Below are 54,856 nucleotides of genomic sequence, written 5' to 3'. Positions count from 1 at the left end.
CAGGTTGCGAAAAAGAATGTTTCAAGGCTATTGTGGAAAACAGTCAAGGTGGGCGGATTCCGCCCCGGCCCCTTTTGGGTTAACGAAGGCGATCAACGATTACATGTACCGGCGTTACTGTTTTTACGGTTTTATTTCAGGTCCGGCTATCGGTGACTTTTTTTGGATTTAATGAATAAACGTGAAAAAGAAAGTGGAGTTGAATTTCAGAGCCCATTCGCTTATATTCTGGCATCAGGTCTACCTGCAATTTGCTTGAGCTGCGACGGAGGTAGCTTTAGTCAATCCATTAATGGATAGTATCCGTGCATGATTGTATCTGGTCATTAACCAAACATAAACACTAGCTGCTGCACTATGCACTAGTACGAAGTACGAACAGCGACCTCACGCGGCTACAATAGGTAAGTCAGTTGGCAAAAACGGACTTTCGTTCTTGAGCTGTGCGTAGGGGGCGGCAGTTGTTTGCTTCAGCAGTCAGAGACCATCACACACACGCAAAATACACCTTACTAATCTGAAAGAGGGAGTGGAGTTGAATCCACTCGTCACACCCGATCGGTATGTATGCTACAGCCGACAGTTCTGAAAGCAAGCCGGAGATGAATGGATGGAAGCGTTTAGCAACGTGTTGATAACCAGGCTTATTGTAAGGGGAGAGCCGGTTTTTTCCGAAATATTTTAACATTGTTGCTGAGACCATACTAGGGCACAAGGAGTCAGAACTCTTTGGCGATTTACAATCCCTCGGTATTGTCCACAGCTACAGCACTGTGACCGCAAGCCTCGACCATTCATTGCGTGACTGCAAGCAGCCGTTGAACACGATTATCGTCGCCGCCTTTTTAGTTGGTAACCAACAACCTCCCTCTATGCTGCATAATACGTCATGTCACGTCGTTGCTCATTTTTAAAAAATAAAGTTTACCACAAGATAGGTTGTTAACAACTGTGCAGTTGTTAGATGTGAGTTATGAATTCAAGTTATCGATGTGCAGTTGTTGGTCCTTGAGAGCGCTACCTGTTCCTGTAATTTGAAGATAAATTATTTTTTTTCCCGATAAGTTATCATGTCTTTTTCGAAATTTTAATTGGCAATACGTCATGTGTGAAATGTGATATTTTGACGTTCAACAATGGCAAACCTTTATTCCAACGCATGCCAGAGACAATGTACATGCAAGACGCCACCATACGTCATTGAGACCGGGCACAAGGTACACATGTAACACTCGTTTGCCTGCAGCTTCCGAGATCATCTCGAGCTTGTTCGTTTAACACTTTTAGACTAAGGACAGAATGGTAATCGTGATCCCGATATTCTGTTGTAGGCAAAGTCGTGAGAGTCGGGCCTGCTGGCAAGTCCTACTAATCTTGAAGCTTTGCATGGTGAGATAAGGTAGACAAATTGCCGGAAACACCATGTGGAAAGCATTTTTTCTCAGAAGAAGTGTGGTTCTGAAAAAAAAAACCACATACTCACCCTCCCGAGGACGGACATAGCACACTGTCCGAAACGTCGAGTTCTACACTCAATCCAACCGGTGTTTTTCTGAACCACACTTCTTCCAAGAACATATTTCTTTCCACATGGTGTTACCAGCACTTTTCTATCATACTGAGGTGTCTAGACCGTAGCAATTGATTTCTTGTGACCTTAGAATAAAATATTCCCCCCCCCCCCCGTAATCAAAGTATGTAATGACAACCAGCGGTGTGTCAAAGGGGAGGGGGCACACGTCCCTTAACAAATCCTCGCTCTTCCCTCGCTCTCCTCGTTTTCAAGAGCGGCCAATTTCTTTAACGAGTACCCCTCATAAAAATCACGCGAACGTCATTCATTGGTGCCGCCCGCCATAAAGAGCGTGGTATATTGTCTGATAGTGCGTTGCATTTGAATGAAGCCCCCATAATTATATAACTGATTTCCAGGCCCCCTCCCCCACACTTTTTGACGTTGCAGAGGCCGGGTATTTAGCCAGTAAAAAAGTGCCTACTTTTCAACACAGATAAACTGGGCGCCACCCCACTTTAAAATTCAGCCCCCCCCCTCTGCCCCACCCCCTCCCACCACCATAATGAGATTACCGGCTACGCCGCTGATGACTACGACAGTTTAAATTTGAATTTTGAGCCAATTTTGAGCAAATCATCCAACAAACTTCAAACTTTACAAACTTCAAGCACTGTTGTGTGTGTATCGACACCATGGGTGACAACCGATTTTGCCGAAACTGGCATATGACGTCATGGTTTTTGAAGAGGTACGTACTAGAAAAAATGGGAATATTGCAATACTTGGTAGTCTTTCTAAATGCATGAACAGTATATGAATGTCTGCAGCCGATTGTTCAGGCAGACAAGAAATTCCAATGTAGTTAATACTGAATCGGTGGGCATTCATTAACCTAACTCTTTGCGCATGCCCACTCTGATTTCAGGTGACTAATTTAACCCACAAATATATTCGTCAACGCTTATCATCGTTTCTGTTTACACCAACGAATTATTGTCAACTGCTGCCTCCATTAATGGCTGTCATCGAAAAAATGGTGGTTGTTTTGGCTATATTATGTTTCGAGTAGCCTACGTTAATCGGTTTCGAGTCCAAATTCCAGATGATTGTGAGTACGCCTCAATTTTTCATGGCTGCCAAAATGGAGTTCGTAAAGTACGCAGTAATACTGCTGGGATTATTGGCTCGGATCTGCAGCTGTACACAGTTAGGTGCGCAAAGTAAGTCAAAGACGTATGGCTTATTACTGGAGCACTATCCCATAATTAAGATAACGAATTTTATCTGAAACGGGATCCAAAAACTTTGTTAAATTTATCAACTTGAACACCGTCCTTGGTGTTGTATATCTCGTGACTGAACCCCTGCAGTCATTTACGACGGTAGGGATACCATTGATTTCAAAACAGTTTCGGCTAAGTCGGGTCGATTATTAGCATTGAGACGAGACGAGTAGTTCCGAAGACCGAAAACACCTGAAATATCAAATAATTTTACACTCTAAAGGTCCCGTCAAATCCTTCTCGGCGCTTTCAGACTGTATTTAATCAAATGTCCAATAACAAGTGATCAATATAAATCCGTGTTCGATGTACAAATGCATGTTCATGAACATCGAACATGAGCCCCAACAATATCGAACTAGCGACAGCCATATTGGCTTCACGGACATAAATACCAAGTATCTTTTTATTCCCGCGTAGATTGGACACTTACCGTGACCAGGTCGTCATGGGGTACCGTCTTTGAGGGCAGCAACGTCACGTTCACCTGCACCATCGGCAGCGACAACCCAAACCTCTCTGTATGGATAGAGTGGCGGCACACCCTTTTTGGGGACGAAATCATCACTCTCAGCGAGCCTACATACGTAACAGGCAGCCACACTTTGACACTTACGGGGGTGTCTGGGAACCAGGCCGGCTACTATCGATGTGTTGGGAGCACCTCCTGGTCACCAGCCTATTGGAATCCCACTACAATGTCTGGTTGGAGTTCCTTACCGCTCCGCTGTGAGTACACCCAAAACACATACTTGCCAATCCGCGAACATGATCTATGATGAAATAAAAAAAAAAACACTACTGGTTTATCTGAACGGTATTTCGTTGTATCGTAGTCGGGTATTCACGTGTTGTTCTAGAGTCCATTTCCCCTGTTGTGCCAGGTGTCCTAAAAATATTCTAAGGGACTTTAACTTTTGGTACTACAGTTCAATCCTTGTGATTTAATGTTAACAAAAGCTACTCTTTTAAGGCCAAAAAAAAATATTCGGTCTCTGGTCTCTTTTTACCTTTTTTTCCTTCAAGCTTGGTTTGTACAGTCAAGGTGGGGTACTATTTTGCTATTGGTGTCCTCGTGTACATTGGTGTTCTCCATAATTTGCCTTGGTGCTCTCGATCATTTGCCTTGGTGCAATTTCCCATTCCTTGGTGCTCTTTGGTAAAAAAAAATTGAGGAGGTGCGGCAATAGAGGGCGCTGTTGGAGCTACCGCGGAACATTTTGGAAAAAAAAAGATTGACGCGCATGATTAAAATCGACGCGCGCGCTGACCAGAGACCGACTTATTATTTTTTTTGGCCTAACATTTTTTTTTTCAGATATGATACTTCCCAGCAAAACCTTTAATTAAATTGACTGAGATAACTTTAATATATTTGCTAAATAAAACGACGTTTTAAGGTAAATCTTCCTGTGAAGTTGGTGCGTCCTCGAAAACCAGGCATGATTTATATTTTATCTGGAATTTCTTCACCATTTCCTTCACAGATCGCCCCGTATATATGAACAAGGACAGGACGTGGATTGGTGCGAACGACAACTACAAGGCAACTTTAGAATGCTTCGTTCGAAGCGATCCCCAGGCTACAGTCACTTGGTACGGTCCAAACGGTGCAAATATAACCGAAGACACGGATCCCGACCGAGTCTCAATTGAAGAAGATTCTTATCAGAATCCGTATGCTGGATATATAGTCGATAGTCTCTTGATCATCGATCCAGTGAATTCCAGCACCGATTATGGGATGTACAGGTGTAGGGCTGCCAACGCCATCGGTACATTTGTCGACCATGACATCGAATTGAAAGAAACAGGTAATGACGTTATCATTTGCCCTTGGTTTCAACGAAGTATTGAGTTTTGAAGATAGATGATTAAGATACCGGCAAAGGACATTAGTGTAAAAAATACACACAATCCGATCAGCAAAAAAACCCAAAACATCAAGTGAAAACTAAACGTTTCCTTAACAAAATATTTTCCTGCTTTAAAAAGTATTAGATTCAAATATTGCGAATGACTGTGTTTTATATTCTTCAAGGATGTTGCTTTTCGTTGTTGAGCGGACAGTTTTTTAAAGGAGGCACAATGTTAACGTTGATTTTGCTTAGTGTATTGGATCAAAAGACAAATGTCCTGAGGCCAGGCAAAGCTGGCTGGCTTTTTCAGATTTTAAAAGCCGGAGAAAGATGGTACAGGGTGCTTCCGCTTGTCTTAACTTTCAACTGTTCTTCACGACTCATAATGAGGATGAGAATCAGTGATTTAAAACTATCGTCATCACTTCTCTTCTAATTTAGGCCCTAATTATTAAGAATTAAAACTAGAGGTTCGCGTTTGGTGTTACAAACGCAGAGTGGTCGAGCAGGCAATTTGTTCATTAAACACTGCCGAGTTGAGTTATGAATATGGTATTTGTAAGAAGAAAGGATCACACAATTAAATCTTTTCCAGTACAATCAATTATTTTGTTAAAAAATGGATCTTCAACGGTGTGATAAACTTTAGTTAACATTCTATGCACACATACAAGTTATTTCTTGCTTGATTACGTCATTAATCTAAAAATACTGATTAAGTTCGGAGTAGATAAATGTTCATTGTGAAATTAAGCAACGTATGGAAATATGGTAATATAACTATGTATTCCTAACTCCTAATGTTCGGTTTAATGACGTCACAGTATTTGGAGGCAAATGGTAAACATTGTAATGGTATCGTTATTTGGGCTATGAATATATATGACATGGATCAAATGATACAATTAAATTTAAAATATTGTCGTGTCAAATTCTCAAAGAAGTAACCTCCGGTCTTATGACGTCATGAATTTGAAACCTTGCCAACTTATTTGTGGTTTATCAAAGAATATCAAGGTGCAATTTGGTGAAATTTTTAAGGATGATTTTCAAGTTAAAGGAAGCAAACGCTATTTAATATGCCGCTACGGAGCGCCCTTTCGAAAGATGACGTCATCACACTGTTTTGTGTCTGGCATTCCTCACTTTCATAATTTATTTTTGTGTAGTAAAATGCTTCTGCTTTTGAGTTAAACTCGGTTTTTATTGCACTTCCGGTAAAACAGGAAGTGAAGGTCAAGCAGCTTTGTGTCCAGGGCCAAGAAAATGTTTCTCACAGCATAGTCTACAATCTCACGAAAAAAAACCGAACGCAATACTATATTTAGTTCAAAAGATATAGCACAAATTATTTCGTCAAAATTTGACATTAAATCACATGTAATTTGATACATGATGACGTCATGATGACGCAACAAAATATAAAGCATCTTCGTAACATGTTACAAGTTCGCACTAGGTTTTTTAATCATACCTTAAACTGTATGGAAGAAATTTTGCTTGTTTTGATTTTAGGCTAAAGTCTTCATTTTGAATTCACCTAACTTTAACCTTCCGGTTGACCCGGAAGAAAGGGTCAAGTGAACGTACACGAAAAGAAATGTTTATCAATTCATTAAAATATAAACATCACTGAATATGTTGTTCAAGAGTGATGGGTAGAAGTAATTGGTCATTTTTTTTCAGCAGAAATCGCTTGTAATTTGACATCCGGTGACGTCATTATGACGTCAAAGTTCCTATAATGAACCGTTTAGGAGAAAACCCGCGGAAACGTGCCGTACCGGAAAAAAGGAAAGATAATTATATGAGAACAATTCCAGACAGTGTTCGGGTTGTGCCCGACCACTCAAAAATGCGTATCCGTTATACCACCTCCACCTGGATATATCTACCGGTAATTGAGGGAGGGGGAGGTTGAAGAGTCCAATGCGTTTGGTTTAGGAACCCCTTTTTTTATAAATTAATGAGTATTTTGTTTTACAGGACCACCTGAGGCGCCAAAGAACCTCGCAATATCTAACAACTACGTAACTAAGGATACCATCGGGTTCAACTGGGAACCAGGCTATGACGGGGGCGAGAAATTGGAGTCCTATTACATGAACATTCGCGAGATTCCGGGAGATTTCAATGCGTCGAACTGGATCCAACGTAGCCTGCAGGAGCGGTATTGGGCGTATACTGACCTCCAGCCGGACACACTTTACCAAATAGCAGTGTATGCGAGGAATAAACTCGGGACGAGTCCATACTCGACTCTAGATGTGCGCACTGCGCGTGAGTATCCTTCCAATGTTGCTTTTATGCCTTCGCCCTTTATGCTTTTGCATCACATGTATATGTTTGATGCATCGACCTAATTAATTCATTGGTGTATCCTTGGGGTAATGTGGTACGATTGTTTTCTCGCGAGTGGTCTTATTTTCACGATTGCCTTTTTTTTAATGTCCAGCGTTGGATGGCCATAAAGAGCAACGCCTATTATCCGAAAGTATAAAACTGTCATCAAAATGATGTGTTCATCCAGATTCCTGTTCAAAAAATATATATATAGGCGTATAAAGATAAATAAGATATTTGCACAATACATGTATACCTAAAAATAATTGTTAAAAATATACAAATAACGAGATCTTTAAAAATCGTGCACTTTGAACAGCGCCCCATATGAAAAATACTGAACATATCGAAACGATTTTTAGCACATAGTTGGATCATTGTCAGGGAAACAAACTCCAAAAGTGGCAGGAAGATACTGTCTTCAAATGGGAGAAATTAATGTTGAAAACGTTTGTCTGCGAACTTCAAAAGGTCTGTGTAACGGTAATGTGAGCTTGTTTTTTTTTTCAAAATAAAGTATTACGTGAGTAGCAAAATATTCCCTATATAGCAACAGGAAGACGGTACCTGGTTTAGACTAGGATAATATACAAATACCTGGTTATATTATTTTTATTTGGATTACTGTGGAAGCGTTAACGACGTCTTTATAGTAATTTTAGTTTGTGGCTTCTTTTCAATTTAATGATTTTCTGTCTAACATTGTCCTCGTTTTCCTGTAATGTTATGTTACAGCTTTGGAACCGGGTCAGTTGGGTAAGTGCACCTTTTCTTTTCGTTTTGTGCTGACGTATTTGGAATATATATCGTCACCGACACCACCAACTTTCACCCTCTGCATCACATGTGTACACATTTTTTTTTAAGTTAATTTTCTTTTTTGCAAAGTTACAATTGCTGAAATCATCTAAAATAAGCAAATTTTACTAATGAATTCTCAAGAAATCGGTCAATTCTGGTATTTTTTGTTACCACGAAGTGACCATGCACAGGGTGTCAGTTCGTGAAAACAAAAATTTGCGTGTTTTCGGAGAGTGTGCGCATGCATTAGCGTTAGGGAGTGTCAATTTGTGAAAACGAAAATTGACGTGTTTTTGGAGAGTGCGCGCACGCATGCGCAGTGTGTGCGCGCACTCGCCCAAAACGCGTCAATTTTGGTTTTCACGAACTGACACTCACTAAGCTATTGCATGCGTGCACTCTCCAAAAACACATACATTTTCGTTTTCACGAACTGACACCCATCTTAATCATTTAATTGCTAATTAACTAAGCAGATTTTTACAATATAACGTTCATAATTGAGTAGTTTAAGCATTTTCACGCTAAGTGATACTAAAACCTCTAAGATAGATGGAATATTTTACTGAGTAAACTCGTGTCAAACCTTTAAATGCGTTTTTCTCCGATTTGTATTTCTGCAACGCGCTCATATAACAGTTTGGAATTGGTAACTCGTCTGGATTATTGGAGCTCATGATAAAAAAAAAACTTTAGCTAATTTAAAGCCCTCGTGTGATAAATAACGTCGTGTTTGTTTCCTTTTAAAGGTAAAATATCAACCGGAACATGTTACCATTACACGTCAAGTGCTTGATTCTGACCTGGCTTATTGGTCGTTTTATTAATTAAGAATCTAAACCTTGACATTTGTCTTGTCTCTGTTACATCGTTACTCTGAAATTTTGCCATTCAAGTGTCAATAAGATTGACTTCAATTTGTATTTTGGTAGATAGTTAGCAAATCATTTTCGCTATTGGCGACGAATGTACTTATGGTCATAAAATCATGGGTGTCAGTTGTAACAGGGACACGTAAAAAGTTGATCCCAATATTTCGGCTCTTAACGGCAATTTTTAAAACAGTTGCACCATTTTACCATGAAGTATCACAAACAAAATATAAAGGTTTATTTTCGGATAAAGATGAAGTTTAGATAACCTAAACTAAATGCACAATTATTAACGCACTTTGACGATGAGTGTAACGTTCTACGTAATAAGGCAAAAATGCGTATGTTGCATAGTTATGCCATTTTGCCTCGTTACAATCAGGTTGCATCGAGCACAAAGAGGATGCATCTCAATATACGCCCTTTTGTCGAATAAATTAAAACACACAGGCCTAATTTTGCACAAGATACGCCCTGTATGCTATATTTAAAATGGAAGGCCATAAGAAACCCCTAAGTAACTTTATCTAACAAAAAGAAGAAGAAGACATATAATTCCAGTTAGGCCTCCACCCTTTCACCGTGAGAGGACCGATTTAGAAAATGACCCATACAGGTGAGCAGTACCACAAATGACATCGTCTAACTTTGATCGCCCTCAGGTATATCAGTATCATACATCAAGTCAAATGGGAGAATTGTCGTCACTGGCATGCCGACAGACGACGACAAAGGAACCTGCCTACGACTAGCGGGGCGGGCGACGGGAAGCGTGGATGATGTGAGTCTGAGGCCAGACCTGGACAACATTCAGCATGACGGCGAGTTCAAATACTTCGGCCCGTATTCCGACAATATAGTATCGTACTACTGCCGGGATGGACGGTGCGGTAGGAATTCTTACGTTTTCAAAGGTAAGTATACCTTCACATTAAAAACAAACGTTCGGCAAAGGGTTGGAATGTACCATCTGACTTCAGCCTCTGGCAAATTCTCCCAAATTTACCCACAAAAGGATGAATTTACACCAAAGTTTGGCAATTAGCATTGCTTACAGGGGGGACCGCCCCCCCCCCCCATAAAACCTTGTCGCCCCCCCCCCAGTCCCCCCCCCCCCAACTGAGATTTTGAGTTTCTAAAAAAATGATCATTGACTAAATCTAAATAGTCGCGAATGATCCACATGGTGACCACTGAGAAACGACCCTTCGACCGGCGACCGCGGACCAGTAAGCTGGCAACCGGCGTGACATAGCGCATAATGGTAATCTAAAATGCGTATTAACACCCACTGCACTGCTCGCTCACACCACGGAACACGTATTATAGACAGGTGGTCCGTGGGTCACACAGTTTCAGTCAGCGATCATGATAACACGCGAATTGGCCACACACAAACTTTTTCCTCCATTCAGATAAGCTAAATAATAATAATAGACCAATTAAAATTCCTTGAAATCAGTGGCGTAGCCGAGGGGGGGGGGGCGTGGGGGCGACAGCCCCCCCCCATGAAACCTTATCGCCCCCACCCCCCCAGACGCCCCCCCCCCTCCCCCCACTGAGATTTTCTAAAAAAATTATATTTGATCTACATGACGCCATGGGCGTCAATCCTGGGGGGGGGGGGGGGGGGGGGACAGGGGACTGGTCCCCCCCCCCCACTTTTTGAAGGGTGGGGGACACAATATCAAATGCCCCCCCCCCCCGATTTTTGAACTCGTGTCTCATTTACAGGGCCCTATTATGTACTACAATGTATCTTTTGCTTAGAAAATATTGGTTAAAGTGGTCAGAAATTGCCTCAGATAGCACAACAGAGCATTTAGAATCCAAATATTTTCGGGGCCCTTAATCGGTCCCCGAACCCCACGCCTATAGCTCAGAATTCTGGTAGCTGATTCAATGACTTCAACCTCGCAAACAATGTTCAAAAAAAATTTCTGATGCCTTTAGCTGAGAAAACCTCGAAAATTATGTTTAAATTGTTATCTTTTGTGCTAAGATAATTATTGGTTAAAGTGGTAAGAAATTGCCTCAGATCACACCAAAGAGCATCAAGAATCCAATTTTTTCGGGGCCCTTAAGCGGGCCCTGAACCCCCGCCTATAGCTCAGAATACTGATAGCTGATTCAGTGATTCCAACCTCGAAAACGATGTTCAAATAATTATCTTTTGCTAAGAAAATATTAGTTAAAGCATGGAGGAAAGTGGTATGAAAGTGCTTCAGATCACACCACAGAACATCTAGAGTCCATTTTTTTCGGGGCCCTTAAGCGGGCCCCGAACCCCCACGCCGTAAGGGCTTCGCGCTTCGCGCTCGCATCAATTCTGATCAAGGTATGTACCCCCCCCACACACTTTTGAGAAGCGATTGACGCCCCTACATGACGCCCCCCCCCCCATGAAATGTTCCAGCCCCCCAGCGCCCCCCCCCCCCCACACACACACTTAAATATTCCTGGCTACGCCACTGCTTACAGTGTTTTGCCAAACAATATCATTTTACAGGGTACAAACACATGTAATCGTGTAAAACTAGACCTTTTCCAAAATGAAATTCCATAAAACTCTCTGGTATTTTGTCTTTGTTTACGTAACTTGTGCAGTGTGGCTTTCCGTGACCAAGAACCCATCGGCACCTGTTTCAGAGAGAGGTGACGTCACGCTGACCTGTTTCCTCAACACCTACAACTCGGGATGGATCGAGTGGCAGTACACTCTCAATCAGGAGACCTCGACCAATCTCACCGAGCCGACGTTTACTGAGAGCAGCAACAGCTTGACCCTTGAGGGGTTGCTCAGGGACCAGGCTGGCTGGTACCGATGTGCTGGGAGGGCGTACTGGTCATCGGGCGATTGGAACCCGGATTCATTTTCATTCTGGACTGCCGTTATTGTCTACTGTGAGTATATACGACCCCTCCCAACGATCTCCACACCAGTCGCTATTGTAGACCTAAGCCCTTTACCTATTGTAGACCTAGGCCCTATACCTATCTATTTTTGTGTTCTTGTTAAATAAAATTGCAAACTCAAAACCGACTAAGACCGACTTGCAGGGTCTCATTGCCCCGGAATGGTGTTAACACCCTCAGTGTTTGAGCCACCTTGCGTGTACAACCTTACCACTGCCGTATGGGGTACCGAAACAATGGGACGTACCCCACAAGGAATGCCCCCTGACTTACTGGGTACAGTTTTAGCAACCCTCAATTTTTTACGAAATAGATATATGAATTTTACTCAAAAACTAGTAATTTTCAAGGAGGGTTGTTGTGTCGTAAATTGAAGAGTTTTGGAAAAGGGATATTAAGTCCGAATTTCAGCCCGGGAAATTTATTCTGGTTAGAATAAGAGCATTTTGAAATTAGTGCGCGACTTTGCAAAATTTTAGTACACGAGAACTAAGGAAGTACCCCACTTCTATGCCTGCGTGTGTGGGTGTGCGTGAATTTGTTTTACATTCACTATGTGGACTTGTGAACAAAAGATGTCCACATAATGCCGGTTGTATTGACGTTATGTTGACTAAGCCGTGCCCACATAACGTTTCGCCTTCTCTGGAAAACAGGTTTAGAGGAATTTTGGGGTTAAGTTTATCCATGGCAGAATGAAGAGAAACACTATAGGGAATTAAAAAAAAAATGGGTTGAAAGAGTTTTCACAGTTCAAGTAAAGTTATTTTTGTACCTAGTTTTCTTAACTACACGAAAACAAAGGAATATCCACATACATAGAGTATGTAAAACAAATTTTGTGAGTGTGTTTTTTTTTTTAAGATCACCTGTTGGGACTGTATACACATACCAGAGTGGTACGTCCTTCGTCGTTGGTTGTAAAAAAATAATTTTGATTGCTTGCAGTTACTCTTGAGTGGGGGAGTGTGTGGACTAGTGGTTAGGGTTCGTGACTCATGATCAGAGGGTCAGGGGTTCAAATCCAGCTGCTTGTCATATATTGTGTCCTTGGGCAAGCCACTTCACCCCCGCTTGCCCCTCTCCACCCTGGAGTATAAATGGGTACCGCCATTAGCTGGGGAGTAACCTGCGATGGACTAGCATCCCATCCACGGGGAATAGAAATGTTCTCAGTCGTTTCATGCTACTGAAACTGGATATAAACGCCGGCCTGATGAGCTACATTGGCTCGTGACAGACTTTACTTTACTTTACTTTACTTACTACTCTTGAAGCCCCTATATCCTGGATATGTTTGCGAGAGTCGCCATTGGTTTTGTACACGATTCCCAACGGATGACTTTTACCTAATCGCGGACCTTATTTGTCATATTTTTCTACCTCTTATTTTGTCAAAGATGGGCCTGAAATCATTGACAAGGAAAGAAGCTGGATTGGTGCGAACGACAACTACACAGCAACCTTAGAGTGCATCATCCAAGGCAATCCCCTCCCCAATGTCACTTGGTACAGTCCAAACGACACCATCATAACCAACAACACAATACCTGACCGGATTTCACTGGAAGATAACATTACAGGAGATGGGTTTTTTGAATATCATGTCATCAGTCACCTGATCATTTCTCCAGTGGAGAACATCACCGATTATGGGATGTACAGGTGTAGAGCTACCAGTAACACCGGTACATTTGACGAGCACGAAATACTTTTGAAAGAAACAGGTAAATTTAATTTGTTCTCATCATTGACTCGAATTAGGCAGTGTAGGCCTATGCTTGTTTCCCGAGAGCCTCTGCTGCGCGCATTTCAGCATCTGACACTTTTATAATCATTATACCTTCCACATTTTCAGAACTTCTTTTCACCTCATGATGAACATGTATCCTCTCATAAATAAATCAGTATTCATGTGCACATTTTAACTGGTGACGTCATCAAACTGTTAATAACGTGTTCGTGTACAAAAGATGATTTTTTTTATCAAGTAAAACGAATGATTAAACTCGATAGACCAAATTTATGTTATAACATAAAAAAAAAAATATGCACAACATATGCAATGTCCTATGAAATAATTTTCTGCCCGGTCACCCAAAGTTTGAAACTCAATAAATGCGAAGCTCTAAATGTTATGGTTTCTTCTTCTTCTTTTTTTCATGAATTTAGGAAAGCCTGAGCGGCCAAATGGACTTCGGCTGGATTACTTATCAACAGATTCAATCGTGTTCCAATGGGAGTCGGGATATGACGGAGGCGAGAAGTTAGAGCGTTATTATGTCAACAAACGCGAGATTCCTGAGGAATTCGATCCACACGCTTGGAGACCGAGCATGATTCCTGATATGTCGGATTATTTCCCTAACCTCAAGGCGGACACACTCTACCAAATAGCAGTGTATGCAACAAACAAACATGGCTCCGGTCCTTATGCGACTCTGACCGTGCGCACTAAACGTGAGTAGCAATAATAGTCACAATGGAAGCTGCATGTAGTTTTTTTATGTTAACCTGGACAACCGCTCGGATGTGGTATTACATCACATGTTGACACTGCTTATCAGAATTTGTGACTGGGTCTTCATATCCCGTTTTTGTATTAGTGATACATCCGTGGACACTCAAATAAATACAAACAGACAAACGAAACAAACAAACAAACACCCCAACAACCCACCCAGCAAACTACAAATCAACAAACAAGCACACACTTCTCATTAAATCTGCGTATGTGTACGTGTTCTACATATAACCCGAGGCCCGACACACAAAGAGAGAACTGTAGTGTAAAAAGTGTTTTTACTAAAGGTCTTAACTTTGGAAATCGGGATCAACGCACAAGATAAATGTTCACGATGGGAGCAGTGGTAACCAAACCTGCATTATGTAAATCCATGCAATCGGAAACATCGAAGACGGAAATGTAATTCGCACGTAAATTGCAACAGATGAAGGTTATCTTACTTGTGCACATTCTTCCAAACTAGAATTCTTGGTATCCTCTATAAATTTGCACGCGCACAGCGAATCGTGTATTGGGAAGTAAAATTAGTGTTTGATACATGATGTGCACACATACATGTTTGAACAGTGCATCCTAAGGGCAGATTGTTCAAGCCCCTCCCCCTCCCAACAACCACCCTGTCGCTTTTTGACTTTCCCAAGGTGCTAGTTGGCAGCTATAACCGAGTTATTTTTTGTCGATCAACTTTGGGCTTAATTACAATTCCTTTCTAACAGTTTTTCACTTCTGTTTTCCTTCCATTTTTGTTACTTTGCAGCTACATCCCCATATTATATGGGTAAGTGTACTGATTACGATGCTTTGCCTGTTTGGATGTTAAGTATGTAGGCTTATATTACAATTGGAGGTGGAATGCTTTTAAAACCACAAAGTTGAAAGGTTTCTAAAGGTTTTCCCGCTCAAATTAGCTAGAAATTCATTCACGTTTGTTTTAGAACAAAATATGAAAGCGATTTTTATCAAACTTCTTGTTCGGTTCTTATTCATGTTCATTACGTTCAATTTCGTCTATAGACATTCAAATTTGTTTCCAAATCAAAAATTGCTTCATTCAATATAAGATAACAATTAGCCGTCATTCAATTTGGCACACCTTAATTGAATGAGGTCTGTGCATTCGATTCTTATCTATTTAACATCCGTTAATGTGCAATCACTGAATTATATCACTCAAAATGAATACTTGCACATCAATAGGACGACAAAAGACTTGAAACGTTACGATGAAAGCATTTTTGAATTACCTTCTAAGTAAGATGTATTTTTACAAACAGCTGTTAATTTGCACAGAGCAAGGCATAAGTTATTGGACAATGCAGAATTGTCCGACTCTGTAACTGCAAACTGGTTGATAATGTATTTAAAAGAAAAAGAGTAGCTTCAAAAACGATTATCTCGTGATTCCCCTTTTTTTGCCAGATATGTATGATTTTGCCACTTCATGAGAACATCCGAGAAATGATCAATTTAATTTAAGAAATGTTTAAGGTTGACCCACCCAAAAAGCACGGGACTCTCGTTTTAAAGATGAAATTGCAGAGGTCAGTTAAATATTCCACATAGGAACTTGATTAACAATATTTGCTAACTTTCCCAGGTATAGAGGTGATATACATCCAGCCACAAGGCAAGTTTGTCATCACCGGTATACCGGAAGACGACGACGCCGGAACCTGCCTACGACTTGAGGTATATGACGAAGCTCAAGGGGAATGGGTGAGTCTGAGGCCAGACCTGGACTGCATTCAGCATGACGTGGACTTCCTGTACTCCGACCCGTTTCCCACAGTCCACTTCCACTGTCTATACTGTCGGGACGAGGTGTGCGGTTACTCGTCTCATGTTACGATTGGTAAGTTATGATGTGCGTCTGTGTACACATGTCTATTGGGAACACCATAAAACTTCTTTTCTAATTTCGGACATATGCCTAGTGCAGTATCCCGTCTGAAGTATCGATTCGTAAGTTAGGTCGCGTGTTATGTTCGGGTGCACATGTTTTATTTACTGTGTAAATCGAAGACACACTCGAGGTCGGCCTACTTCTTTTCTGATTGGGGACACATACCCAAGTGAGGCCTTGGACAATCCTTAAGTGGCAACATGTGCAAAACCAATGCTGTCAAAAAAGTAGAAACAAAAGAAACAGCGCGATGTCTTCGATTTACACCATAGACAAACATTTGTATTGGCGATCAAGAAATCCGTACATCTGCTTTCTTTTCAATTCGAAACTGGGAAAGGAATAAGTTGGATGTGGCATTAACACCGGTATCTCAAAAATCATTAATTTTCCATTCAAAATCCCTTAATTTTATAATAACGCTTGGCCAAAAGCAGGTTCACTATAGTCAGATTTATGAAGCTCATCGTCTCCACCTCGATTACCAAATATCTCTGTACAGTTACTATTACGACTCCTCGGCCTACCATACCAATTGCAACAGGCGATGCGAAGAATGATAATGTAGTGATCGTAGCTGTGGGCGTGTCTGTTGGCTTCATTCTCCTGATAATTGCGATCTTTGCAATGTGCTACTGCAAGTGCTTCAACTGTGCCAAGACCAGCCATCATGGTAAGCAAAATTAAAGCGAACAAATCCACTTGGTATTCTTGAAATATTGAACTCGGAATATATTGCAGTATATTCCGAGTTCAATATTTCAACAGTGGTCAATATATTGACCAGCGTTGAACATCGAGCACACGGCAGAAAAGGAAAAATCGACGAGTCAGCCATCATCAAACACTCACACGTACATTATCATCGCATCCACTGGGACCAAGCCCACACCATCGCCCTGGTCACCCACTGGCACCAAAGACGCATCAGAGAAGCCATCGAGATCCACTGCAACAACACAGTCACTCGAAACATCGGATTCTACATCAACGACATCTGGGCGCAGCATCCTGCATCCAACACACCCCAGCGCACAAACATCCAGCAGTCACACCCCACTGAACACACCTAGCCCTAAATCTCCAGCATCATCCACAGCCCATCACTCACCCTCCAGAGGACGGGCAGAGCACACTGTCCGAAACGTCGAGTTCTACACTCAACCAATCGTTTTTTTATAGATATTGCTTTCCACATGCTTTTTCCCGCAATCCATCTGCTTTATTTCATGCTGGTGATTATATATTCCGTTAAATCAGTATGCAGGAAAATGTGACTTGCAAGTAAATATCGCTTTTTTATTCAAAACATGAATAAACATTCAAGGCTGTAAATGTCATGTTATTCAGCATTTTGCTGCAACATGATTTTGATGAAATAAACCAATAAATATTGGATATCGCAAGTTTTCAATGAATTTCTCAAATGTAAATGGTGCAGAAAAACAACCGGAACACAACTTCCAAAAGCAAATAAAATATAAAAGGAATTTTTTTTTTCTCGATAACCCAAGGTAATCAAATTTATTTTAAATCACACATAAAAAATATCTCAATATGTAATGTACATCATCCCGACGCGTCCATCTTTTGAAAGTTTGGTGGCGGTACCCGCTGCTATATCAGATTCATACCAGCTAGCCGACCCCAGCAAGCTGGGTGGTCGAGTGGTCAGACGTCTGCCTTTAGTTAGCAGGAGCTCATGGGTTGCATCCCAACCCGAGTAAGATGTGGTTTTTTTTCACAACTTCTCCAGACAACACTGAGTATACACTGTTTGTAAACACACGTCGGTGAGTGGTAAAACTCAAAAAAGTATTTGTTTTCACCCAAACGCATATTCCATCTTTTGGACATATCTCTCTCTGATGTAAATTGTACTTTTATCATGTATTTATCACAGATGAGTTCATGAGAAATGGACCGCAAACAAATCCGTAAGTAATGACATGCTGTTTTTTTTTCACAAAAACGCAATGGCAAGAGTCTTAATACAGAAACACTGTCCATCATGCGAATTGATATAAACTTGACGTGCAAATACTGTGTGGCTAGGAAAATGTGACCTAGCGAACTATGCAGGCTTTTACCAGACGTAAAAAATTAAGATGTTGCTTGTGACATAAATTGCTGACTGGTCCAATGAGTTTTAGCCTTGTCAATGAAGTGCACGCTTGCTAACTTTCCCCTGATATATTATTCAGTTTTTGCTGGTTTGCTTTTTTGAAATTTTAAGAAAAGAATGTCCTCAAATGTATCTGTCATTTCGCCTCCATATCAGAAGGTATTATGTCTGGTCATCATTCATACCCCCCCCCCCCTATAGATAGCAAACTTGTGGTGTAGATGGTTAAAGGGTAATCTGTGCTATTGACTCAGTACACCGACTTGGACTTGAGTCCGACTTGATGGACATTTGTATTTCTCTCCTTTTTTCGAGTTGAATATTGGAAATAAAATACACGATTATAATTGCATACTGCATGGCAGACTCGTGGATATCACGCTTGCTATGTATGCTGAGCGCTAGCTGGTCTATAGGGCGGTTCCTCTATTACACCTGTTTCCAACACTAACTGGGTGGCGGTTGACAGCAAAACAGGTACAGCTCCTAAATATTTATATTTTCTGCTATAACTCTGAGCTGACAGGTTGCCTTTGCAGGAAATTTCACACTGGTAGATAGGCTATCATCTTCGGACCAAAATTTGGGCCACTGGTATTAAATGACCTAAAAGAGAAATGTTCATAGCGATCTTTGTTTCAAAGATAATATGGACGGTCAATTGAATAGTCTGCATTAATTGAGTTCAACTGGTTTCAACCGCAACTGGTACCATTTGACCTGGACATTTATGACTGGCTATGAACTTGCTTGCTTGTTTTGAACCAGTTAAACCAATTAACCAGCTCAAAATGAGTCACCAGTTTCCAGTAGAACTGGATTAAACTGTAGTTGTTTTTCCTGGAAGCCCCTTACTCCTAGCCAAGTGAAAGACTGACCTTCTCATTCAGCTACAATTTGATTGCTTTAGGCGGGTCAGACATATCGTTCATGCTAGATGGACGGTTGACTTGATGAATGCATGGAATAGGCTATTTGCTAGGCTTGGCGTTATTTAGAAAACTGATCGTAGGGTCAAGATATCAAAGCGTTTTGTCGTGCTTTTCTCTTAACTATTCAGGACAGTTGAGGTTTACACCCCTTCGTACGATGCACCTCCAAGCTACGTGCAAGCAGTTGGTAAGAACGCCCTGTTGGCCAACAAAGCCGACACACTATCCTTGAAATATTCAATCGGTGATTCCAGTTTAGTAACCCAGTGTCCCCGTGAATTGGCAGTGACATCAACTTAAGTAAGATTTGAAATTTTGCGTGGTGGCGGCGTGATCTGATGTACAAGCATTACATTCACCATGTATTATCTGTGGCAAAATGAAGAGAAACACTTTAGGAAATCATAGAAAAAAATGGGTTGAAAGAGTTTTCACCGTTTGATTAGCTGGATGAGTTTATTCACTGATATGTCTTAATAACTACAACATGAAAACACAATAACTACAACATGAAAACAAAGGAATGTCCACACCTGGTATGTACAACAAACATACATGAAGGTTTCGCGGTAAAACCCAGGAACCTCTTTTGAGAAGATGTATCGTTCTGAAAAAAAACCCACTGGTTCTTTTCAGAACGACACATCTTCTCAAAAGAGATTCTTCCACTAGTGTTATACCACAAACCCTCACTAGACATAAACTTTGCTTAGCATTACCAATGATTTTCAGATCAATTTCCTTAGGATCAGCTGGGTGCATGCAGCTGATAATCAGAAATTGAGTGATCTTGACTAAATGTCGGCTCAGAATTGGTTCAAGAACTCAGTGTCCTCAGAAAATTTTCATGGAAAAGATTATCAAAAGCAGTTATCCAGTGGCGATTTGCTTTCCTCTGTAAAATTGGGCTCAAAATCTTTGCCCGAATACTGTGTTAATGATATATTGATCAACAATATAAAACATGAACAAAACTCAGCGATGCCTAAATGTAAACATTCCCTACCAGTTAAGCTATTATGATGGCGCCAAAATATTGATATAAACCACGCAATCAAATTGGATTCAGCCAAACAACATTAGACATGATTGTGCACAGCCATGCATAAAACTGATCTAGATCACCTACATATTTGTTTTAATGTAGAAATGGATGTCAATGCTGGCAAAAATGACGATGAACCCCCACCGGCGTACGATTGTGTGTCATCTCACACATCCCAGCAGGCTATCAATGAAAACGAAGAACAAGTCTAGATGCCTATTGGACCGTGCATGCATCCACCAAGGCAGGCACATGATGACGTAATGCAGGCATGAGTCTCACTATCATCAGAACTATAAATGTCGTTGTAATTGTGTCCTTTATTTCCACTAGAATTATATTTCTCCGGGATATTTTAAAAATAATGTTCAATAATTATAATTCCTGAGTGCATAACTATCTCAAAACATTACTATAGGAAACTTTTTTTCAAACCATTGTATTTGTTCAAAAAATTTCAAAAAATCCAAGGTTTCTTAAAACCGCGTTCTGTGGCTCCAGTGTCATTTCTGCAAAACGAAAACTATCTCTGAAATTAATTTAATTTTAAATATAATTTGATTCAATTTATCTGTAGATTAAGGAAAGAATTTGGGTGACTTTTTTATTTATATTTGATTTTCAGAAGCTTGACGTTAACAAATTTGTGTCGTGGTTCTCTTCACAAAGCGTTGCATGAAGTGCATTGAAAACTATAAATCGGTGTCAAAAAGCTAGGTAGTTATGCATTGTATAAAAATACATGTTTAATTATTGTTCATCTCATTAATTTTGTATCAAATAACTTACCTGAGTTACATGTAAATCGCGTGTTGACAACAAACAAAATGTATTTTTCGAGCAGCTGAACAAGAATATGAGGACGCCCTTACAGAAATGTCTCTTTTATGAATTGAGGAATATATCGGATCGTTTTTAAATGTCATTAATGTCAGTATCTTTGTTTCCAACTGGGTAATTGTACAGATCTAGACTTTTCTAATTGTTTCTTAATGTTATGTGTGTATAAATAGTTGTTCTAAGTTACAAGATTTTACTTAAAGTCATTTGATTAAGAAAATGCTTAAGAGAGCAGGTTTAAATGCGAAGTGCATGTATATAGATATTTGTTTTCCATTACGCAAGCATATTTTTGGCAACATCTTTAAAAGTAATCAATTATTTATCAAAAGAGATCAAGGGTTATAATCGCATGTTGGCTACAAAGAATTGTATTCGGGCAACTGAACAGTTTTACGAAAACGTCTTGATAGACATTTCCTTTGGGGAACTCGCGTTAATGTAACGGACATTGTTTGGTATTGGAAGATCTGTTGCGATCCGCGAACTGTGTGTGAACCTGCCACTTAGTCAGTGTAATTGGCAATTATCGTGGCCGTTATCGATCGATTGAAAGTTTATTATTTAGCTTGACAAAAGGCAAGAGATGACTTTCTGTGGAGAGGACAGGATCCGACAAGGCTTTGTTTGTTGAAGACTGAGCATGTTAATGGTGTTTTTTGTGATGTACATTATGTATTTGAAAGCGCAATTTTAGGGGTTGTCAGTTTCACGGAGTTAGATCACTTGTTTATCGTGTTGTTTTGTTTGGCTTTTTGGCACCGGCCTATCGGTACAGTCAGACGGGTTTTTTTTAATTCATGAATTCCTTTGATTGTATTTTCACAAAGTGTGTGTTGCATTTCATTAGTTTTTGTTTTGTTAAGTTTCACATATGGTCACCTAGGGGCAAACTTTGAGTAAAGCGACCATAAGTGTTAAGGCGATAATTCGTTTTATTATAATTCAATGTTTCAATTTCATCATTCTTTTGCTTTATACAGTGCCTGATGAAGAACGGCTATGTCCATTTGAAACGTTATATTAAACCTCCTCAGAACAGCAATGACTTTGTTGGGTGTCCTTATCTTATTCAATGTATATATAGATCTACATAATAATTATAACTTTATTAAATGATGGTAGCTATCACCTTGAAAATAATTTTCAATTGGCCATCGAAACAGTATATTATACAAGAAAGAACATGCATTTTTGTAATCCTTAAAACAACCGGTAGTTTTTAACGCAATCTCCTTTTTTGATCTGCTTGTTTTCTTATGTTTTAGCTTGGGATCATTGTTCGTGGTATTTTGCATCCGTTAATTTATGTGTATTTTAAGCTGTTATAATTTTATGTGAAATTGGTGTATTATGTAATCAGCCTAACGGTTGCCAAGAAATATATTATCCTATCCTATCGTATTGAAAAAGAATCTTATGATGACAAGAATTAAAAGTCGCATTTTAATTCATTAAAATCCAGATGAAACTTTAAAAAACAATATAAATATAACATATCAGTGAATAAAGCTATATTTCAATTCCATTTGGCCAAGTGTACACTTGTAGTACTTAATTGTCAGTATTAGTACAAGAAGGTATTTCAAAGTCGTCTTCCGGATGTTGTCTTTGGAGATAATATCACAGGATGACGGCATCGTGAATGGACGATGCCGTCTTCGTGAGCTAAAATCTGAGGTACACTGTTATGATGTTTATTGTGTGTCGATTATATGCGTTGTTCTAGATTCAATATTAAATAGTTCATTCAAATTTCTCTACGAGAGTGGCTGTGATTAGAGTTTTCACTATGTTAAATATTCAACGTTTATCGGACCTCAATAATTCCTTATAATGCAAGTACTATTCTTAAAATAAGGTTGTATTACCATAGGCATGGCCAGCGGGGGTGGGGGTGGTTAAGTGGGAATCCCCCAATATTTTGTAAAGACTGCCCTTTTCCATTCAAATGCCCTTTTTTGCAAGCGCTACCCCCCCTTCTTTTAACAAGTGCTTTTTTTCTGAACGAGTGCCTTTTTTTAGTGTCTTTTTTTGTGCCAACAGCCGTTCTGCGTGCCTTTTTTGCGCATATTGTCGACCCGAAAAGCGCCATATATTGTCCGTTAGCGTTCATAATAGTCGTTTTGAACAGTGCCCCCATCGACAGATGGTCCCCCCCCCCCCCCACACACACACGCACACTATTTGATTTTACGGAGGCCAAGTGTCTGGAGAAAAAAAAACGTGTCTACATTTCAGCACGGATATGCGAGTGCCCTTTTCAAGAAATCTCCCCCCCCCTAAAAAATGGCTTTCCTACGCCCCTGATTATTTTATCTATATGTTAATGCACTGTACAGGCGTAGGCGTATCCTATATACATGTACTTGAGTATGTATAGTGACTGATCTTGTCCTAAAAATCTCTGTCAGGACAGGCAATAGATAATGGGTCTATTAATACCTTCTTTACTCATTCCGCGTGGTACCCAGTACCAGTTGAAAACAAATCAACATTTAACCTACTCTCTTAAGGCTAAGTTCGAGCAGCGACTATTTGTCAACCACTGGTCGGTGTTGCCTGGTACCAAGGATATATTTTGTTTACAGGCTACCAGGCAAAATTGACCAATGGTTGACAAATAGTCGCTGCTCGAACTTGGCCTTATAATTAGATAGCCTTTCCAGCGCCATTGGTTAATATTCAATCAAAACCAAAAGGGTCATCGATAATGAGTCCAAATTCCACAATATATGGAAGAAATACTGTAGTACTAAATATCTATCTCTAACGTCGCTCAAAACAGTACTGAGAAGATGGCGCATATCATGAAATACGCTGTTGTGGTGCTGGCGTTAGTTCAGATCTCTACACAATGTGAGTTCAGTCTGAATTTTCTTTAGTATAGACTAAATTCATTATTTTATCGAGAACGGATGTCTAACTCATACACCTACTAATCAAAAGCCCTAATGCTTTTTCATTAAATCAGTATACCCAAACCTGAATGCATATGCGAGATCAAAGACGTAAACAAAATCATCAGAATAATGTGTGACAAGAGACGGACAGGCAATTCCATGTATTCATTGATGACACCAAGGTCAAGGGGAAGGTCATATTCTGTCAGTAGGTTTTTACCACCAGTTATTTCTATGCCCTCATTTGGAAGTTTGTTTTATTTATCAGAGTGGTTTTGAAGTGTCTTATTTCGAAAAAATATTTGACATTTTTTTTTTTTTTTTATTGTTAAGCAGATATTGGTTGTGCATGGCAAACAGACATTATTTTGAGGCCGCTGCAATGACGCCATTTTGGGGCTTACAATCAGGCGTAACTCATAGGTTATTGACGATAGTTAACAGCACGAAAATTACATATGACAATCAATAAGTGTTGAACTGATGAAATAAAAGGATTTTTTTCTTCAGTATTTGAGTTACACCCACATAATGGCGTGGTTATACAGTGACCCAATTCGCTGCAAAATGGCACTCTGGTTTTATAATTATTATCATAAACTCTACAACGCGTCACAATAAACTTTGTGCAGGAAGAAGTCGCTGATTTGCTCAAAAGGCATGGTCATGCTAGCTAATCAAGTTTATATTATTTTATAGCCTATGGTCTTGTTTGCAATCAAGAAAATTCATCAATGCAAACCAGAGATATCGTTGATTTTGTAAGGCTATATTATTTTCCTCCTGCATAATATGCATGTTAACAAAGAACGTCAAAAGGGTCTTCACAACATTGATGCTCCAGTAATTTTCAATAACAGGATTTACCACGTATAAATACAAGCAAATATTTAGTGTGAAAATTACATTGTGCAGGTTGAAAAATACAAAGCCTTACCAAATCAAAGACCTCTCTGGTTTGCATGGTTGAATTTTTTTTTATTTTACCAATTATAAACAAGACCATATGCTTGAAAATGCTATAAAATTTTAATAGTTAGTCTAACCAACTTTTGGGAACATCAGCGATTTCCTCGTGCACAACGTTTATTGGGACATGCTGTATCTTGTTTCAATACATGGTATAACACTTTAACAGTTTTGTGCGCTGAAACCTTGCGTTTTATTATTCTCAGTACAACAAAATGTGCTCTCTGATTTACAGTGAATGTCTGTATACCAATTATTAACATGTCTTCTTTATTTTTATACAAAATGAGGGGAAGTGGACTTTTTTTCAAATATGGAATAAAATCTCAAAAACCCAGTATCAAACTAGTGACATCCATGTTAAATTTACAAATGCAATTAAACATCGAACATAAGCCCTAAAAATATAAAACTGGCAACAGCCATATTCGCTGTACAGACAGGGCTATTGAATATCAAATATCGAACTAAGCTATAATAGGCTCCGTTATCGTTATAGTGATTTATCTTTTTTATTGTTTCTGCACAGATTGGGCACTTTCCGTGACCAGCTCCCCAGGGGGTACTATTATTGAGGGCAGCAACGTCACGTTGACCTGCACCATCAACAGCGACAACCCTGACCTCTCTGTATGGATTGAGTGGGAGCACAATCTTTATGGGATAAGTACTCTAACCGAACCGACATACGTAGAAGGCAGCCACAATTTGACCCTAACAAGGGTGTCTGGGAACCAGGCCGGCTATTACGCATGTGTTGGGAGCATCTCTTGGACATCAAACTATTGGCAACCCACAACATTTTCGGATTGGATGCCTTTACCACTCCTTTGTGAGTACATTTGTATAACCCCCAACTTACATTCGTGTACATACCGATTTTTTTTTTTGATTTTTTTTTTTACTATACTGCAAAGGACCCTCATGGGCTTACATTGTTTTTGTATTTCCATATGGTTTGTATACGAAATCATTCCGAGGACGTGGCCTCAGGCCCTCGGGGTATATTGTTATCGCAGGTTCGAAGTCCTCAGACGCAAAACAAAGGCATGATACAATGCACGGTGCTTTGTTAAGGAAAACGCTCTAATAAACTAATTAAATGAATGGATTCTAAAAGTATTCACTTTATTTAGCTGATTTTTTGAGTGAATAGTTCTCATAAATTTTGATGACTATCATCTTTGATATAAACATAGGGCCCTCGTGGTTTGACAAACTATATGAATTTGGGGGCCGCCCGATAGTCCGAAGGTCCTATAGTCCGAAGGTTCTTTAGTCCGAATCAACAGTAAGGTCCGATAACCGAAGTGTACCGTATTGCCCATTCGGACTATCGAACCTTATTGTCAATTCGGACTATCGAACCTTATTGTCAATTCGGACTATCGAACCTTATTGTCAATTCGGACTATCAAACCCTACCGGGACTAATGAGTCCCTACGGACTAAAGAACCTTCGGACAATCGAACCTTCGGACTATCGGGCTGTACCTATGTGCTTTTGGCAGCTTGGGACATCAATTCGAGGATAAGGAAATTCATTATATGCCAAAGCTTAAGAAAGATAAGACAACGGATTTTACTGTTAAGTAATAGTTCCAGACTCAACGAGGTGCCGTTTATGGTGTTCTTAGAAAATAATGTAAGCACGGTGTAAGGCCAAAAACTAAGTCTCCGGTTCCTGGTATGGAGCTTGCCCAAAAAGTGGTGCGGCGACGCGGCTTTTTTTTTTACCTGATTTTTTTTGCCTCAAATGTCGACTGATGACTGCAAATGGTGCCCAACTAAACTTTAGTGCAAATATATGTGAGTCGCGGAGAGCCCACATGAAGCTTATTTTCGATCATAAACCCATCTAAAAACACGTTAAAATTGTGCAGCAGCAGGATTCCAGTCAAACCAGTGAGTTTGGCGGTTTTGAGTCATCATTTTTCATTACAAAAAACTTTTTCGTTTTGCCGACACGCAAGGCCACGGCGACGCGCGCGCATACCAGAAACCGGAGACTTTTTTTTGGCCTGAAAAATACACGCATTTTTTAAACAATATATTCCTTTTCAGTATTATATCGTCCGCTAAAGCCCTCTTACTTGTTTTTGAAGTTTTATGTCACATCTTTATCTTTTACTGTTTTAAGTCTGATAACTTGTAAGTCTGACTTGTAACTTTTTGTACTTTTCATGGAAATTTCGTGTTTCTTAGGTAGGAATTTAAGATTCTTTTGTAAATTACCTCACCCTTTTATAGATTTAAAAAAAATTACATTACATTTACATTTTGTGTAAAGCGCTATATAAGTGTCATTATTCCTACAATTGTACTATTAGGGAGACACGTTAGCGTAGAAAATTCGGTAGTAGGGAGACACGGGCTTAATAGGGAGACACCTAGGTGTCTCCCTATTGGCGCAGCCCCCCTTTAGAGACAAAAGTTTGGTGTCGCAATTGGGTTATATTTGTTGCTCGTGGTCTAATTAGTAAAAATACCGAAATTCGTGGGAAAAGGATCAGGGAATATTGGGTTAGGGCACATTTAAGTCGGAACATTTTTGTGCACAAGTCTATGGGAAAGTCTCCCTATTACCCCCATTGCCGGTAATTATTATTATTATATCACTATTATTATTATTATCATTAATATGCAAACAGCAATACAAGACACGTCCAATACGGTTGGTCCTTTATCCCACTTCAATTGATTCAGAATAGCCATTGATCGGACTTTGTTCCTGCATCCGTGTATACATGATATGTTTATCTTAATTTTCCTCCAAAGATGGGCCCATAATTACCAACAATGACAGGACGTGGATTGGTGCGAACGACACTTACACGGCGACCATAGAATGCCTCGCCCGAAGCGATCCCCGCGCTACAGTCACTTGGTACGGTCCAAACGGCGACAATATAACCGAAGACACGGACCCCGAACGAGTATCAGTGGAGAACCGCTTTTATTTTGATCAGAATATCGGACATACCGTCGAAAGTCATTTGATCATCAATCCAGTGAATTCCAGCACCGATTATGGGATGTACAGGTGCAGGGCTGCCAACGGCATCGGTACATTTGTCGACCATGAAATACAACTGACAGAAACAGGTAAATTAATTTCAAATGTGTCCTTTGTCACCACTTATTATTTTGGGTTTGAAGATGAATGATTTAGGGTGAGTTCGTTTAGCTCACACGTCTAAGTAAAACTTACACGAACCAGTTCGATTAGCCATCACGTGATCATCGTGTCTGCTCGGTGTCATACACCACTGCCCGACCCTAGCTCGCGAACGGGTCTCTGGTGGCTACCCTGGTGTGTGTGACGTCACCGGACGATTTCATGGATATGAAGGTTAAAGATGTCAGAATTTGGAATACGAAGTGAGTATAGTTGAGAGATGTGTGACACAAATATTGCTGGATATAGTAATAAATAATAATTCAGAGCATATCCTCCGATTTCAGCGATTATTGATCATGTTACAGTGATAAAACGTAATGTGCAAGTGAAGCAGACGACAGTATACCAGGGTTTGTTTACAATTTAAAGTAACCTTCAACAATGCCAAGGCAAGATACACCGCGGCGTTCGATTAGCCTCATTTCGTATCAGGCGCGGATCCAGAGGGGGGTTTGGTGGTCAACCTCCCCCCCCCAGCTCTGTCAAAAAAATATATATATATATATATATATATATCATACAATTTCCTAACAAAAAGTCGACCCCCCACCCTGCTGTGACACCCAAATGAAAATGATAATGTCCGCCTGTTCAAAATACGGTACACCATTCTGTAATCTAGTATCAATAATCGTCGAATTTGAACAACGCCCCCTATTGAAATAAGGTAAACCACCAGAAAGAGTGATCCGTTCAAATTGGACACTGCATTCAGATCTTAATTGACCTGATCCTTTAAAGGGTTAAACTGACACTTCCCTATGTCATTTTCCGAGTCAGTTAGACACGAAAACATTGCCTAAAATATATATCATTTTGACCCTGAAAAAAGTATACATTAAAATAAAGCCCGGATTCTGGATCATTGTCTTAGCCCAATATTTTTTTATTTCAGTCGGCTCCTGTACGGGACGTTGTACAGGGTGTCCCAACAATATATGTCCCTCTGGACGGTGTACAGAATTCTCGTAAATTATGGGAGAAAATCTAATTTAATATTATTATCGATGCGCCCAAATATTTCCTTTCTTGTGTGAAGTTTTTTGTAGGATTCGGTTCAATGGTTTTGAGACAAAGGCCATACATGTAACACCAGTCCATTTTGCACCATTCCAAGTTTGACAATACATACATTGAGAGCGTACATAATGTGTTTCTGTTTTCTCAGGCCCACCCCTGCCTGAATGACCTAAATCACGTTGAACTGTTTTAACAGGTGTTTGAGACACTCATTTATTATAATTAAAGAAGATACACAAAACACATGGCCACAGTCACATATGAGAAATGTCAACAATACTATTCCTTGTTTAGTTTAGTAATTTAATCAAAAAACCAACTTATTAGTTAAATGTTCAACTTTGATTGGTGCAAAATTGTACTGTGTTACTCAATAGCCTTTATTTGGAAAACCGGTGAACCGCATCGTCTGGAAATTAAAAAAAATAGTAAGCCATACAAATAATAAGCCTGACGATTTTGTAAGAAAAGTAGAAATAACTTTCCATTGTTTCTAAATACTGCTACAACCCTGAGAGGGACAATTTGTTTGGGACACCCTGTATTGTCACACTTAGAATGGGGCAACATGGTCTAGTGTTACATTAATGGCCTTTGTTTCAAAACCACTGAACCGAATCCAACAAAAACTCCACACAAGAAAGAAAAATGTTTCGGCTTATCAATTAGTTCTATAGTTGAACTTGAATTTTTCCCCATAAATAACGATAATTCTGTGAACCCTTCAGATGGACATTTTTTGTGGGACATCCTGTATTTGTTAACGGAGCGCTTACTGAAATACAAGTATTTTTTTATCAAAATGGGCATCAGATTCACTCTGTTTTATTTTTTTCCTGAACGTGTAGGAAAACCTGAGCCGCCAAAGGTACTGCGGGTGCGCGTATCAAGTACGACAATCTATGTCAGTTGGCAGTGGGGGTATGACGGAGGCGAGAAGTACGAGGACTTTTGGGTCAACATTCGCAAGATTCCTGAAGAGTTCGACCCACATGCCTGGGTCCGATACCATCGTTATCAATTTTCCATGCAGATGTTAGACCTTCAATTTGACACCCCTTACCAAGTAGCAGTGTATGCAACTAACAGACTTGGCTCCAGTCCTTATTTGGCTGTGGACGTGCGAATGAACCGTAAGTCATAACGTAAGATAAATCAGACTGGAGATCCGACCTAATAACAAACACATGTATTAGAAGACAGGCAGGCAACGGCCTCGTACTTTTATCGCCTGCTTCTCCTGCACACTAGCCTTTCGCCAAGGCTAATGTGGCTTTAACTGACATTCATAAATACCTCAGACAGTTTAGCTATTCCTATTGGTCGAGAGCCCGTCACGTGGCCGGTCTTAAACGGATGATAAAGACATGTCTAGCTGGTCTTAAACACTTTCCCAGTGTCACAATAAAATGTGGACTCCTAAAATTCCAGTGCCTCTTACCGTTTCATTGGTTGAACGTTCACAATCCTCACGTAGGCATGCGCAACACTACCAGCGAGTCAACATTTTTTAGTTCTAAATTCAAAACGCAAAGCCCCAGGTGCGTGCTGCGCGACATCGCGCAGAACATGCTACGCGCGAGTCAATCTCCATAGAAGGGTTGTTTACATCTTAGGCCAAGTTCGGGCAAGGACCATTAGTCGACTAGTGGTTGATTTGTGACGCACCTTACGCCTGCGCACTGATAGCAACGTGCAAACGTCTCTAGTCAAACGCTGGTCAAAATGTCATCGCAAAACTTCTGGATCCTGGCTCTCTGCTAGCGTTTGGTTACCAGCGAAGCAACCAACCCCAGTCAGCTGGTTCCAAATAGTCGACTAGCGTAGTCAACCACCGTCGACTAGACAGAGTTCGGGCAAACGTTAGTTAACCATTGGTCAACTATAGTCCTTTCGCGAACTTGGTCTTACTCGCCAGCTGAACACTCCATTATTTTGCTAGAGGGATGTTTCAAAAAGCATAAAGTGAAAATTAGGATTTTTTGAACGAATTATTTTATAGTTTATTACCGAAAAGGTATTTATGAATGGGAATAAATATGTGCTTGGTCGGTATTTATCACTCTGCTCGGGTAATTATCAGCACCCAGACTCTATAAGCAGTCTTAAACAGAGTGATAAAAACCTCCGGAGCACTCATTTATTCCCTTATTATTAGACGGAGCGGCAAAGCCGCGAAGTAACTGGAGCGAAGACTAGTCAGGTTTTTCTTTATTTCTCGATTTTTACTACCCTAAAATAGACTTGACTCAAGTCGGAATTGCCTTAAGTCGGAATCTTAAAAGAAAAAAAAGTAGCGAAAATCACTTAGTTTACGCCTTCCCAGATGCCCGACAAGGTACACTTCAGCGCGCGTTCCACTTCAGTGCCATATAACAATGCGCACACACTGTATGTACATTGTACAACACGCGTATTACACGTACATATGTGTGTGCATGTATTGCAGAGCATGTGCATACATGTGGTGCAAAAGTTAGCAATTCTGACTTGATCAATCTGCCATCAGCACCGCCCCCCCCCTCGCGTGAACGCGCACGTATTCATCGATGCATATGCAACACCATCTCTATGCATATGCAGCAACATCGCTTGGCCAATCAAATTAACCAATTTTTGAAGACTCGTTTATTATTTTCAGTAGGTATGAAAGGCTGGATAACAATCTGCAAATGTTTAAAAACGTAATGTTAATTGTAGATTTCAAACACATTATATTGGGATGATAATGCTAAGATCAGCTGCTCTTGGATTGAATTGATAAAGAATATGACATTCAAATGTCATTCAAAACAAAAGGGAATTTTTATTGGGGTTAACCTGTAAAAGATGTTGCGACCAGGTACCCAGAGCCGTTTCAAAGCTTTCGAACGTACGCGTGTGTGTATCTGTTTCTACTCCTCACTATGGGATGCGTGTGCGTTCTCCACGAAACTTTGGCTGCGCGAATACGGAGACAACGCTGATTGCCTGTGAGGAATAATATCAAAACAATCTGCACGCGTTTTTAAGAATAAAAACGCTCATTACCTGAAATACTGTGATATGATTGGTTTCTACCGAAATCGGTAGAGGACAATCACATCGAGAATTAATTTCCATAGACTGTTTTCAAACGTGGAACAAACCAGCGCGTACGCTTGGCAGATTGACCAAGTCTGGGTTGCTGCAACCTCGTCCCCAGTGCTTACTTTATTTCCAACCGCGTTTCCAATAGTAAACCATGGATAGGAAACTTTCTTCTTGTATCCTGATTGGATACCCCAATTGGCTAGTAATGGATTTATATCGTGTATTTGGTGCTATTATTCTTACAACGTGCAGTACGTGTTTCGCGATCATTCGTCCACGCCTTCTCGAAAATACTAATTTCCTTTCCAATTTGCTCATATTAATATGAAATAATTATACTGCATGTTGTCTCGATAAGATCGTTACAGTTTGATTTCAAAAATCGTGTTTTCGTAACTCACGCCGTGCTCGCGCTGCTACGAATTGACTCTGTTTTTACCCCAGACACCGCATACAAAAACAAACGCTAATGTGTAACGCATATCCAGGCACCAGACTGTTCCTCATTTGCATACGTGTTCAAAAATCTTGCACATGCAAATGATCCAATACCAGGGTGAGAGAGCAGGTAGTGGTGGGCGCGTTCTGCTCGACACCCTGGGGACGAGGTTGGGGTTGCTGCATCACTTGAAAATAACATGTACATGTACGTTTTTAACATGATGGTCCGGATTCGACGCATGAGGGCGCGCGTTATGTACTGTTAGGACGTATGCGGTAAGCGCTGCGAGTGGATTTACTATAGGCACAGACCGAGCGCAACCCAGACTTGGCCAAGTCTACCCTAAAAGGGTAGCAAAATTCCAACCAATCATTAGCCTTATAAATCGCGCATGGCTACTACCCGGACCCGCGCGCACGCGCGCACGCGCCTAAATCAAGTTTGAAAAGGCCAACCTCGTCCCCGTGGGTACGATCTTGCAGCACCATGTTGTTTTCCATCATGCCTTGCGCGATCGTAACCCCTGGAATTGTGTAATTTAAATATGCGGAAATACGGTACATTATAATTAGGACTGCAGTTTACCCGTTTTACGCGCCGACGCCATCTTAAAAATGTTGAAAGTTGTGTTTTTGAAAAATCAATGCTTTCAAACATAAGGTTAGGACATTGTGTTTTTTAGCAAAGATTTGTTTTAAAGAAACGTACCCCTTTCGTCCCTTTACAACTGCAGATACAGGGGGGGGGTTAGCAAAAAACGAGGCTGCCATAATCCATAACGTACAGGCATCGCGCAGTTTTGAATATTCGTACGTGACGAGACGTGCAAAGCACGCGAGCGCATTACTTGCGCGCCCGGCGGGCAATCTTCGAAATGCCCGCATCTTCGAAATGCCCGCCAGTCAGCGTCACTTACGTCATCATCACGGCCAGGGGTTAGTGTAAGGAACGAAGGAACGCGCACGCGCCCCTGGAGTCAAGGCTGTGAAAAGGCCTCTAGGCTTCGCCACTCGCGAACGCTGGCTTTGTGTTTGCTCCAGTCGCGTCGTGATTTCGCTGATTCGCCGCTCTACTAAGCCACGGTGGCCTTGCCGAAAGACTACCTGCACACCCATGCGTCACGCTATTAACCAGCACCCTATTGGAATATGATATACACACGCAGATTATTTAAACTAGCTTGATCAATACGTCACTCGTCATTCTGACCAATGCACTCGCTGCACGGGATCAGACTTAAAATGACTCGCCATTTTGAATCTATGTTCAGACTAACAATAAGCCATTTCGAGTTGTGTCACAATTCAAAGCAATATCAGACATTATCAGATAGATAGCAATATCAAATTGCATTTCCGGTTCAACGTTAATCTCCAAAATGAGACGAATTTCCCGAAACTTGGACGATTTAGAAGCCTACATTCGTAAAATACAAAGCACCAAGTAAATATTCACCAAGTGAAATAATGTTGGTGGGAATTCGAAATTGGAATTTACTATACATGTAGAGCCCATTAACTTTCTGTGACGAAATGGAAGTATCTTTTGATTGGAATGTAAATGATACAAGTGTTAGAGTAACCTCGGAAACCTGTACTTAGGAGGACCAGTGGTTCCCTTGTTCCGTTATTTGAACTTGCTTCTCGAACTGTGTCCCCGCTTTGTTTACGAAACCGTTTGAGGACTTGGGTTCAGGTCATAGGGTTTATTGTTTATTCACGCCAAAGATAACCAGGAACAAATGGTTTCATGCGAGAAATAGTTTCATGCGAGAAATGCTCGTAAAAAAACACCATGCATTATTCTTGTGAATACGCAAAAATACATACTGCTTAAGCAGTTCCCCTGCTGGTCCGATTGAGTAAAGCCCCTCCCCATCAATCACTCTCCGAGTAAGCGTCTTGTCACCAGCTGCAAACTAATCCAATTTGCTAATCAACCTCTAACAATTCTTTGCACTTTTGTTCCCTTCCATATCTGTTACACTACAGCTGCAAGCCCGTTTATAATGGGTAAGTGTATTGATCTTGGTGTATTACGGCTTGTGTATGATTATTTGAATGTGCTTTAATCGCATTTCACAAGCAATATTTGTTTAACTAATAATGTGACAGGTTAAAACAATTCATGTTAAAGGGATATTACGGGCTGAATTGGATTGTTAACATACACTTTTCACAGGTCCAGTTGAACGGAATCTAACCTAAAAAGCTTTTTTTACAACGGACGCGGTGGAGTACGCATACGTATTTCCTGTCGTTTTCATTCAATTTACGATCGTTCTCATTCAATGTACGATACACCTTGTGTGTATTACATTAGATACACACAGTACCAACACACTAATGCTGTTTCTTACACGTCCGCAGAATACGTCCACTATGCGGCTGGACTCACAACTAGCACCGTCGATCCGGCTCGATTTTTTTGTGAACCCGAAATTCGTTGTCGCTTGGTTCTCGCAAGAATACATTTAAAAAGTCCCATGTTTTAAAGGATGGTTGTGTGGACGTTTATATTATACAATTGGGCCCATTCCAGGCTACATAACAACATTATATTTAGCGATTTATCATAATATGCCACCTTAGACTAAACACGTGTGTGCGTTTGTGCGTTTTTCAATTTTCGTTTGGAAGGCAAACTAGGCATTGTTGTATATGAGTAAAACAGTCACGAGTCTCATGTTACTCTCAATATATATTTAAGAAAAAAATAAAATCATTTATCTTAATAAAAATGATACAGAACTTTTGATAAACACAAGGCTCTTAAAACGAAGAAAAAGGTCAGTAGATAACAGCATATCAAACTAACCTCTTGTCAGGTATAACCGTGATATACATCCAGTCAGAAGGCAAGTTTGTCATCAGCGGTATACCGGAAGACGACGACGCCGGAACCTGCCTAGGACTTGAGGGGAAGCTTGGCGCACCCACATGGGAAGTTGTGAGTCTGAGGCCAGACCTGGACTGCATTCAGCGTGACGGGGAGTTCCTGTACTCCGACCCGATTTCCACTGACCGCTTCGATTGTCGATACTGTCGGGACAAAGTGTGCAGTTCCTCGTCTTTTGTTGACATCGGTAAGTGTGTATGCTACTTGGTTTGAATTGAGGGCACACATGTGAAGCATCATCGAGTAATTGGGGACAGGATTCAAATAGTGAAAGTCCTGGTTTAGAAAACGTGTACCAAACCAACGGTAGCTGTTGCCAAAAAGTTGAGTACAATGTATAAACAAAAGATAGATGATGATGATGAACGATAGAAAATCCTCAATAGAGGATAATGGGGTCGCCAATGCCCGAGAGGTCCTTAGTTTGGATTCGTGTATAAAACATATGGGAGGTCTTCCTAAAAAGTTAACAAGAGGGACAATAGGGGGTTCCCGATTGCAGGAAAATACATACTTGGGCGAATATAGTAAAACACCACTGGATGTGTATGAGTATGTAAACACCAGCAATCGTGGACCGATGACAAAAGGGTTAGGACACAAACAATACGACCACATTGACCGATAGTCCACGATTGAAATTCGTCCACAAAACCAATGAGAGCTGTTGCCAAAAAGTAAGAGTACAAACAAAGGAATGAGGATTAGGGACAGTTGGGGTCCACGAATCTGGTGTTTACAAAGATGGGTGCTAGTGTGTGTTAGTATGGTAACACCGGCAATCGTGGACCAAAGGGCTAGGGCAAAAATAATACGTCCACGATTGACCAAAGGTCCGAGATTGAAATTCGTGCACAAGGCAATAACAGCTGTTTAATCCTAATCATAATTCCTTTGTACAAACAAAGGAATGAGGATTAGGGACAATGGGGGGGGGGGTCCACGATTGCCGGTGTTGACGAAGATGGATGTGTTGTAAAAGCCCACGCGTATCGGACCAATGAGGGGAATTCCTTTCCTACTAGACAGTTCCCATTTAGCAACATAATACGAAACCAATGACAGGCGCTGCAAAAACAAGTACAAAAGTACAAAAAGTACAAATCAACAAACAATTGGTTGTTCTCTACTTAAGTCAAACACAAACATTAATGTGGAAGACTACGAAATCTGCAGATGTACGTTTTAGATTACGAAATAGGAAAGGCAATAAAATTCTCCACAGGGTCTCCACAAAGATTTCCGGAAATCGATATATGGATTTTACTCAAAAACTGGGATTTTCCAAGGTATACTTTAGCGGTCGAAAATTATTAAGTATTTTATGTAATGAATATTTGGTCTGAATTCTAACCCAGGAGATTAATTCTGGTTCAAGTTTGAGCGTTTTAAAAAAAAAAAAATTTCGACCCTTTGAGCTTTCTGAACACGAGAACAAAGCAATGCATCTACAATGATACACATGTATGTTGTCTTAACCCTAAAAGGGCCGGGGGCGGAATCCAGCCCCCCCCCCTCGATTTTTTGCCGCGATAGCCTTTAAAATATTTTTTTTTGCCACCCCAGCTGTTATGACTTTTTGACCTCGAGCCTTGCGCATCTTTTGACACCAAAAATATAAAAATCGGAAAAGGGGTTGTCGCGCAGCGAAATTTTTTCGGCGCTACGCGCCGTGAAAACTGAATGTCCCCATATACGTCGTGTACACAGACCAGAATTACCATTCATACATATGAATAATTAATTAGCCATAATTCCGAAACACTTTGACCTATCGTCATGAAATGTCTTGGGTATGTTCATGAAGAGTTGCTCTATGCATGTAACGATGTAATTTTCGTCACTCGATGGTCGAGATCTTGGGGTAGGGGGGCTGAATCCCCCCCCCCCCCCCCCCCCCCGCTGAAAGATGGTCAAAATAACCCGGCCCTTTTAGGGTTAATGGTATCTTTTAAATCTCCCACCATGTATAATCGAAAAAAAAACACGCTTTATTATAGATTCAGTCGGTACATTTGGGATCCATTTGTTTTTCGTGTCCCTGTTACTTCTGATATTAGATTTTATAAATTCAGGTAACATTATTTAATGATTTCTACCTCAAAGATTGATTATTAAAACCAAAGTATCTGACTCACAAAATAACAGTAGTTTGATTATTTATACTTTTATGGCAATATACACAGGTCGGGTGTATTAACAAGGGAACCAACATTGCTCGCATTTTGGATCCCGAATATGTGGACTGACCATTATAGCAAGATTAATTAAACTCATTCACTCTATTTTGTTTACCAAACTGTTTCGGTGTACAGTACCTATACCGACTCCTGAGCCCAACGGTCCAACCGATAGTAAAGTGGTGGTCATAGTCGCGGTGAGCGTGTCTGCTGGTATTTTCTTTCTGACATTGGCCATTGCAATGTGTTACTTCTGCAAGTGCTTCAGCTGTGGCAAGGTCAGCCCTCGGAGTAAGCCAAGTTTATTAAAAGAAACATCCACTTGGTATTCTCCAAATATTGAACTCAGAATATATTGACCAAGGTTAAAATATTTCATGATGATAATTTTTCTTGCATCGGATTGCAGGTAAATGTGTCTTGCATGCGAACATTGGAACACGTTTTTGTATTCAAAGGAGATATTGTCAGAACATAACTTCCAAACTACTAAAAGATAAAAAAAGAAAACAAAGTTTTCGATATCCAGATAGTCAAAAATGTTTTAAAAAGTGTTAAAAAACAGCTGTTATGAAAATATTATGAATCACACTCATCCTTCTGAACATATTTATGTTTCTCGTTTTGCAGATGAGTTGAGAAGGAATGGACCACAACCAAATCCGTAAGTACTAAATAGACGGGTTCGCACGAAGAAAAAGCAAAGAGTCTTTAATGCAGGAACAGTGTCTATCACACTAAGATTAATTAAAAGGATAATTGTAACGTTGAATACAACGATCTTTTACCGGGTGCAAAAGGAACATGGGTGCTTTAGAAATAAATTGCCAGCTGCCAATGACTTTTATGAACTAAAAATAAAATTTTAAAAAGTAAAAAAAATTTACAAATTACAAATTTCAAATTAAGGCGCGGAAAATAAAAAAAAAATCCAAAGAGAAGTGTTTGTGTAACAATTGTAATGACTTAAATAGTAGGCTAAAAGCAGGTACATTTCGATTCTTTAGAAAACTAAAACCCCAAAATTAGTACATTTGTAGGTACCGTTGACATTTCCTTTTCTTTACATGTTTAAGTGGAATGTTACTTCAAATTTCTAGCGAGTCCCGTTTGTACCTGGAATTGTTCGCAGAGACTATTCACAACAACTGTAGCTTCTTAAAATAATCTACAGTAAAGTGTAGATTTGTAATATTACCTACCTTTTTAACAACAGTGTGACGTCACAGAAATATGTAAAATGAAAGGAAGGCTGGCTGGTTCTTAAATCTATATGGCTGCCTCCACGGAATGTTGTCTGGCGACTGACATGCTGATGAAACTAAGATTACTGAATAGGTTGCATACATATGTTCCCCAAAACCTATGTTCCCCAACCAATGCCTTTGTTCCCTAAACTCTAACCCTAACCCTACAGATTTGGGGGAACTAGGAACATAATAGGTATTGGGAACATCGGTTGGACCCAACTGAATGCATGCAGAGTAGCTTATCGGACTGTGTGTACCCACTGAGGTCTCGAGGCATACCACCATCTGAAAAGATGATTAAGCCGTAATCTGTGTTGTTGACTCAAGACGCCGACTCGATGAGCATTGTCAACAAAACAAAAATTGACTCTTGGAAACAATGACTTGGTTACAATTGCTGACTGCATAGCAGTGATGGCTCACTGGCTAGGTAGGCTGATCTCTAGCGACTCCACTGAACCTCTTGCCTGTCCCCAAAGCTATCTGTGAAGCATGCTGGATCGAACATGACAGGTTAGGTTGTGCCTCCCTTAGTCCAAATAGTTGTTTCGAAGACTGCAGCCTAGGTGAAAATTAATGTTGAAACGAGTTGAACTGGTTTCAATTGGATTTTTGTTTTCCTTATAGCAAAGGGAATGACTGATCTTCCTATATATTCAGCTACAATTTGATTGCTTTAGGCGGCTCAGAAATATCGTTCAGATTAGATAGCAGGTTAGTTTGATGAATGGACGGAAGGTGTGCATATTCTTGGCTGGGCGTAAGTGGCAAGATGCTAGTTTTATGCTTTTCTTTTGCCTAATCAGGTCAGTTGCGGTTTTCAACCCTTCGTGCGACGAACCTCCAAGCTACGTGCAAGCAGCTGGTAAGACCGCTTTGTTGGCTTCCAAAGACGACAAACTTCCGTTGCCATATGCAATTAGTTATTCCAGTTTTAAACCGTGTGTCTGCGTGAATTGGTACTGGTATAAACTTTGCTCGGCATTTCCATAAATGTTCAGTCCACTTTCATTAGGATGAAGAGAGTGCAACTGATAACCAGTCAATATTTTTTACCGGAGAACCATTACGTCCATCTTATTAGTCCGAATTATAGAGTGCATGTTGACTAGATGTCGGCTCAGATGGCACCTAATGGGTTCAAGAACTCAATGTCCTCATAAAATTGCTGTTGTCACGGGCAACATTGTCAAAAGCAATTATCCAGTGGCGATTTGCTTTTTTTCGCCCCTTCAAAATTGGGCTCAAAGTCCAGGGCCGTTTACAGTGTGAGTGATATATTGATCAACAATAAAAACATAAACAGAACTCAGCAGTACCTAAAAGTAAAACATTCCCATCAGTTAAGCTATTACGATGACACCAACATATTGATAACCCCTCAATCAAATTAAATTCAGCTAAACAACATTTAGACATGAATGTGCACAGTCCTGCATGAAACTGATCGAGATCTTCTAAATCCGGTGTTTAATTTTAGAATTGGATGTTAATGCTGGCAAAAATGATGATGAGCCCCCACCAGCGTACGATGATTGTGCATCATCTAACGCAGCCCTGCAGGCCACAGATGAAAACGAAGAACAAGTCTAATTTCCTATTGGACCGTGCATGGAGCAAGGGAAGCACACGAGGATGCAAGATTAGTACCGTTTTGGTTAAAAAGAGAAGGGTTAGCATTTTGTTTGCCCTTATTAAGAAGAGAATTAATTACATTCCAAGTACCTTTAATGTTGCATTTTACCTCATTAAATTTTTAATGGAGATAACTTTATGTGGAAAATTAAATAAGAGAGTTTAGGTTATATTTGTAGCAGGTATAGACAGATTTATTGTGCGAAGTAGGTTTCTTCCTGAATTTTCTATACAAATAATTTTTACACCTAACTGAATGGTAAATACCGTCAGTTAACCAAGTGGATTTGAGTTTATCATGACGGCATTTTACCTCGTGTAACATGTAACAGAAATGTATTGAACATACTATGAATATCATTTGATGACGTTATTTCATCCCATTCAGTATCATTCAAGTCATGAATATAATTGTCAATATTATTGTGGTTAAAGTCACGCTTTTTACATGTGCGATCAGGTTACTCTCTTTCTTTATTTAAGGTTTCCAATTACTAAAAATACAGGAAGATGGTCACTGATATCGGTCACCAAAACACCGGCAGGATGAGTTTGATAAACACTGGTAAAAATATTATCAATAAGAGTTGCACTTTCCGTAGAAATCCTGGTTGGTAGCATAGAAAGAATGAGATAATAAGGTATCCATGAAGCTTTGAACGCTATTATCAGTATCACATTTCATTAAGTTGATATTAGAATCGCTCATAATGTAACACGATTTATTCTCATTATCTATTTGTGATAATATTGTATCAACACTTTCAATAAAGTCATTACATGTCACACAAGGAGGTTTATAAACAATTCCAACGATGATATTCGCTTTACCTGCGTTAACAAGTTCAATCAAACATGATTCAATATCAGAATTAGTAAGACATAAGTCAGTGCGATTTGTATACGCTAGGTCAGGTTTCATATATAGTGCAACACCACCACCTCTTTTGTTTTGTCTACAGTTACCTTCAATAGTGTAATGAGGTATTTGTATAGGGAGTCATGTATATCCTTTAACCAGGTTTCAGATATTCCAATAACTGCAAAACTATTTTGTAATATATTTAAATATTGAACAATGCTTGAAATGTTTCTTGGTAGACTACGAGCATTAAAATGCAGCAGCTTAATATCATTGCTATTGTTAAAATTATCTAAAAACCCATCTTCATTATAAAATTACAGTTATTGTAACGAATATCAAAATGTACACTTGATCTATGTCGGAATGCATTAACATTAATGGCTGATTAATAACGCATCATTCACTCACCAATATTTGGAGGACCCATCTTTGCCAGTTGAATGAACCAAATGTATTCTTCATGGTTTGTCTCACACCAGTACACAAAGCAAAAACACAGAAAACACACAAGTAACGGAACTGCATTATAATATTAATCACCAAGTGAGGCGTGGGTTTCGGGCTTCTCCCCCAAGACGGTATGATCTGAAGGGCCCATCACGTATCTTGTATCGGATATTGCTGGAACAGACCACGGGATAAATGCGAAGTGGACCCTCTCTTGGTTCTGGAAACGCCGTAGATGGGTTTCTCTTAGATCCTTCCGTTTGGGATCTTACTTTTGGTGTGACATCATCTGTGATGAATATATTTTTGCCCTTGAACTTATTGTTCTTGAGGTGCTTGGCTGCATTTTTTCAGTATGTACTGGCGATCGCTGTAGCGGAGAAGGCGACAGTGGATTGGCCGTGGTCGCGGTTAGTGAGTTCAGCAGATGGGCCATATGGAACGCCAAAGCCGCCTTCTATAGTTCGATTTCATTCCATAATCAATTTCATCATTCCATTTGGCGATTCCATCATTTCACTCGGCGATTCCATCATTTCATTCGGCGATTCCATCATTCCATTCGGCGATTCCATCATTCCATTCGGCGATTTCATCATTCAATTCGGCAATTCCATCATTCCATTCGGCGATTTCATCATTCCATTCGGCGAGTCCATCATTCCATATCGGCGTTCATCCTTTCATTCGTCTATTTCGCATTTGATTAAGCCATTCTACATTTCATTCAGCAATTTCGCCCCTCTTGCACTTCATGCTATTCTGCATTTCGCATTCCATGCAGCTATTTCGCATTTTATGCAGCTATTCCGCATTTCATTCGGTCCGGCAGCGTCCATCCGTACGGAAGCGTTAAAGGGATATAACACAAAGTAAAAAAAGAAGAAAAAAGTCATAATTAGGACTTATTATTAAGTCATTGTTATGACTTATATCTTATAATAATGACTTAGTGTTTAGTCATAATTATGATATATATCTCATAATTACGACTTAGTAATTGTTAAATCATAATTCTGACTTTTATCTCATAATTATGACTTATTAATAAGTCATATTTATGACTTATATCTTATAATAATGACTTATCATTAAGTCATGACTTATATCTTATAATTACGACTTAGTATTAAGTCATTATTATAACATATAAGTCATAAATAAGACTTAATAATAAGTCATAATTATGAGATATAAGTCATAATTATGATTTAACAATTACTAAGTCGTATTTATGATATATATCATAATTATGACTTAATAGTCATTATTATAAGATATGTCATAACAATGACTTAATAATAAGTCATAATTAAGACTTTTTTTTTTTACTTTGTCTTATGTCCCTTTAACGCTTACGTACGGATGGACGCTGCCAGACCGAATGAAATATGGAATAGCTGCTTGAAATGCAAAATGGCTGCATGAAAAGCGAAATGCAGAATAGCATGAAGTGCAAAAGGGGCGAAATTGCTGAATGAAATGTGGAATGGCTAAATCAAATGCGAAATAGACGAATGAAAGGATGAACGCCGAATGGAATTATGGAATCGCCGAATGGAATGATGAAATTGCCGAATGGAATGATGGAATCGCCAAATGGAATGATGGAATCGCCGAATGGAATGATGGAATCGCCGAATGGAATGATGGAATCGCCGAATGGAATGATGAAATTGCCGAATGTAATGATCAAATTGCCGAATGGAATGATGAAATCGCCGAATGGATTAATGAAATTGATTACGGAATGAAATCGAACTATAGAAGCCGGCTTTGGCGTTCCATAGGGCCAATCCTTGGTGGAGGTCCTGTGCTGTGTGCACGGTCGATCTCAATGATGTGGATCCGACGATTTGAATGGAATAAGTTTAAAAAGAAATTGTAATATACACATTAATATCAGTATCCTTGTTTTATACTGTGTAATTTTACATAGCGCTAGCTAGACTTTTCTGGTGGATTCTTTAATAATGTAATGTGTATGTAAATAGCTTTTCTCACATCGCAACTATTTACATGTTTTGGCAAGTTTTTATTTGAAGTCAGTTGCTTAAGAGAATGCTAAAGCAAATAATTTGTTATCTATTAGCTTATTGAATGATATTCTTTTTATGAGCAGGTTAAAATGCAAAATAAATATTCATTTCCAAAGATATTTTAGCAACATATTTGAAAGTTTTTTTTTTTTTTTTATCAAAGAGCTTACAGCCCAGTTCATACTCGGCGCGAAAGCGAAAGCGAACGCGAATTTGTGACGTCATGGCAAGTATTCGCGCTGCGAATTCGTGAAAGTTGAACACATTTCAACTCGGGTGAATTTCGCAGCGAATGTTTCATGACGTCAAATTCGCTTCGCATTCGCTTTCGCATGAAGTATGAACTGGGCTTAAGGGTTACCTGTAAATCGCATGTTTGTTTATTCGCAAGAAATTTGTTCGGGCAACTGAACAGTATGGATGCAAAACGTCTTTATAGACATTTCCTTTGGGTTACTCCGTTTAAGTAACGGTATTCTTTGTATTGTAAGTTCGTTGGTATTGCACAACCAATCCGTGAACTGCGTGGACTTGCGAACTTGTCACTGTGGTTGGCTGTTATTGCGCTCGTTATCGATCGATTGAAGTGTTGTTTCGCTTGAAAAAAAAATACTTGGCTTTCTCAGGAGATTACAGAACGACAGGGCTTTTACGTGTTGAGGACCAGACATATTTGGCATATTGTCAAAGATGTATGTGTTCGTGATGCATTTGAAAGCGCTTTTGTTTGGGGGGGGGAGGAGTTGTCCTCTCACGTGACTTGGATCACGTGTTAATCCGGTTGCTTTATTTTGTTCACTAATGCCTTCGCAATAATTTGTAATTGTTTTCTCATAATAGTTTAAAAAGCTTTTTTTCTTCAAATTAGCAGCTCTAAATTTCATGTTATTAACCGCTTTGGGGTAATATATATGTGAGGATATCATTAAAGTATTGAGACGATCATTACTTTCACGTGTGTATTGTAAGTTAATGTATGCATAGAGTACACGGTTGTGGTTGAGTGGGTTTTGTTTTACTGTTCCTTGGATATGACGCAAAATCTGTTAATCCGGTTGCTTTATTTTGTTCACTAATGCCTTCGCAATAATTTGTAATTGTTTTCTCATAATAGTTTAAAAAGCTTTTTTTCTTCAAATTAGCAGCTCTAAATTTCATGTTATTAACCGCTTTGGGGTAATATATATGTGAGGATATCATTAAAGTATTGAGACGATCATTACTTTCACGTGTGTATTGTAAGTTAATGTATGCATAGAGTACACGGTTGTGGTTGAGTGGGTTTTGTTTTACTGTTCCTTGGATATGACGCAAAATGGCTGCTCACACTTGACTCCAGTGCCCAGCGAACTACGACTGCGAATTTGAATTCGAAGGTCTATAAGTCATGTATATTCGGATGTTGTAGTGGCTATCCTTACATAAACCACTTAGATTTATAATTACTACAACTATAAACAAAAACATATGATTACTACATTTACAAAAAATAGATATTGGGTTATTTTATTTCAGGTAGTCTTAACTTCGCAGAACCTCTTGGTCTAGGGAGAAGCTACAGAAAAGCTTTTGATCATCAGAGGCTTCATCAGTTTGTAATACGTTGTACTCATATAATGCCAATACCTAAATAAATAGTAATCCTCCCGCATACGTGCCTTGATAATTTTTGCAGCAAAGAGTAAAAAATGGCTACTCCGTGACAGTTAATAGGTAACCAAGGCTTGTACGTAGTTTCGTTGGCCTTACTCTTTGCGCATGCCCACTTCGGATAAGGAGTGACTAATAATACCCCAAAAATATTCGTTATCGCGTATCATAGTTCCTGTTTAAACAATTGTTTAATTAACCCCAATTGTGTGTCTGTGTTTTTTTACTTAGGTGTTTTTTTTTGGGGGGGGGGGGTCTCCACTATACCGGCCTGTGCCCAGTTGCCTCTGATTTGCAAGAGTGCCACAACGACAAACCGATATTTTCGTGTATTGTTGTTCAAAATCTTTCTTGGCTCTCCTATGCTTTTTCTGTACTGGTGAACCATATTTTTTTTGCTTAGATTTCCTTAGTGAATTTATTGAAATTCACCAGCCGCTGCCTCAACGCTGATCAAGCCAGAGCCATATAATGCACCCTCGTTCCAATGGCGTTACAAGCTGAACGGTGTAACCACTTTACATGTTGACGCCCCCCCCCCCAACAAAAAAATCGACCCCTAAAATATTTGCATTAAAAAGGGATCAGTGGATTTGTATCTTTTTATATAATTCTCATTTTCTCAGCAACCCAATGTGCTATTTTCATGATTTTTTCAGTATTTGAAAGAAAATGCTCTTTTGCTATGGAATTCCTGTACCGATTAGTTTGAGCAAGATATGCTACACAGTTTTTGAGTTTGACAGAAAAAAGTATTAGGGGGGGGGGGGGTCGAGTGAATAAGATCTTGGGTAAAGTTGTAATGCACTGATTAGTCTGATGACAAGGCACTTTTTTGCAGAGAAGTCACTGTTACATATATTGTGTCTAGGTTACTGGATCCAAGCAGATACTTGTGACTGGAGAATAAAAAAAATTAATCGGGTTTTAAGGTGTCTTTCCTCCAATCCAACCTAAAATGGGTTGTCTCAAAATAATATGGAGCGATTGTTACAAAAGGGCTTGTCATTAACACGACCATATAGATGCAACCATGCAGATAGACAATTCTGTTGTTTACATCCTTCGAGCGCCATTTTGTGCGCACATGACAATCGATTTGTCCAAACTAGCATTTGACGTCTTGGGTATTTGTTACAATGGGCATACTCATGGAGCTTTGCATGGGTTTCACTCCTCTGTTGAAAATCAATGTTGTGAACGTTTATTGGAAAAATTGTGTGAATTTCCCCCGACGGTTTCAATAGTAAGTATTTCTTATTGAAGAAAAAAATACAAAAGGTCACCCCATGCTAGGTCAACTGATTATATATTAACTGAAATGTGTACTTAGAATTCAACCCTTGGGAAAAAAATCCCTTAGGTCGAATCAAAAATGCACTTTGTAGTTAATACATAATCGGTGGGTATTCACCGACTGCACTCCCACTATGATTAGGAGTGACTAATTGTACACCGTTATTATCGTTGACGCTTTATCACGGCATATATTTACACAGACGATTTTTCCCCAACTTTAGCCTCCTTTACGCTGACCTCAAAAATAGTGCGTTTTGTTTTCCGTTTCGAGTACTGATCCCACGTCAATCACTTTCGAGTCCAAATTCCAGAATATGTCATTAACACGACCATATAGATGCAACCATGCAGATAGACAATTCCGTTGTTTACATCCTTCGAGCGCCATTTTGTGCGCACATGACAAAAATACAAAAGTTCATCCCATACTAGGTCAACTGATGATATATTAACTGCAATGTGTACTTTAGCTTCAACCCTTGGAAAAAATCTCCCTCGGTTCGAAAAGACACTGTAGTTAATGCATAATCGCTGGGTATTCATTGACGTCACTCCATGCGCATTTCTTCTATAGGAGTGACTAATTGTACAACGTTATTATCGTTGACGCTTTATCACGGTCATATATATATTTACACAAACGATTTTTCCCCAACTTTAGCCTCCTTTTCCAGATGACTGTGGGTTCGCCTTGATGAAACGCTACTGGCAAAATGGCGTCTGTGAAGTACGCAGTAATACTGCTAGGGTTTTGGGTCTGGATCTGCGGCTGTACACAGTTTGGTGCGCAAGGTAAGTCAAAAAAATTATGGCTAAAAGAATTGCATTTCCACCGAACAGATATAAAGGTGTCACCTAAAAGTGGGATCCCCCAAATGCTGATAATTCAGTATTGGGTTTCTAAGGTCACTGGGGCATTTGGGTTTATACGTATTAACACTGAGTACCTTGTATCTTCCTGAGTGATGTGATAGAATAAGTAGGAGAGAATCGAACCCCACGACTATAGCTGCTGTCACCAACAGATACATGTACCGCGACCTAACTATCGCTGGGCTCACATTAATACAATACAACGCGATGGAAACGACTCTTTCAACAGCGAGAAAGATCAATGTACATGCAATAAACCCCGTGGGGTACATCACTTATACACCACGGCGCACTTGTACATCGCTCATGTCGTGCGTTTTTGTAGCATGTCACGTGATCCATTCTCGACCAATGAATATTCACAATCTACTACCGTGGTACAACATAACTAAATGTCCGATGTTCGTTGGCATGTTTGATACACACGTTTTCTAAAGACAACTAACATGTTTTTTCCCCCGAGTAGATTGGACACTTTCCGTGGCAAGGTCATCGTTGGATACTGTTCTTGAGGGCAGTAATGTCACATTCACCTGCACCATCCAAAGCGACAACCAAACTTATTCTGTATGGATTGAGTGGCAACACAGTCTTGATGGGAAAACTACCACCCTTGATACCAAACCGACCTACGTAGCAGACAGCCACAATTTGACCCTGACTGGGGTGTCTGGGTACCAGGTCGGCAGTTACCGATGTGCTGGGAGCATGTCTTGGTCATCGGGCTATTGGAATCCCTCTACGGTGTCCGATTGGAGCCCTTTACTACTCCACTGTGAGTACATTCCCAACATATAGATTTACATACCCTGCTTGGTTTTACTATACACCTGCGTGAGTTCCCCTGTTGCTCAATGCCTCTGGGTAGACTAATAATTTGGAAGGATTCTAAAAGTAAAAGAGTGTACAGTTATCAGGTGATCAATATCATCCAATATAATCAAAGCGCCCTGACTCAGGACATGACAAACTCTGTGGGGTTTTTTTTTGGCAATTGTATGACAGCACAACGATAATGTGCATCATCATCCCTTAGATTTTAATCATTCTTAATGGATTTAAGCAAAAACAAACAAAGAAAAACTTCCAACTAGAATTCCCTCAGAGAGCTCACACCTCCGCCAAGGCTATACAAAATATATAATCGATTTGTACTTCAATGCCAACCCCTATACATGTATATGCCTGTGTTTGCCTACCTTTCCACTCCCTAAGGGTATAAAATGGTATAGTCCATTGACCTGTGTGGTGAGATTAGGTTGGTGATCAGGCATACAGGGTCACTGGGTCAGTGTCAGGCACACGAAGATGATGACACAGAGCCATTTGGCGAAAGTTGTCCATGAAACAATCCTCCATCCAGACACGGATTCGGATCACTTTCAAGATCTATAAACGATTTGTGCTTCCCGCGCCGCTGCATAAACGTTCATCCTATAAGCAGCGCCAACTAGTGTCGTGTGGTATATGTCTTTCTCAATTTCGTTGGTTCCCTGAACATGTTCCAATTCAATCTCACTGCAACTGGTTGGAATGTACCACTTAACGCGCATCATTACATTGTACAGGAAGCAAATCTCTTAATTTTGTATTGTTTCCTTCACTGGTGCGTTCTTGAAAACTACGAACAATATTTTATCTCTAATTTACTGTCATTTCCTTTCAAGATCACCCCGTGATTATCAACGAAGACAGGACGTGGATCGGTGCAAATGACAAAGACACAGCGACCTTAGAATGCATCATCTGAACCAACCCTATGGCCACAGTCACTTGGAATAATCCCATCGGCATCAATATAACCAATAACACGGACCCCGACCGAGTCTCATTAGACGATAGGATTGAGTTTGATGCGGACGTTGGATACCTCATCATCAGCCAGCTGATCATCAATCCATTTGAGGTCAGCACCGATTACGGGATGTACAGGTGTAGAGCTGCCAACGGCATCGGTACATTTGTCGACCATGAAATACAACTGAAAGAAACAGGTGAATAACATTCAATGTACAATTAGGTGTGGGCGCGTAATGTCTAGGTTTGTCTTAAGATCAACGAGGGCACGCAATAAGTGTGCAAAATACACACAATTCGATTCATAAAGCAAAGTAAAGCAAAACGGAACAAAAGCCTAGCGAATAAAAACAATAATCTTTTTCCCGATTCCATATAGATGCCAGCTATATCGTCCCTTTGCACCTGAATAAAACACTAACTTAAAACCACCTCGCTCTCATGTTGTCAAACAGCACAATCCCACTACCTGCTCTGCTATCGTGAGCACGATGTAATGAACGAGGGTGTCACTTACTGCCACTTGTGGATTCGACTTGCATAAGTGTCATGTACACACCTCGGTCCAAACGTTAGAAATACGATTACCTCGTATAACGCCAATGAATGTAAATCAAATAAGGTCTTTGCCCTACACCGACTTATAAACACTGTATACTCAGTGTGTTACCTCCCGGGTGAAAGTTGGAGAAAAAAATCACTCGGGTGGGACTCGAACTCACGACCTCCTGCTTTCCAATGCAGACGTCTTATGACTCGACCACCGAGCTTACAGGATCGGTTGGCTCTTTCAGATCTGATGTACACAGCAGCGGGTACCGCATTTCACTATTCACGCCCACTTGATATATTTTTATCCAACTGTCACTCGGGAGGTAACACTTTGAGTATGCAGTGTTTATACGTCGATTAAGGGCAAAAACCTAATTTGATTACCAATGAATGTGCTTAATCTCTCATGATGATGATAATGATGATGGAGTCCCCCGTCGATATAACGGATGAGTATTCAACATCATCTTAAGTCCCTATCAGTGTAACTTCTCGTGAGTAAGGAGACCTATTCTGGATCCGCAGACACTGTTGCAGGTGTGGCAGGGAAATCAGGTACTTGAGGTGGTAACAGTGGTGGCTTTTCTCCTTGCCTTAGCCTTTCTCTCAGTTTTCTAGTTCGGTTGGCCTCATATGTTGCTGCGTAGAATTAAACAACAAAGTGGATTGAGCGGACTTTTATGCACAGGTACCTGGACAAAGTTACCTAGGCTTGCAATGTCTGAACCATGAAGCCCAGAGTTTTTTTGGAGTTTTGGTACCAAACATTCAGGAAATTGAATGTCCTCCTGTTTGTTTGCAACCACTTCTTTCATTTTGTCTTTTCGTAAGTTTTTTTTGGGGGGGGGATGTGGAATATCTTGAAAAAAAAAACAATGTCACGTTGATTTTAATGTAGCAGTTAGCTATTTATCGTTTAATCTAACTTATATTATTTAGGATATTCTAATAATGATACCAGCTAATTGAGCAGCAAATTTTAGGGGAACAAATTTGGGAGGCTCTTTTTGCCGTTTTTCCTCTTCTCTTTATTATTCAGGTGAAACGTTTCACTGCATAGGGCGCTCTTTCCCCCAAAAATTCTTTTCGTCTTCACTCCTATTCTGGTTTAATTAATTAAGAATAGTGCCTGGTGGCTTCGTCCCTCCCCCACCCCCAACCCGGATGTGCCAGTAAATAATGATTTCTTGAAAAAGAAGATATTCGTGTTTGTATGCATTTTGTAATGAGCGTGCATTTTGCTTATTTTTATTTGTTTGTCAGGGAAGCCTGGGCCGCCAACTGACCTCCGAGTGTATCACGTGTCAGAGATGAGCATCTGGTTTAAGTGGGAGCCAGGCTATGACGGTGGCGTGAATTACCGGCAGCACTACTCGGCAAACATTCGGAATATCTCTCAATCTTTCGATCCTTCGAACTGGGTTCATCCGTATTATCTAGCGTGGTCATACAATGACGTCACAGGGGACACACTTTACGAATTAGCAGTGTTTGCATCCAACGGACACGGCGACGGTCAAGCCGCAACTGTACAAGTGCGAACTGCGCGTGAGTATCAACTGCCATTTTGGCCCAATGCTTAATTCGACCCTCACTGTTTGTGTTTCCTTGGTGGATTCTCCAGACTTCTGTCCTCCATCGCCTTATCACACGATTTGAGGCACGGAAAGTGCTTCGTATAGAACCGAGTATCGTGTTCACAATAAGCTAGAATGTTAGAAAAAAACTTCAGATTATGCTTGTTTAGTTCATTTGTTTCGAGGACGTCAACTGAGTTAAATATATTATATTTAGCATATAATTAATGATATCCGAACAATCAACTTTGCACTTCGTTCCGATGCGACCAATGTTTGAGTCTTACAGTTCTTTTTTTGTGTGTTTTATGTTTCAGCCAGCACACCACCTGACTTGGGTAAGTCTGATCAATACATCTTTGTCTCCTGTTGTTTGGAGTATTTATATTGAAAACAGATTTTAAAAAAATCATAGTTGTCAGATGTAACGCGGACATGAAAGAAAAGGTAGACCCCGAAAGAATTTGACCAGTATGGAATCCGCATCACAAACAGTGACATTATAATTAAGGTTAAACACCTCGGTGTACTTACATTGACCTGCACGTCCCACCCATCCATCCACCTAAGTAACCACCCAAGTGTGTATTTGCCTGCAATCGGGGACTGCCTATTGTCCCTCTTTTGTTTGTACTTTTAGAAGACCTCCCATATCTTTTGTAAGCGAATCCAAATTGGGGACCTCTTGAGAATTTGGGACCCTATTGTCCTCTATTGTCCCCTATTGAATGCAGAGACAAACTAACAAACCCCGCCCTTTTCTGTTGTTAAGCCGACATCGTCTCTATTTATTTGCCCTCAGGTATAAGGGTGGTGTACACCAAGTCAATTGGGAGGTTTGTCATCACCGGCATACCGAGCGACGACGACAACGGAACATGCTTACGGCTACTGGATTACTATTACTTCGAAGAATTTAGTCTGAGGCCAGACCTGGATTGCATTCAGCGTGACAGTGAGTTGGTGTACTTCGGCCCGTATACCGAAATGCAATGTTGCTACTGCCGGGATGGATTGTGCAGTTCGAATTCTAATGTTAAATTTGGTAAGTAGTAAAAACCTTTATCATGCTGATTTCAGTCATGTTCCTGTATCCAATTATAGTACTAAAATGTATTTTTTGTTCAAAAAGGAACCAGACTATTTTACCTGCCAGCCTCGATTTGGCTACGTTGAGTTGAATGGGAAAAATCAAGATGGCCGCAAAATGAATGGTCTACAGCCCGAAGGACTACTTATTAGTATCCTAAAGGAAACCTGCAGGATATTTTGGGATTTTTTTCTTACGATTTTTGATTCTTCCGTTTTCTTAACTTGGGCAGTTTGGGAGCTCACCGTTACCAAGTATCCACATAACCCTGCTCAAGAGGGTGGTAATAATTTCGTCACGCTCACCTGTAACGTCCACAGCCCGGTCTCGGGATGGGTTGAGTGGAGGTTCAGTACCGATCGGGAAACCTGGACCACTCTCACCAAGCCGGCTTACACTGAGGGAATGGGCAGAAAAAGCTTATTTCCGAAGAAGTTGCTCAGGGACCAGAGTGGCTGGTACCGATGTGCTGGGAATGATTCCGACAGCGAAGAGTCACCAGGGTACTGGAACACGAATCAAACGTCGGAGTGGACTGCTGTGGTGGTCTATTGTAAGTTAACGACACCTCCCCGGCATATCCCGTATCAATCTAGCAGATTTTTTTTTTACCGGTATTAGTTTTGTTCACTTCTGACTATATTTATTGAAGCGGTAACTCAATAACGTGTTGATTTAGGATGTCATCACTCTGGAAAATAGCCTAAGTGTCTGAAAGGAAACTGATTTCAATTTAGCATGACAATCCCTGATCCTAAAGTGAAGCACTAAAACTCAGACAAAATAGAGGAAACGAATGCAGCACGTTCAAATTTGTTGCATTGAAACTCTTGCTTATTTTCCCCTCTTATATATGTCTAAGATGGCCCTGAAATTGCTAACAACAGTGCAACCTCGGTTAGTGCGGACGACAACCAAGCAGCAACCCTGGAATGCATCTTTCGAGGCGATCCTCTCCCCATGGCCTTTTGGTACGGTCCAAACGGCACCGTCATTACCGCCAATACATTCCCCAACCGGGTTTCACTGGAAGATACCATATCCGGAGATGGGGCGTTTGGATATCAGGTCATTAGTCACTTGGTCTTCGCTCCAGTGCAGGCCAGCACCGATTTTGGGATCTACAGGTGTTCAGCCACCAATAACATCAACACTGGATATGACGACCATGAAATACAATTGAAAGAAAGAGGTACGTCTCACGCTTGATCGTAGCTGAACACGTAGGCGAGAAATATTAAGCACCACAAGCTTACTCGCATAAGACTCGTAGTGGTCACATCCCGTGGAGGCGATGAGTTTGTTTGAAAATATACTTCTCGTAATTTAACTCATAAACAAAATGGTTGATGATGGCTTAAGATTCAAATTAGGAACAGTAGTAAGTTCGATGTAGTCTTAACAGAATCTTAAAAATCTTCCTGCAATTATGAAAAAAATCTGTGGAGTAGTCCAACCACCGCATTAGTAAGCAGACTGTCGTGAAATAGAGTTGCACCAGAGCGATTCCTTTCTCTTAAATCCTCAGGACAACATTGAGAAAACAGTGTTTTATAAAAAGAACAAAATGCATAGGTGAAGGGCAAAACCAAATCTTAAATCTTCCTTTTATGTAGGGAAACACAATCGAGTTATTACAAAGCTAGTCTAGATATTTCATGTCCAATATTTTCGTGTTCCTCTCTGATTTCAAATGTTACATTAATTAACTTGAATGAGTTCTGTCCCCAAGTGCATGGGCGTCAATCTGGAGGGGGGGGGGGGACAGGGAGAACATGCCACCCCTCCCCCATTCATGAAGGACGGGGGACGCAATATCAAATTTTCCCCAACAGATTTTTGAACTCGGCTGTCTCATTAATTAATAGGTTCCTATTTTGTATATACGAGTGCAAATCAATAATATACTTATTTATAGTTAGAACTACTTAGGTGACTATGTGAAGCAAAATATCTCACATACAGGGTGAGTAAAAAAAAAGGGAAACCCAAATGTCGGGACTATTGTTTCAGTGAAGTTCTGCATGTGGCACGTTGAAAATCTAGGACATTGAAGCCAAATTCATAAGCTAGATATTGAAAGGGCTACATGCAGAACTTCACTAAAACAATGGCCCAGACATTTGGGTTTCGCTTTGTTTGACTCACCCTGTTC

General features: G+C 40.1%; 3 protein-coding genes across 3 annotated transcripts; all 3 read left to right on the top strand.

Moving 5' to 3' along the window:
- Positions 1-2,657: 2,657 nt before the first annotated feature.
- LOC119735304 (nephrin-like) lies at positions 2,658-8,742 on the top strand. The gene is made up of 6 exons (XM_038209003.1): positions 2,658-2,736; positions 3,220-3,528; positions 4,287-4,613; positions 6,645-6,938; positions 7,737-7,757; positions 8,735-8,742. The coding sequence occupies exons 1-6, from the start codon at positions 2,658-2,660 to the stop codon at positions 8,740-8,742; spliced, it is 1,038 nt and encodes a 345-aa protein (XP_038064931.1).
- Positions 8,743-9,342: 600 nt separating this feature from the next.
- LOC119736087 (titin-like) lies at positions 9,343-22,488 on the top strand. Its single transcript, XM_038210093.1, has 10 exons — positions 9,343-9,588; positions 11,282-11,578; positions 12,991-13,317; positions 13,763-14,050; positions 14,875-14,895; positions 15,715-15,969; positions 16,523-16,693; positions 17,924-17,957; positions 19,206-19,264; positions 20,225-22,488. The coding sequence occupies exons 1-10, from the start codon at positions 9,387-9,389 to the stop codon at positions 20,332-20,334; spliced, it is 1,764 nt and encodes a 587-aa protein (XP_038066021.1). The 5' UTR covers positions 9,343-9,386; the 3' UTR covers positions 20,335-22,488.
- A 10,935-nt stretch (positions 22,489-33,423) lies between these two features.
- Positions 33,424-42,317, top strand: LOC119735303. Its single transcript, XM_038209002.1, has 7 exons — positions 33,424-33,484; positions 34,541-34,561; positions 35,377-35,634; positions 37,763-37,918; positions 38,258-38,291; positions 39,684-39,742; positions 40,358-42,317. The coding sequence occupies exons 1-7, from the start codon at positions 33,424-33,426 to the stop codon at positions 40,468-40,470; spliced, it is 702 nt and encodes a 233-aa protein (XP_038064930.1). The 3' UTR covers positions 40,471-42,317.
- Positions 42,318-54,856: the final 12,539 nt, after the last annotated feature.

The sequence above is a fragment of the Patiria miniata genome, unplaced genomic scaffold (genome assembly GCF_015706575.1).
Source record: "Patiria miniata isolate m_02_andy unplaced genomic scaffold, ASM1570657v1 HiC_scaffold_29, whole genome shotgun sequence".
In the NCBI taxonomy this organism is placed as follows: Eukaryota; Metazoa; Echinodermata; class Asteroidea; order Valvatida; family Asterinidae; genus Patiria; species Patiria miniata.
This window is presented reverse-complemented; position numbering and strand designations above follow the sequence as displayed.

Bases quoted from the DNA above. Each gene is read 5' to 3' on its own strand.
- LOC119735303 (XM_038209002.1), top strand. From the start codon at position 33,424: ATGCCCGCATCTTCGAAATGCCCGCCAGTCAGCGTCACTTACGTCATC. The intron at 33,485-34,540 runs GTTAGTGTAAGG...GTTACACTACAG, and splicing joins CGTCATCATCACGGCCAGGG to CTGCAAGCCCGTTTATAATG. The intron at 37,919-38,257 runs GTAAGCCAAGTT...CTCGTTTTGCAG, and splicing joins TGGCAAGGTCAGCCCTCGGA to ATGAGTTGAGAAGGAATGGA.
- LOC119736087 (XM_038210093.1), top strand. From the start codon at position 9,387: ATGCCGACAGACGACGACAAAGGAACCTGCCTACGACTAGCGGGGCGG. The intron at 15,970-16,522 runs GTAAGTTATGAT...ATCTCTGTACAG, and splicing joins CTCGTCTCATGTTACGATTG to TTACTATTACGACTCCTCGG. The intron at 17,958-19,205 runs GTAAGTAATGAC...TTAACTATTCAG, and splicing joins AATGGACCGCAAACAAATCC to GACAGTTGAGGTTTACACCC.
- LOC119735304 (XM_038209003.1), top strand. From the start codon at position 2,658: ATGGAGTTCGTAAAGTACGCAGTAATACTGCTGGGATTATTGGCTCGG. The intron at 3,529-4,286 runs GTGAGTACACCC...TTTCCTTCACAG, and splicing joins GAGTTCCTTACCGCTCCGCT to ATCGCCCCGTATATATGAAC. The intron at 4,614-6,644 runs GTAATGACGTTA...TTTGTTTTACAG, and splicing joins CATCGAATTGAAAGAAACAG to GACCACCTGAGGCGCCAAAG.